This window comes from Haemaphysalis longicornis, unplaced genomic scaffold (assembly GCF_048455015.1).
Source record: "Haemaphysalis longicornis isolate Haplotype H1 unplaced genomic scaffold, Haemaphysalis longicornis Haplotype H1 scaffold_12, whole genome shotgun sequence".
Taxonomy (NCBI): Eukaryota; Metazoa; Arthropoda; class Arachnida; order Ixodida; family Ixodidae; genus Haemaphysalis; species Haemaphysalis longicornis.
The window spans coordinates 1,371,857-1,443,572 of NW_027526225.1; the positions used below are offsets into that span (position 1 = coordinate 1,371,857).

Here is a 71,716-nt window from a genome sequence, read left to right on the forward strand (position 1 = left end):
AACAAAGTGACTTGCGTCGGCGAGCGTCGCAGAATCGAATGCTCCGGCGTCTGCAGGCTTTTTATCTTTCGGCGCGCGTGGTTCTCGAACCGTCGATTCGCATCGAGAACATTGTAGATCCAAGAAGATTATTCCAGGCTGTTCACGTTAGATCGGAATGCTCTCCCTATCAGAACAGATAACTTATGCGGCAAAGAAAGAAAGAATGGAACACGCGCTTCCCTTGGCACAGAGATAACACAGACCGGCCCAGCCGGGCGGTAAAAGCAAAACACAATTAAAACAAACCCAATGCATGGTTCGCGGCATTACCCCCCCTCTAAGAGTGCACCGACCCCATGCTAACATAGGCGACAGTCCGAACAAAAAAAAAAATTAAAGTTCGTCATCGTCCGTAGAAAGGTTTTAAACGAACCACGTGGACGACTTCGGGCTGCGTGTGTCGTCGTGATGTGCCGGAGTCACCATCGGGGATCACTTCGTAGGTGAGTTGGCCAATACGTCGTAGAATCTTGTAGGGTCCGAAATACCGTCGCAGAAGTTTGCCACTCAGTCCGCGTCGTCGGAAGGGAGTCCAAACCCACACACGATCCCCTGGTTGGTACTCGGCGGCTCGGCGTCGGAGGTTGTAGCGGCCGGCATCCAGCAGCTGCTGGTCCCTTACACAAACTCGAGCGAGCTGGCGGGCCTCCTCCGCACGCTGAAGGCATCCTTGGACGTCGGCGTTCAGGTCGCCGTCTTCTACGTGCGGCAGCATGCCGTCAAGCATTGTAGTCGGCCGTCTTCCGTAGACGAGCTCGAACGGTGTCATCTGCGTGGTTTCTTGGATAGCCGTGTCGTACGCAAACGTGACATACGGGAGCACTTCGTCCCAAGTATTATGTTCAACGTCGACGTACATGGACCGCATATCCGCAATCGTCTTGTTCAAACGTTCCGTTAGTCCGTTCGTTTGTGGGTGGTACGCCGTCGTTCTTCGGTGATCCGTGTTGCTGCAGCGTAAGATTCCTTGCATCAGCTCCGCAGTAAAGGCCGTTCCGCGGTCCGTGATGAGGACTTCAGGGGCTCCATGTCGCAGCACAACTTGTCTTATGAAAAACTTGGCGACTTCTTGTGCAGTCCCCCTCGGAAGAGCGGCGGTCTCCGCGTAGCGCGTCATGTAGTCTGTTGCTACGACAATCCACTTGTTCTCCGATCGTGACGTAGGGAACGGGCCCAGAAGGTCCATTCCAATCTGTTGGAAGGGCCTTGATGGGACGGCGATCGGCTGCAGAAGTCCCGCAGGTCTCGTCGGTGGCGTTTTTCGTCGCTGACAGTCACGGCAGCTCCGGACGTAGTGGGTGACGTCGGATGTAAGGCGGGGCCAGTAGTACTTCGCCTTGATTTTTCCAATTGTGCGGGCTGTGCCGAGATTTCCGGAAGACGGGTCGTCGTGGCACGCTTCCAAAATTTCGTCACGAAGGTCTGCGGGGATGACAAGAAGGTAATTCGTTCTCGTTCCGGGGCTGAAATTCTTCTTCACGAGGACGGAGTTTCTCAGGCTGAATGCTGGTAAGCTGCGTTTGAAGGTCCTAGGTACGGCGACGTTGCGTCCCTCGAGGTAGTCGATTATGACGCGTAAGTCAGGGTCGGCACGCTGCTGGGCGGCTAGGTCGGTCTCCGTCACGATTCCGAAGAACGCGCTGTCTTCATCAGAGTCTTGTGCTGGTGGATCGACGGGGGCTCGGGACAGGCAGTCGGCGTCGGAGTGTTTCCTGCCGGATTTATAAACGACTGTAACGTCGAACTCCTGCAGGCGCAAGCTCCACCGCCCAAGATGGCCAGAGGGGTCCTTCAAATTGGCGAGCCAACACAGCGCGTGGTGGTCTGTCACTACCTTGAATGGTCTTCCATACACGTATGGGCGAAATTTTTAAATCGCCCATATAATTGCCAGGCACTCTTTCTCAGAGGCAGAGTAGTTTTTCTCCTCCTCCGACAGACCACGGCTGGCATAAGCGATTACCTTTTCGCACCCGCTTTGTTTTTGGACGAGAACGGCACCCAAGCCTATATCACTGGCGTCCGTGTGTATTTCCGTTTCGGCGTTTTCGTCGAAATGAGCGAGGACGGACGGGCTTTGCAGGCGTTTTTGCAGCTCGCAGAATGCTTTTTCGTGGTCGCTGTCCCAGCTGAAAGGAGTTCTATCTTTCGTCAAGCGCGTGAGCGGCTCTGCAATGCGTGCGAAGTTTGCGACGAAGCGCCGGTAGTATGCGCACAGTCCGAGAAATCTCCGCACGGCCTTCTTGTCTTTCGGCCTTGGGAAGTTCGCAACGGCTGAAGTTTTTGCTGGGTCAGGTAGGACTCCCGCGGCGTTGACGACGTGGCCCAAGAACTTGAGTTCCTCGTACGCGAAACGGCACTTTTCAGGCTTTAGCGTTAACCCCGACGTACGAATGGCCTCGAGTACAGACTCCAACCTTGCGAGGTGTTCGTCGAAAGTCCGGGCGAATACGACAACGTCGTCGAGCTATACGAGGCAGGTGTGCCACTTCAGGCCAGCTAGCACCGTGTCCATGACTCGTTGAAACGTTGCTGGCGCCGTGCACAGCCCGAAAGGCATCACCTTGAACTCCTATAGGCCATCCGGGGTTATAAATGCAGTCTTCTCTCGGTCTCTCTCGTCCACTTCAATTTGCCAGTAGCCGGTCTTCAAATCCATCGATGACTTGCGTCGGCGAGCGTCGCAGAATCGAATGCCCCGGCGTCTGCTCTGCAGGCTTTTAAATGCAGAACATTTCTTAACCTCGCCTCTTCCTGCGTCGGACGGCGTCCACAGCTCCGCGTCCGCAGCAGGTGCGCGCATGCGTCGTAGTCAGCCCGTTCGCTCGACACCCCCGGAACGCTCCGTCGCGGTCTTGGCCACGGCCGGGCTGGAGGAGCGGCGGGCGCGCACTTTCATATGAAAGTGCGTGCTCGCCGCTCCTCCAGTCCGGCCGTGTCTCGGCGTAACAGGTGCGTGATAGCAGCGCGGTGGGGCGTAGAAGAGCGCCCGCTGCTTGCGCATGCGCGCTCACCCCCCTGTACCGCTCTCCCTCTACTGCGCGCGCTGCAAATATAAAGCCGCTAGCGGCACTAGCGGTCGCTCGTGCGTCAGCCACTGCGTTGCTCCTTCCTTCCTTGGTTGACGCTCGCTCCCACGTTTACTCGTGTCTGCTACTCCAGCATCACGGAAGAAGCGATGGAAGCAACACTGCCTTCAACCAGTGCTGAGGCCCCAATGCTCTGCATTTACTCGTGTTCCCCTCGCGGGAAGGCCCGGGAATTTTTTTATCTTTCGGCGCGCGTGGTTCTCGAACCGTGAATTCGCATCGAGAACATTGTAGATCCAAGAAGATTATTCCAGGCTGTTCACGTTAGATCGGAATGCTCTCCCTATCAGAACAGATAACACATGCGGCAAAGAAAGAAAGAATGGAACACGCGCTTCCCTTGGCACAGAGATAACACAGACCGGCGTAGCCGGGCGGTAAAAGCAAAACACAAATAAACAAACCCAATGCATGGTTCGCGGCAATATCTTGTACGCACTTGCGTTTTTTTAAAAGATCTGTTAATCAGTTCCTTTTAACCTAAGTACAATATTTAGCATACGACCGTGTTGCTCTGCATTTTACGTCGTGTTGTTATTATTAGTATTACTGCGGTTTGCATCGTGCCGATTCTTATCCCTTTGGTCCCGAGAAGATTATCCCCCTACACGGAAGCACCTCTGACGATAGCGGTGGATAAGTGGTCATCCGGCGCATTTAAAGTGAGAGTAATGACATCCTGATGTTCTCGCATCTAGTGCTAAGCCGCTCGTCGAAACGCGACCCTCCGCGGTGGCTCAGTGGCTAAGGCGTTGCGCTGCTGAGCACGAGGTCGCGGGTTCGATTCCCGGCCGCGGCGGCCGCTTTTCTGATGGAGGCGAAAAGCACAAACGCCCGTGTGTACGAGATTTCGGCGCACGATAAAGATCCACAGGTGGTCAAAATTAATCTGGAGCCCTCCACTACGGCGCGCCTCATCGCCTGCGTTGCGTCGGCGCGATAAACCCCACAATCAATCAATCAATCAAGTGCTAAGGATGTTCTTTAAAAAGGCAGTGATACTTACACATCTTGAGCCAAAATATTCATGCTAAATAATAGCGCCGCCACTGGTATCACAAGCATGCCGGTTTTCTTGGCATCAACTGCGATGGAGAAAAACATCCCGGCCGTCAAACCGGAGATGAAAATAGGCAACTTATACCTCGGTCTACTTTGCATGAAACCAGTCTGAAAATCCTAGCGGGTGGTTGCGCTTCCGAAGTTACCTCATTTTTAAACAAAAATTTGTACTTTTGTATATTGTCATCTTTTTTTGCTCTTTCTCCTTCTATCTTGTCGAATATAGCAGATAGCTCTTACGCACGCTCACTCAGCCTTTTTCTCCCCGCTAACCATGTATCTTGATTATTCCAATGCCTGTAATAAACAGAAAGCGTAAGTAAACAAAAGCGCGAAGGCGAATAATCGAAAGAAATTTTCTAGCGTTGCCTTTGTGTCCCGTTTGTAATAGAGAAAGCCATCTGCAGCTACATAAAGAGAAACATTCTACGCGACTCCTTTGTTCCGTTTTCAAAATAGACAAGAAACGAAGGACGTCTGTGTTCCTCATAAATAACTGTATGCATGAACGTACATAAATTCAATTTAAATATGTGGTTGTGTAAAGCTCGTTTGCGACCGCCCGGCTGCCGCAAGGCAATATCCTTCTGTCGGAGTGTGAAGCCTCTCTATCAAGGTTATAGTGGAAATAGATTCCGTGGAAGCAAAAAGAAAGCTTTACAAGGCAGCACGAAAGAAAAATTCAGGAAAGCTTGTACTCACGCGCAAGTCTTGAATGGTGGCTCCGTCTGGTGTAGGTGAGCATCTCCGGATACACAGTTAAGCTTCAGTATCATTGTTTATTTGCATAGTTGCGGTGCTAGTAGTCGTCGTCATATGCATCGAAGAGGTCGTCGTCTTCTTCGCGGCGAGTGGTGGATGCAAAGTCATGCTCAGCATTGTAGACTTAGAGCAGCTCTTCGTCGTCGACTCGAGGCCGCAGTGGCGGGATCTGCAAGTCGTCTCGGGAATGATTGCCACACTCGTAGCCATGTCTCCCAATTATCCATAACAGTTTCTAGAGAATGCGGCTGCCGCGGAGACCTCTCCCAAGCCGCGTGCCTTAGCATTCGCGCAGAGAGAGAGAGAGAGAGAGAGAGAGAGAGAGAGAGAGAGAGAGAGAGAGAGAGAGAGAGAGAGAGAGAGAGAGAGAGAGAGAAGGAGCTTTATTTGAGCCCAAACTGGTAGAAGGAAGGGGGAGTTCTTTTGTACAAGCGCGGTGGCGCTTGACGACGACGCTGCAGTCTTTTTTTTTTTTTTTTCCGCCGAGGCCACTGCGCAAGCCGGGGACTCGGCGGTCGCTGCGAGGCACGCGCTCACGAGTTCTCGGAATATTCTCGCTACTCAGGGTTTTTGGCAGTTTTTTCTTTGCCAAAGCCACTGCACGTGGCGGGAACGCTCGGCGGTTTTCACGAGGCACCTGCGGACCAGCTGTCGGAACTTTATAGGCATTTGCGGTCCTGAAACGGCGAAATTACGGCCAGTAACAACAGATCCGCTGTTAAAAACTCGGTTGCCGGTGTGTCGAACTCCAGGAGAAACACTCGAAGAGCGTTTTCCGCTAACGCGCATAACCTCAGCCACCGCAAGATACATCAACAAGCTCCCGACAAGGACTCAACCTAGTCCACACGCCGCCGCCTAGGAATTGACGACAGGCAACCTACAGGTTCTCTGAAGAGAGGGGACCTATACCGGCAAAACATATATAGAATAAAGATTTCATTCATTCATTCATTCATTCATTCATTCATTCATTCATTCATTCATTCATTCATTCATTCAGCTCCACTCCCCCTCACTCTAGCGCTACAGAAATATTTATCAAGCACTAAAGTACACAGACGAACAGTAAGACAGTAAATCGAGATGGGCGGTCAGAATGCTTGTGTGGCTGTTGCTGCCTTCCCATCTTATAAATATATGTTGCGTAAGTGCAAGTCGAAATGGCTGACTTCGGCCGACCGGCCGATTAACCGACTGACTGGCCGACTTACGGAACAAAAATGGCGACACATTCGATCAGGGGCTGTCTGCCGTTATAGGCTTCGTGCGATAGTATGGTGGCACCTCTGCTCTGCTGGGTTCAGCGTGGCGTCGTGGAAGCGAAAATGCCTGTTTCCCGGGAGCAGGCGACGCCTTAAATTATTGCCATTTGGAGAGTAACAAATGCCAACACGCGAATAAGTAAGTCGGTGGCAATTGCGTTGACCGAGCACTAGCAGGAAAAGCAAAACGGTGCGTTATTATAGGCGAAAAATTTTGTAAGGGAGGCGGGTGAACAATTGGTACTCCAAAAAGCACTTGTAAGCACGCGCTACGGCCACTGTTTGACTACAGTGTGGGCATTTGAGAGCTAAGCTTTTAATGCCTCACTGATGGCATTCGATGAAGCACCAAGACGCACTGCAGGAAAATCTACTTTACGCAAGGGTTTTCACAAATCGATGATGACAGGCGTCGGCACATCAAGGGCCTCAAAAACGAAAAATAAACGCTTGCTGTAGTTGGATTTAATCCGGGTACCTCGAGTTCTGAAGCCGGTGTCTCCCCAGCTGTTCTATTCATTTTCCCCCTTTATTGCCGTGTTCAGTGATGAACAAAAACAAAAAGGCATGAAAAACAAGGGTAAAACCGCTAACGCTGTGATTGCTCGCGTACGTTGATTAAAAACGTGGCATGTTCAATACTTTTTCCGCCTCAAAAGCCAGTCCGGTACACACGGCTGGGCCTTCACACTTCTACGATCCTTCTGACGTTCCCGCAGAAGTACTGCCTGGCGGGCCTGGCATCGATATCGCTGTTGCGGAAAGCCATGCGAGACCTCCATATCCCGTGAAAGACCAAAAGCATTAACAAAGCATAAGGTGCACCATTACCGTCTTCTACGCACAGGAATCATATACCGTGACAATCAAGACAGGGAAATCCTTTTTCAGAGTACTCTGGAGCACATCCCGCAGAAAGACCGCGTCCCAACTATTCAGGAACACACGCTCGATTGTTTCGGGCTTCTTACACAGGGTACAGTCCACACTTCACGGAACGAAGAGACCCTTCTCCTGCATCCACTTTTCACAGTTAGAACACCGGCGTGCAATTAAAAAAAATTGACAGCAGGTGGAACCGCCATTACTTTGACCCGTTTACGTACATCCCACCCAGTTCTGGCAAACAAACTTCAAGGAGATCTCTGTGCAACTTTTTACTTGGGACATTGCCCGAGTATTCCATGGAAAATCGTGTGGACGAAAATTGAGCCGCTTGGACGACTTCACGCAAATTAACCATGAATACCTCCGGGTAATGGTTGGGTTGAACTAACAACATACTGTGGTAAGACCCTGCTCAAGCGTACCTGAATAACGGTGCGTAAAAACGGATCTTCCACCTCTCGCAGAAAGACAAGGCGATTTACAACTTGACGCAGAAAAATATGTGTCAGTGACAGACCCCCGGAGCGGACGCGTCGAAACACTTAGGTTCGTGTGACTCGTCCGCTCCCAAGTAGACCCCAAATAAACACGGCAAACGCGCGGTGCAGCCTTTGCACATTTCCTCGCGCACAGTGGAGCCCTTGCATCACGTACCACACTTTAGCCGCGAAAATCAGCTTACACGCTGTCACGCGAGCGAACATTGACGGCATTTTCCCGTTCCCTTCCCGCATTTCCGTCCTATCGCGCAGCTGGCACTTGCCTTCGCAAGTAAGGATCGCTATCGCGGTAGTTTTCTAGTGGCACACCGAGATACTTCGGAGACGTCACTTCCCAGCTTATACCTTCGTATATGCTTGGTGTCGCATCCCAGTTACCATGCCACAGGCCCAAGCTATTTTCCTGTTGACAGAGCTTCCGCAACGTGAACAGAATCTTTTGAGTGTCTTAACAGCTTCCGCTATGCTGCTTCTGACTTCGAAAAAAAATAGCGATGTCATCGGCGTACGCAATCACGCGCACTTGCATGAATGCAACCGAAAGCCGTGTAAACTGACACTTTTCTGAATACTCAAGCAAAAATACAATAAATAAACATAAAAATAAGGGCGAAAGCGGACACCCTTGACACACCGAACGTGACACTTTGACTGGAGTGCTGAGTGCCTTGCCTATAACAACACTTATGGCGCACATCTTATACGACATACGCACTCCATCAGTAATAACCTTTCCAACAATGACGTGCTCTAGAATAGCAAGCAGCAGTTTATTTGAGACCTGGTCAAAAGCTTTTTCCAGGTTGATCTCAAGCAGGGCCACAGCGGACTGCATGCAATCGCAGTATTCTGAAATACTTCGGGTTATATGGACGTTGGTTGTAATTGAGCGACCTTTTATTCCACAGGTTTGGTGTTGCCCTACCAAGTATTTTATCACAGTCTGTAGTCTTTTAGCGAGTACCTACATTAATATCTTCTGGCCCACATTTGTTAAAGTTATGGGTCTATACGCGTTTACGCTCATCAACTTCTTTGCATCCTCCGTTTTTGGGATGAGCACAGTACGAGGTTTCGAAAAGGTTGGGGCGAAGTTTTAGGTTGACAGGCCTCGGCGGACAATGCACAAAGGATGGAGCTGAGTTCATGTACCTTGTAAAAGGCACAACACAAACGCTCAGGGCCTGGGGTTTTACCCGGACTTAGCTCAGCAATGGCTTGCTTAACCTCATCGAGTGTAATAGAGGCCTCAAGGTATGTCCTGATTTCGTCCTCTACAACAGGTAATAGCGTCATGAACTCCTCTTCGAAAACCTCCGGGTCTATAGGATGACGTGCAAGCAAGTTATTATAGAACTCGCAAAACGCGTGCTTGATTACTTGCTAATACTTAGACACCACACCCATATGGTCAATATGGGTTATCATGTTTCCATTTGCACATCGTTTCTCCGAACTGATGGCCCTCCTGGTGGGGGCTTCGCCGAAAAGCAATTTCTCCGCCCTCGCTCTCACTAATGCGCAATGATACCTTTCTTCATCCATGGCCTCCAACTGGGCTTTCAGGGATTCAATATCCTCTTTAAAAAGCCCTGCTGATTCGCACTCCAATTCTGTAAGCTTATTTAAATTTTCACGAATCACCATTTCGTTTTTCATTTTATTATTTTTGAGAAACTTAGACCTTTTTAGGGCCTTTATCTTCACGTTCTGCTTCAACAATTCCCGCTTCAAAGCCAAGTTTGTTTCACTCCCATCTATTTTTCCCATCATCCATTTTACAACTGCTACAAATCCTTCATCCTGTACTAGCATACTATTCATCTTCCATAAATCCTAGTTAAACCTTGACGCTTTCTTCTCTGGTTTATCGAGTGAAAACGAAACGAGGCAATGGTCGCTAAATGATATAGGAAGGACAGCGTACTGGCAGCACTCAGGCACAACTTCAAGCCAGGGATACTCCCCATCCAGCAGAGCACGGCTGACACCCTGGAAGTGTGGAAACTGCACCTGATGTGCACCCCTAATTCAATTCCCCACAACCTCCACGCCAAAATCAGCCGCACTTTCATCCAGCACTACAGTACTTCCGTCACGAAAGGGGGTGGTACTGGATTTATCGCGAGCGGCACGCACACAAAATTGAAATCTCCCTGCACAATAGAGCACGTTCTGTACGAGCCAAGGACGATGCTCATCAAGAAAAACTTTTCGTTCATTGACCCTTATCGGCGCATACACGCAAATGACCCGCCACTCTTCCGACGCAACAACAAGATCACACACCACCATCTGCCCACTCGTATCAGATGTGACGGCTTGAACTGCCGCCCCAATAGTCTGGCGAATTAACAGGAGGCACCCAGCTGAGAAGCCCACTGCACAGCTTACACAAACTTGATAACGCGAACAAAAACTACGCACCATGCCCTCAGTATTTTCCTCTCTTCCAACACGGTGCAGCTGACTTTGTCGCTTGCGATCGGCAAATTACGTGAAGCGATGGAAGTGTTTGGGCTTGTTCATAAAAAGAGCACTCAGGGCGGTACACAAAGGAGGAAGCTTCACACCCATAGTGTTAGGTGTGTGTAGCTTCCTTTTTCAGGGGGCGAAGCACCTTAGGACCTCGCTTTGTCCGGGGCTTGGCGTCCGTGTATACAGTGTAGCGCATGCGCGAGGAGCATTGGGTTGGATTGAAATGGATTTGATTGGATTGCATTAGGTTGTATGGGATTGGATTGCATTGGAATTGTACATACTGTACACACGCATTGTCTCTCATTTACATGCGCCAATGGGCAATGCCACGAATGATTTACGGTAAGAACGATCCCCAGTGCTTCGCCCACTCGTCATAATTCACTTCAAAGAGATGAGTGAATTTTTTGTGTGCTGTCTTGAGCGCTCTTTTTGTATGAAACCGGTGGTACGTTTACCTTTGCACCCTGCGCAATCTCGCCCTGTCCGCCACTCCCCTCCTGCCCACTTTTGTCCCCCTCATTCCTATTTTCATTCTCTCTCCCTTGCTCTTTGCTCTCCTTATTCCTTCCTTGCGTTCGTTGTTCCTCAAATATTCTCCTGCTGTCCTGCCCTCCTGCTCGGTACTCTTCTCATATTCCCTCTTTCCTGTTATCCACATCACATACGCCCCTTTTTTCCTTCCGTCCCCTACGCATCTTGTTTTTTTCTTATTCATACCCAATAAAAAAATCTTGTTGATCTTTCTTTCACAGGAGTCGGTAAACACGAAAGTTAAATTTGCTTTCACAGGAGCATTTGAATGTTTATTGGGCATCGATATGAACTCGCACATCGCTATTTATATTTCCCTGGTATGGCACCGTTTAACGCATCAACATTAGACACTGGGTTACACGCGTAAATACGATTGAAACCCCAGGCGCTCGCAAACCGTGCGAACGAAACCGAACGGGTTGTCAGCGAATGGTTTAGTGAAGTCACAGTACACTACGGCGAAATGAGCATTATTTGCGGGTCGGCAGAAGTCTTGTGGGTGTGCTTGGCGAGCGACGTCCTGCTGGCGGGTGGCTGCAGGCCACATGGGTCCCGTTCCGTGGCGTGTACGCCAGACGCTTGCGTTGCGACGAGCTCAGCTTGTGGAACGCGGCGGTTGTTTCACGAGCTGAGCGGCGTTCCACATAGGCGGCGGACCGGTGAACACAGCAGCTTCCGCTTCTACACGCTGCCCTATCGAGGCGCCAACTATCGGCTCTCATTAGCGTCATGACGCTTTTTTCACCTTTCCTAGAATCAACACCATCTGAATGTACAAGTGCGAGGGAAGTACATAAGGCGCGTTCGTACAGCTACCCGGGAGGGACTTCATGGCTGGGTCGGTGGAATGTTTCACACCTCCCGTTGCGGCCAGAGCGATCGTGGGCTCGAAACCTAGCGCCGCCGCGCCTATTGAACTTTTTCTCGTGATGTCATTTCCGTGACACTGACGTCGGTGAGGTTGCGTACCCCAACATAAAATACTTTCGTGCTAAAATTCCACCGCAACGCGGCGAACGACACCGCACTCAACTGGCGTCGGCTCCCGCGTTATCCCCTTACATTTCGGACCATTTTCTTTTGGTAATTGTACGGATGCTGCCATCCGTTCATTTAGGTTTTTCCGTGGACACCGGACTGACCCGCCAGGCTCACAAAAGACATGTGCCGTCAAATTGATAGCCTACCACTGCACCGGCTTCGCTATGCCTCGGCGTCTCCGGTGCTAGCTGCACCGCCGTGCCAACCGGGATATAGTCACCCGTCGACATCCATTTAGTGAGTGATTGATTGATGGATTGTAGAGTTTAACGCGCCGACGCAACGCAGGCGATGAGGCGCGCCGTAGTAGAGGGCTCCGGATTAATTTTGACCACCTGGGGATCTTTAACGTGCGCCGAAATCTCGTACACACGGGCATTTTTGCTTTTCGCCTCCATCAGAAAAGCGACCGCCGCGGCCGGGGATCGAACCCGCAACCTCGTGCTCAGCAGCGCAACGCCTTAGCCACTGAGCCACCGTGGCGGGTCCATTTAGTGAGTACCCAGCACCGCAAGATGCCATACGACAACCTAAGGAAGCGATATCAATATTCCGTCTACTTCTTGGGAGTGGGTGCTCACCACCCACATTTAACCACCCGGCACCAAGAAGCTGAATCGCCACCAAACGAAAGGCACAAAAATACGCGTCACCCCACCACCTCGGCTCTCAGACAACCACCACATAGTCACCTACCGATGCATGCACGTCTTAGAATAGCCCACTGGGCCCCGCGAACACACCGGAACAAGTCTCATTGAAGCGAGGGGCAATTCGAGGCAGGAGTTTTTTTACGAAGTTATTTTGCACGCGCAATCAAATCGCGACCCCCTGGTGGCAAGGCCGGCCAACACTGAGGTAGCGGTCTTTTTCTGAGAAACATCGACAACTCACCTTGGAAGTGCAAACTAAGAGTTTGCCCCCTATGTTGGTGCCACCTCCACACACTTTCCCTTGTGTTTATTCACGGTATGAAAAAAAATAGCAGTGGCCCAGCTTGGCTATGTCAGGATACAACAAAACCCAAACACAACAAAATACTTAACGCCACGCCGCGGACGAAACCTGAGAGGTATAAACGATTACTCATATGAAGTGCCGCAACAACGTGTCAATGTATATGCGAATTCGTTTTTTCCAAAAACAATTCGTCAGTGGAATGCTTTGCCATTACCACTGGTGCATTGTGATTCACTGGATAAATTTGAGGAAAAGCTCAAAGATTTTTTTCTGTAAGCATGGTCTACTATTATGATTTATTGTAATTTGTTTGTGTGCTTACTACGACTGCACTGTTTTTTCTTTAATCTCCATGTCGGTGTTTCCAATGTATGCCATGGAACATCTCAAGATTGATGTGTTGATTATGATTTCAATGTGTTGATGTTTGACATTCTTATGTCCCACCCCTGTAACAGCCGAAAGGCTAACAGTATTCGGAAATAAATAAATAAATAAATATACGAAGGGTGAGCTAAGGTTCAGCTGGTTATTCGTATGTTTCCTGGTTGTCTAGGATTAGCTGATTATCATGCTTACTCCTGCTAAAACAATTTCTGATCCAATCCAATCCAGTCACTGTTCCTCGTGCATGCGCAGCACGGCTCTCCAGGAGACACGCAAAACGGCTTTCAAGCGTATCCGGCACAGCGTCAGACTTGGCTACTGCGCCGCGGAGGCGTACAGCTAGGCACGCACAGGTGCCAGTGCGTCTACCGCAGCTATGACGTTACTCCTCTGGAATGCGCAGACCGGCGAATGTGCAGACCCAATTCTATGTATACACCCGTACTGCAATTGGATTGTATTTCCAATCCAACCCAATCCAATTCCATCCACTCCAATCAAATTTAATCCAGTCCAATGCTCCTCACGTTTGCGCAGCACAGCCCTTCAAGGTCCACGCTAAACTGCTCAACCTCGGCCAGTGTAGCTTACGTTACAGAAGGACATAACTCAGGGAAGCTTGAATGCACTTACGGAAGCCCACCGGGCGCTCCTCCTCGACATTAGGCTTCTGGGTCGCCCCACAACTGCTTACGGACACTCAACAGCCCCCGCGACCACTGCTGCGTCGCAGTGTGGTGTGTGCTTCATCACCGCATCCCCCAGGTGTGTCAACTGTGTGGAGAAGTAGGTGTCGTCGTCAAGTCACCTGCCACAATCGGACTCGCCGAGGTGTTCCCGCTGCCACGTCCCTAACCTCACGGCCCAGCATCACTGTCCCCCTAGCAATCACATCTTGCGTAGTAAAGTTGTCTGAGCCCCGCTTACTTGTTTTGAGTCTTCACTGTGTGCAGCCGGCCCCGCTGGTGCTCCGCCAGGCCCCTTGCTTTTGGATCTGCTTCGGCGTCTCGAACGTGGAATAGCAGACCACTCCCTTCTCCAGCCACGTAAAGGGGTCGGGTCCCGAGCTTTGTCCCGGCTAGCCGCGACGACTTGCCGGAACCTGCGGAGGATGCAGGGTTCGGCATAGCGCTTCGTGCAGCCAGGTGAGCCAGAGAGATGGGGACCCCCACAAAGGCCGCAGGTGGGGAAGCAGGGATGGTCTGGGGCCGGGTCTCGGAGGCGGCATTGGTGACACACTTGGACGTTGGGCTGGGGGCACGGCGTAGACCGATGTCCTACGTCGTGGCACGTGGCGCAGACCGGGACTGTCTTCTTGTGCAACGAGCAAGGGTATTCGGCCCCATAGAGGCATACAAAGTATGGCACCTTCGGTCCTGCAAAGGTCAGGATCACGGTCGTGGTTTGGCCAAGACGACGCACTGCATAGATTTCGTGCTCAGTTTGGTCGAGGTTGCTGAGAATTTCATTATTTGTGAAGCGGAGGGGAACCCCATGGATTACATCCTTCCTGGCATCATCGGGAGCGAGTCCGTACAGTGATACTGGATGAACGGCGGTGCCGAGAGTTATCTGCTTGACTTGAACGAGGGCTCGGGCTGCTTCCGCAGAGGGAGTGCTGATGGTAGCTGTATTCTGTATAGAGTCGATGCGAAGCCTGAGGTTTGCTTTTCGTCACGTAGCTTTAATCGCGTTCAGCAGGGCCAGTGCGACTTCGGCGTATTCCACCTCTGGGAGGCGTAAACCACCTTGCGGGCGTAAGACGAGCTTATAATCGCCTCGGGGGAGTGGCTGAGAACGAAACGTGGGCTTACGTGTCTGCAGTATGTTGGCTGCTTGCGCTTTGGCTGGGGATACGCTCCACAGTGCTTGCTGGCGGCGTGATGGTGCCGCGTTGGCGTCGGTGTTGAGATCGCGACACGACCTCGATGAAATAGTCATCTTGATTCGTAGTGGCTGGCTGTTGACCCTCCTTGTCCGTGATATCCGGTTCCATAGCTTGATGCAGGTTTGGATGAAGGGCTTGCACGTGCGAAGTGCCGTCACCATCACGCAAAGGGCTTTGCATGCCGTTCTCGGGAGTTAGGCCTACCTGCCGCGGTAGGCCTGGCGGGTGGTTCTGCGCCCTAAATGTACAAAAATCGCACCCACCGCGTCAAACGTGGTGTTGGGATGATCCTTTTGACTGGCTGAGTTCGATGACACCGCAGGTTTGGAGGGTCAGGAGAAATTATCGCATATTTGCTCGAAGAAGACGGAGCCCATGTGAAATGCGACCATACAGCTCGAGCTGATGATGATGATCGCCCGAACCCTGAGCCACGCGCGACTTTGCGCACGGCGGGTTGGGAGCCGCGTGAGAGCCGCCAAGTGTTACGGTGGGACGATTGCGCAAACGCTAGCAGGTGAAGTTCGCTTCGCAGGCTAGCCTTATGTAGGCGACCCCACACCATCGATCTTCAAAAGGTGTTTGACAATGTTAGCCAGGCGGTGATACTTGAGGAACTATCCCAAGCCTATCCTAGCAGCCGAGCCCAAATCTGGATTCGCAATTTCTTGCAAAACCGCCCCATGCGACTGCAGGGGTCTCACCCGGGATGGGATCCTCTTACGCACTACCTGGATAGAGGAGTCCCTCAAGGCCCAATCTTGGGACCTCTATTGTTCAACTTGGCAATGGCCCGGGTAGCACGCCAGCTTGACCCTGAAACCACGGCCCGCTTCACCATTAATGCGGACGATATTACTATACGGACAGAAGCACCTCACTTTCCTTCTCTGGAAGATAACAAAATCGAACTTCAAGCGGCTGCCCACAGTCTAGCGTCACCATTATCCGAGTTGGGGCTTACGTTCGCTCCAGAGAAGACAGAGCTCTTGGCAGTGTACGGCTGCAAACCGCCTCCGTCGATCCCCACCATTTCAGTGACAATTTCGAACCAGACGACAATCACCTCAAAAGACCCCATAATGTTGCGACGACTGCCCATCGGAACGAAAAACAGCGCTAACACGTGGCTACAGAGCCTGAAAAAAATTGGAAAGGCATCCTTCAAAACATTCGGCGTCACTGTAACAAATATGGAGGAGCAACTCAAGCCGCCACACAGGCGTTAGGCAGGGCCATCACAGTGAGCACTCTGACTTACTGGGCACTGTCTAACCACCTCAGTAAAACTCACACGAAGACCATAAGGTACTACATAGGTCCACCTTTTGCGTGATCAACGGACTGCCTCGGCACACCCCCATCCACAGTTTAGAGCAATCGGTCTCCCTCCCACCTGTCTCAGCAATCATCGAAGAGGCCAACGCACAGGCCTCCTTCAAGAGGCCGGTGACCCGCCAAGGGCTGTCACTGATTGCATGGGACGAACGCAAAATCCCCATAAAATGCACATTTGCAGTGCCTATCGCCCCTTCGACCCAACCGGACTGCGTCACAGCGCCGCAATCGCACCCCATCGGATGCAGAAACCCTCAGTTGCGTAGACAACGCATTCTGCAGATGCAATCGGCGCAGCAGGGCGGCGCAGTCGATATATACACTGATGCCAGCGTGACCCCTCAATGTGTTGGCCTTGCATCGACGTGCCCCGAACTTCCTGCTCACCCGCCGCGGTGGCTCAGTGGCTAAGGCGTTGCGCTGCTGAGCACGAGGTCGCGGGTTCGATTCCCGGCCGCGGCGGCCGCTTTTCTGATGGAGGCGAAAAGCAAAAACGCCCGTGTGTACGAGATTTCGGCGCACGATAAAGATCCCCAGGTGGTCAAAATTAATCCGGAGCCCTCCACTACGGCGCGCCTCATCGCCTGCGTTGCGTCGGCGCGTTAAAACCCCACAATCAATCAACTTCCTGCTCTGTCAGGATATTGCATCATGATGGACCCCACCTTAACAAGTTTTGAAGCTGAACTGCATCCTTTGAACGCCGCTGTATCGTCTCTCCTCTATGACGCTGCTACGGCTCTCCCACCTTCGCTTCGACTCTTCACGGACTCTTACTAGGCCATACAGGCACTTCGCTCCCATGCCACCACTAACCCCATTGTGCATGAAATTCTCTACCAAGTGCAAATTCTTCAACGCGATCACATCACTGCCCGCTTTGACTGGGAACCTGGCCACGAGCCGAACTCTACTGGTAACAAGGTGGCTCATGTGGCCGCACAGAGGTGTACATTAACTCAAACTCCGCTGGTCTCTGCCGGGGACCCGTCTCGTTCGTCTACACCATCGCCGCCGTTGCAGATTCATCGCTACAAAATGAATAGACACCAACGACTAAAAACCTTACTCCTGCAGGCTACCTAAGCAAATTTCCGCCCCTACCACGTAGTGGCGAGATCTTCATCTACAAGTTTATAAGAAGCACTACATTCACACCGGAAGCAGTTCGTAAATGGTACACGCCTCACCTTCCTCCCCGATGTCCTCATTGTCAGTCAAGCCTCCCAGCCGACCTCTACCACTTGGTCTGGACATGTCCGGCCTTCAGTCGCCACTGTACTTTCACCGACTCGAACCCTCAACCAGACCCAACTCTACTGGACACGTCCATAACCGCACACATACGACGTATTTTCTAAAGCGTGGCCTAGCACGACTGGTAAAAGAGTGCCATCGCTGACTGTCGTGCTGGGACTATTTAGCAATGGTCACAATTAAGACTCCGGCCTTTGACTGCCTCAACTATTGGAATTCATCGAGACATCAATGTGGACAAGTGCTGAAGTGATTGGCTTTCATTTCCATCCTTTTCTTCCTTGATTGATTGATTTTAGAGTTTAACGCACCGACGCAACGCAGGCGATGAGGCGCGCCGTAGTGGAGGGCTCCGGATTAATTTTGACCACCTGGGGATCTCTAACGTGCGTCGAAATCTCGTACACACGGGCGTTTTTACTTTTCGCCTCCATCAGAAAAGCTGCCGCCGCGGCTGGGAATCGAACCCGCGACATCGTGCTCAGCAGCGCAACGCCTTAGCCACTGAGCCACCGCGGCGGGTCTCCTTTCCTTCCTTACCACGCTCGGACCTCTGGTCTGCCTGTCTTAATAAATGTTCTTCAATCTGTAGTAACCAACGTATGACGCGCCGTACTGACGTCACAGGCTACGTCATGGGCTCTGTACCTATATTGGCATGCGAGCCGCTTGCTTATCGCATTAAACCTTCGCCACCAACTGAGCCCAGCTTCGCCTTGCTCGCCGGCTACAACAGATGGCGACGAGATATGCAACAGGCTCAACCGAACGGCGGGGGCGGATCCCGTGAGCAACGACAGCTGGAAGGCGAAAGGCAAGGTATGGCGAAGATGTGGGAATTTGACGCCTTCATAGAAGAAGGAGACGAAGATTTCGCTTCATACGTAGAACGGTTTGGGCACTATTGCAAAGTAGCCGGCGTACAAGATGAAGAACTTAAAAATTGATTGATTGATTGATTGTAGGGTTTAACGCGCCGACGCAACGCAGGCGATGAGGCGCGCCGTAGTGGAGGGCTCCGGATTAATTTTGACCACCTGGGGATCTTTATCGTGCGCCGAAATCTCGTACACATGGGCGTTTTTGCTTTTCGCCTCCATCAAAGAACTTAAAAAAAAGTCAGCCTTCATCTCTGCCATAGGAAAGAAAGCGTACAAGACGCTCAAGGACCTTCTTCTACCGGCAAAGCCTGAAGAGAAGACGTTCGAGGACTTGGAGAAAGTGCTGAGTGACCACTGCGAGCCTTCAAGTCAAGTCATTGCGGAGCGCTTCAAATTCAACAGGAGGTACCAAGGAGAAGGAGAGTCCGTCGCGGCATTTGCATTACGCTGAAACACATGGCAGCCAAGTGCAACTACGGAACGTTTCTCGACGACGGTTTACGGGACGGGTTCGTCGCTGGGTTACGGAACTCCACCATTCAGACGGGTTTACTGAAGAGGAAGGAGTTGACGTTCGAATCGGCCTGCGTTTTTGCTAAGAGCGTTGAACTGGCGGAGCGGGAGTCGAGGGGATTCCAACCAACTGCGAGTACGTATGCCGACGTCCACGCTCTAAAGAAGACGGGAAAGAAACCGGAGTTTGCCAGCGAGCCGAGAAACAGTTCAAAGCAAAGCTGCTATCGGTGCGGTGAAGAGCACGACGCCCGTTGCTGCCGTTATCGGAAATTCAAATGGCATCTTTGCAAGCGCATGGGACATTTGGCGCGCATGTGCAGATGCAAGCAGCCGACGACTGGCACCGCCCATTACGTGAACGACGGAGCGAGCGGAGGCACAGAACTGCTGCTGCACGGTGTGTATCTGGTGGGCACGGAAAAACAACCGTATGAAGTTAGCAGGCAAGCTTGTGAAGATGCAAGTAGATACGGGGGCAGCCGTATCACTCGTTCCGAAATGCGTTTACCGGCAGCTTAAGCAGCCGCCGCAGCTTGCGAAGTGCGCAGCTTGCTCGAGACTTACGGCGGAGCAACGCTAAAAGTCAAAGGCCAAGCGGAAGTTTTGGTCGACTACAAGGGACAGAGGAAAGTTCTGCCAATCATCGTGGTACCAGGAGACAAGCCAGCACTCCTAGGCCACGACTGGATTGCGAACCTCGGAATGGACCTAGACAGCATTCACGAGGTGCACGCGCAACCGTCTGTCGACAGCATCCTGGGAAGGTATGCCAGCGTTTTTGCACCTGGTCTAGGGTTGATAAATGGTTACCAAGCAAAGCTGGTTCTTAAGGAAGGAAGCATGCCAGTCTTTTGCAAGGCGCGGTCTGTGCCGTATGCCATTCGTGAACCTGTCGAGCATGAGCTAGGAAACTTGCAAAGGGATGGCGTACTGGTGCCCGTAACACGCAGCGACTGGGCCACGCCGCTGGTAGCTGTTCACAAGCCAGACGGAACAGTGCGATTGTGTGGATACTATAAATTGACGGTGAATCCATGCGTGAAGACAGACCATTACCCACTGCCCGCGGTGGAAGATTTGTTCACGACACTGGCTGGTGGCAAGGTTTTCACCGTTCTGGACCTTTCGATGGCATATCAGCAAATCGAGGTACACCTTGACTCGAGACCTTTGCTGACTATAAACTCTCACATGGGGTTGTTCCAGTATGTTCGGATGCCGTACGGAATTTCAAGTGGACCTGCAGTTTTCCAGGCAATCATGGACGAGCTGCTGAAGGGACTACCGGGAGTGGTATGCTACCTCGACGACGTCCTCATCACGGGAGCATCGCATACCGAATGCCTGGCCCGGGTGGAAGCAGTCCTGCGGGTTTTCATGGAACACGGCGTCAAAGTGAGAAAGGAAAAATGCAAGTTTTTCTTGAATTCTGCCAAATATCTTGGTCATATCATTGACGAAAATGGTGTGCACCCGTGCGTCGAGAAGCTTGAAGCCACAAGGAAAGCACCCACACCTAAGAACATCAGTGAGCTTAAAGCTTACCTGGGAATGATAAATTTTTATTCCAAGTTCATGCCAAACATGTCTTCGAGGCTAAAGCCTTTGTATGAGCTGCTTCAGAAGGAAAAGAAGTGGGTCTAGTCCGCAAAAGAAAAAGCTTTCGCGGAGAGCAATAGCCTCCTTACGCAAGACAGCGTATTAACATTCTATGACCCAAAGAAGCCTCTTGGATTAGTCTGCGACGCCTCTCCTTACTGGCTTGGCGCAGTGTTGTTTCATGTCGTGAACGGGCAGGAAATGCCGATAGCTTACGCGTCACGCACTCTGAGCAAGGCCGAATGTGGCTACGCACACATAGAAAAGGACGCTTTGGCTGTGGTTTTCGGAATCAAACGGTTTCACGAGTATCTTTATGGACGAGAGTTCACCATTTATTCCGATAACCTTCCCCTGGAGGGACTTCTTGGGCAAACAAAGCCAATTCAGCAAATGGCAGCAGCACGCATGCAGCGCTGGATGCTAGTACTAGCTGCATATCGCTACAAATGGGTGTACAGAAAGGGAGCCCAAGTAGCAATCGCGGACGCGTTATCGCGATTACCGCTTCCGAACGACGCCGACGAAAGCGACTACGTTCACTTCTTTTCAGCAGTAGAAGCCGTACCACCATCTGCGGAAAAGATAAGTGACGAAACCCAAAAAGACGCAGTTTTATCGAAAGTGCTAATGTATGTTTTGAATGGATGGCCATCGTACGTGTCAGAAGACAACATAGCCCCATTCTTTTCGCGGAAAGACGAACTGTCGGTAGACTGTGGTTGCATAACATGGGGAACTCGGGTTGTTATACCTCAAGCTTTACAATCCGAAGTCTTGTCGCTTTTGCATGAAAAGCATCCAGGTATCACTCGGATGAAAATGCTATCAAGAAGCCATGTGTGGTGGCCGAAGTTGTGTGACCGCATTGAAGAAACGGTAAAAGGTTGATCGACTTGCCAACTAACTCAAAACTCTGCGCCACACGTGCTGATGTTATCGTGGGGATGGCCAACCCGCAAGTGGCAGAGAGTTCACCTGGATTTTGCCTACTACAAGAACGACTGGTTTTTAGTGCTTGTCGATGCGCACTCCAAGTGGGTGGATGTTCTGCACATGAAGTCCACTACAGCACAGGCGACAGTTGAAAAACTACGCACTGTTTTTGCTGCTTTTAGGCTTCCAGAGAGAATTGTGACTGACAATGGTCCCCAATTTGTGTCTGCTGAATTCACAAATTTTCTCAAATCGAATGCAGTGCAGCACACCAGGACTCCCCCTTACCACCCAGCTTCAAATGGCACTGCGGAGAGGCTTGTCCAGACCGACAAGCGGAGCTTCATCAGACAGCTACGGGACGAGCAGAACACGGGAGTGACTCGGACGATGCAACATCGCGTAGACCAGTTCCTGTTAACCTACCGGAACACACCGTGTTCGACGACCGGTAAGACGCCAGCCGAGCTGTTTCTCTCATGCAGGCCACGCACGAGGCTATGCATCTTGCATCTGGAGCTAGCGAAACGTGCCGAAGCAAATATAGCTCGAAGACAGTGCCAGGAAACCCATACTTCATGGAGGGAGTTCCAGGTTTGCGACAACGTTCGCGTGCGAGGAAACCGACCGAACGGTCCAAGTTGGTTGGAAGGAACAGTTGTGCGACGAGTTAGCAAATGAACATACATAGTCCGAATCGAAGACCACGATCGCTTTCTGCATGCGGACAATATTGTTCCTAACACATGCCTTGCTCCTCTTCCCAGAAGCCTGTGGATTACTGAGCAACCCCACATGGCGCACCCGGTTGCCATTCCGTCACAACGCGACAGCGATACCACATCGCCGCCGGACGGGCCTGCACCAGAGCAACGGCTTCCGCCAGCTGACCGAGCCAGCATGACGGAACTACCATCACAGCAGGCGCCTGACGCCAGCTCCCAAGAAACCGTGGAGCCACCTGAATTACGACGAAGCACAAGAATTCGGAAGCCTGTAGTAGCCAAGGTATGACGCGCCGTACTGACGTCACAGGCTACGTCATGGGCTCTGTACTTATATTGGCATGCGAGCCGCTTGCTTATCGCATTAAACCTTCGCCACCAACTGAGTCCAGCGTCGCCTTGCTCGCCGGCTACAGCACAACCAATCAATCTTCTACGTAACGCTACCAGCGCAGCTACAAGTGGTAAGAACCGGCAGTGGAGCCGATTACCTCATCCCTTATAAAAATTTTTACGTCCAGTCAAAAGACAGTCTATATCCCGGAGGCAATAGACCATGTATGTCCTCTGTGTGTCCCCTGTATTGGAATTTGGCCACTTACTTTTTGTGTCCTCCAAGTGTCCTTTGTGTTTCCGTCCTCCATGTGTACAGTACATTTCCCAAAGGCAATAGAATATAGCATGCGTCCTCCATTTGTCCAGTATGTTTCCAGAAGGCAATAGACTGTGTGCGTCCTTTGAGTGCCCTAAAATTGGCCACAGACTTTCTGTGTCCTCTATGCGTCCTTTGCATTTCACGTTTCCTCTGTGCGGCCTGGAAGTATCCGTCCACCTTTCTCCTTTCAGTTTTCCTGCGGTTGATGAATGGCTGCAAATAATCAAGTTCTCTATTCCTCATGCACTGAACATCCTTCGAATGGCAAGCGTGTTTATATAATACTTTGTGGCGCTTAGAATTGCTGCCAACCACGCAGTAAAACAGCGACGCATTTTTCTGCCTTTACAATGTTTATTTGATCACATTGAGTGTGATGGCCATAATGATGGCCAATAATGATGGCCATAATTTTCAGTATACTGAAAATTATGACCATCATTATTTGGCCACCTGGCCGCGAGAAAGCATTGAAGAAAGCGATCCGGCAATTTCTTTCTCGCTGACACCAAACTCCGAGCACGTAAAAGCTGCAAAAAAATGAAAAGCAAGAACACAGCAGAATTATTATTTGCAGGAAATCTTAAGAAAACGGTCAACAGAAACGAACAAGTAACCTACATGACAAACATGCCGGTACATATCATTTAAGAGGCATTCACAGTTGTAGTTCGCCTATGTGTCACAGGGGTGATGATACAGGGGCAGATTATTTAAAGAGCTTGACTAACTCTAGATATCGCACCCCAGGGTGGGGCATCACTAAAGTTGTATTCAGTTAATTGATTGATTGACTGATTATGATGTTTAACACGCCGACGCTACACAGGCGATGAGGCGCGCCGTAGTGGAGGACTCCGGGTTAATTTGGACCACCTGGGGATCTTTAACGTGCGCCGAAATCTCGAACACACGGGCGTTTTTGCTTTTCGCCTCCATCAGAAAAGCGGCCGCCGCGGCCGGGAATCGAACTCGCGTCCTTGGGCTCAGCAGTATTCGGTTAATTGGTTGCAACCAATTAACCAGAGCGCTCTAAAGCAAATTTAGAGCGCTCTGGAAAGTGGCTGCGCGTTTGGGTGTTCGGTTGGTTCTTTCGGAGCGTCAACCCCAGACTCTAAGATCTGGCGGCAAGCGATCACGTGACACCACCTGCGGCGTCAGTTATCTGCAGAGTCGGCAGAGTTAATTCTGCAACTTCGCAGCCACCGCACCAAGGCCTAGCCAGCATTTTGTTGTTGGAGTGTTTAGATAGATGTGGTGTTCTTGCTTCCTGCACTGCAACATAACATCATATCATACCGTATCATGCCAAAACGGAGACTGCTATTGGTGGTATAGGAACCATGTGCGCTGCTTTTGCAGCTCGGAATCGATGCCGAGGCCAAGACGACAACACCCCCGATCACGCGCGGCAAAGTTCACCGAGCTGTTTGGAATACGAGGGGCCACTGTACAGCCTCTACTTCACTGCACTTTGGCTGCATACCAGCATGTCCAAACTAGAGGCCACCGTTTGTTGAAGTGACCTGGTTGTTCACAGTAGCCGTGCCAGACGTGGCGCGGCACCAGGGTTGCCTGCTGCTCCAAGATCGAGTAAAGTGTTCAGATGGAGAGCAACGTCTCCCGCATGGATCTGGGGTGGCCTCCGCCTCGATACTCCAAGCCAAAGGATCAGAGCAACCAACCGACAACATAAGGAAGATGCAAACATCGTCACCTGCACTTAGCAACGATAAATCGTACACAGGTTATGGAGTCACTGACGAGACTGATCAGGGCCTACATTTGCATTGGAAAATTGCACGAGTACTGCCCAACGTTCTGCTGAGATGGAGCTTCTTTCAGAGAACAAAAACAAAGTTTTGATAAAAAAAAATGCATATCGACTCCTGTCGGATACCAGCTTCATCAATTAAACAGCAGCTGCAGAACAGACACCAAACACTGTTTGCGGCCTGTTCAGAAGGTGTGGTCTACTCAATGCCGTTACCTTGTGATGAACACAGACAGGAATGTCTCAACACCAATTTTTGCGAAAACTGCCACAATGTGGAAAATGGGAAGAATGGTCACCTGGGCATACACTGTGGCTGTTACCCCGATTTTCAAAACATCTCCATTTATAAAAAAAAAAAAAAGTTCACTAGGAAGATCCATAAAGCTGACACATCTTTGCCAGATCTAATTTTAAATGCTTATCTTCACTGCTACTAATGCACAAAGGAATTTCGCACTTATCTGGTAATTGTACAGGACACAAGGCAATGTTTTAAATCTGCAGCTTGTATGCAAGCTTATTTTTATCCACCTGCTACAAGTTTTAATTCCTCTGTTGCTGCAGAATTTTACTTATATAGTGCCCTTTCGAGTAGCACCAGTTCTAAATAGCAGTGTCCCACGTCCTCTTCCATATGTCTAACCTGCCAAAGCTGATAGCTTAAATACGCAGAAGAGCCTCCTAGCATCAGCTTCAGAATTCAAAAGCACGAAGTAAGTTGAACTTGAAAAGCGAATCAACAAAAGGGGGGGGGGGGGGAGAGGGGGGCCTGCATTATGCTCTTACACAGCACGGCGTCCAGCCTCTCTGGATCCAGGGCCTTCTTCGTGGCAACGTCTTTCCTGGCGTTGCAAGCCTTCCCATGCAGAGAAGACCCGGCCAGCTCCTTTGCCGTGAACACTGCCCGCAGAAGGTCCCGGGCATATCTTGTGGGCTGCTTGCCTGCACTGGCTTTAATCCTGGCCAGCAGGCTCTGTGGCACCAGGACCCCATTGCCTATGTCCACCTATAAAGAAAGGAGTAAACATAGACAGTAATGGTTCTTATGAGGATGCATCCAGCAGAGGGGGAACTATGAACAGTATACGAAGCAGCAAATTTCTCGGCATTGACGACCATCAGCTTCAACAACTTGCATATGCCTCTGCGTCAACATGTTAAGGAGAAACAGGTCGATTACTGGAAAACAATTACACGTCTGCGGGATTGAAGGCTCATAACTAGTTATCAATGATGCACCAACCCAAAAGGGCATACACCTAACGCTAGAGCGAAGCGATAATCTTAATTCAGTGATGCTACTGATAAACAACAATTTAGAGCAATTTTTGGAGCACAAAAAAAAAAACTTATTTCGGAGCACTAAAAAGTCAAATTTGGGCACACTTGATGGGAGAGCGCTGTTACAGTACAGGGGACAAATGCAGAGTGGAAATAATGTACAGAACGAGTGAAGCGCAAACTAACTGAAGTTTATTCACAACAGAAAAAAAAGTTGGTATGCAGATACCAACTAGCTCATCAAGCCTTACTGAAGTTAATTTTGGGGCAGTTAAGGGCAACTAATATCAGTTTTTGAGGTCTGAATACAACAAAAATGTACAGCAAAACGTCGACGAGTAATAAATTGTCGGAAACCTTTTTTGGAACTCGTTTCGGATATTTTCATCATGTGGCCTGGGAGTAAAGCCTTGTAAAAAGACCCGACAGATGGTTACTTAGCTTTAGAGCTGCTCTGAGAGGCCTCTAACATTGTGAGCGCACGTTTATTTGTAGAGTATTGCAGGCCTACAGTATTGCAGCAATTAGGGGGGGGGGGGCCTTAGAAGGAGTGGGAGCTAGTGAACACAAACATGACATTACATTGGAAATTATATATATATATATATATATATATATATATATATATTTGAAAACTAAAGGAACACATTGTTTAAAGGGTAGGAGGGACAGGGCAAAGCTTTATACAGATATAGCAGACCAAAAAAGTAAGGAAACAGAACAGATTAAATGGAATTTTGTACAATATGGTCAGACCACGTCGCACAAAATACGAATTTTAAGCAAGCGGCTGTTCAATAAAAAAAGGTCTTGTTCTAACTCCAGCTTCCCGAAGAGAATGAATTTGAATCTATTATTTGAAATTACAACGCTCCAACCATGAAAGATGAACTGCAGACTTAATGAACAAACAATAGAAAAAAAAAAAGACGGCCCCGTCTAGTTGAAGCATTTTGTTTATTAACCCATTCGCTTGCAGGGCTTCGACGTCCGTTCTCGCAAGCTGTACCGCGCAACTTTCGCCCCCGCGAACTGCCCTGCGTGGTGTCGTAAATAAACCTCAATAACTTCGTCTATGTAACTCGCACGTGGACACTTTGTTTCATTTTGTTTGGGAACATCTTCCGGAAGTATTGCACTCAAAAGTAACTTGAGAGTGTGGAAGGTCTTGAAGCAGAGGGACATGTGAAGTGCCACTCCACATACCTCACACTCCCAGCGACACTAACAGCGATGTCCATAATGTAAAAAAATCTCCTTGTATCCCTTTGCGAGAGAGAAGTGTCTCGAGACGCACACACATTGCCTTCACAATCACTTCTGTTCTCACCGACACTCTAAAGGAGTAACCACATGGAGCGGCAGCAACAATTGTCGCTCAGCGTAACTGAATGGATGCGGTGGGCTAGTAGAGCGACGAGCTGTCGCCGGCACTACGGAATACACTGTCGCCGGGCGCCTCTGTCGCTTGCATATTACGCTCCCAGAAGTGAGCGACAGCGACCGAGGCGCCCGGCGACAGTGTATTCCGTAGTGCCGGCGACAGCTCGTCGCTCTACTAGCCCACCGCATCCATTCAGTTACGCTGAGCGACAATTGTCGCTGCCGCTCCATGTGGTTACCCCTTCATCGGTGCTACTTAAGTAGCTGCTCGATTGTAACCACAGTAACTTTTGCCATCACTTTCGAATAGCACCTCGAGGAGTTCCTCGCATGTGCGAGTTTTCTTCTTCTGCGACGCCGTGTATCCGACGCTACATACCGACGCAGCGAATGGCTCCACAGAAAAAACATCCGCCAACTTTGTTTTTTTTTTAAACAACCATGCTCAAGATACTGGACAACTATGTCCATCTGGTGTGAAAAAGACGAAACAACCCGATAACTGTGTAAAGAGAAGCGCCTTTTACCGGGGCTTTTTCAAAACATCGCTGTTTCCGGAGCCTGTCAAATCGCCGGCTTATTGCAGTTTGGCCTTGGCGGAAGAGGATGGCGGATCGCCGGCTTCTGAAGCAAATGGGTTAAGAAGTATCAGATGCCCAATACTACCGCATGCTTGGCTTTACGTTCAGAAAAATAGAAATCCAATGTTGTAAGCCAAGCTAATGTGACCATTATATCAGCACGCACTCAGGATGCCGACCGCCGCCTCCCCTCTCTCAATCCTATGCATGACAATCGTCGGGGGGCCTAGCGCGTCCAGCATGTGCAATGGCGCTCCTGCTGGCTATCGGAGCAGAGCAGAGCCCAGCTTATGAAAGGCAAGAATCGTGACAAAAAAAAAAAAAAAAAAAGGGGGGGGGGGGGCCTTGCACACAGCACGTACCCCACACGGCAGTTTTTACAAGGAAAAGGCAGCCTAACCTTCATTTCTACAGCCAAATACTTCGACCTTTTCGAATTTCGGGATTCTGACCGAAGAGAATTTCGGACGTCGTTTTTTATCAAATATACAGAGAAAAAAATAACGAATATTCACAAATGCCCGATGTAAACTGCCGACTCTGCAGGCAGCACACAATTTGTGCAGATGCTATTTTTAGCCGAGTACAAACGGCGTTTGTATCAAGATGCCGAAGGAAATTCAGCGCAACAGTGGGAACCTAGACAAATTGAAACACGAAAACTAACCTGGGGTGCAACCACCGTTGCAGCGGGAGGCGCAGACGTGGCCTTCACGAGCTTTCTCACAAGCTTCGGCACATCTGAAGAATACATTGAAACAACACTGCATTATGAACTACCAAAAGGGCAAGTTTTCCGTATATAACCTTACCATCTCTAGACACTAGATCAAGGATTCATTATACGCATGACAAGAGTGCGACAAAGCAGATTCCGATCTTTTACAAACAAGGTAGATTAGAATAACTGCAACATACAAGATGCCTGTTGTACCTCTAAGATCAGATATCAAAACTAAGATATATGGTTCATCAACATACAACATAGCTAGTTGAAGGGTTACTGAAGGCTGAATAACATTTTAACCAATAGATTGCACTTTTCATAGCTCATGTCTTTTGCTTGGTGATGAACAATGTCTTGCTTGCTTATAAATAAACCATTTAAGCTGTCATTCCTCTCTCCTGTTTCCCTTCCACTAGCTTTATTTTTTTTTTCGAAATTAGAGTCGAGTGCAAGCGAGCCGCAGCCCTTTGTTTTCAACTTAGCCTGGGCGCTTTTTCAATATTGTGCGTTCACACGCCGAAGCTACACCTTGGCTACACTGATGAATTTATTTACACCACCTGGGAATTGCTAACGTGCACTGAAATCTCGATGTATAGCCATTTTTGTACTGCATCAATCTTGTTTGAAAGAACGACTGACTACTGCATCTAGCAGCCAAATAGTACATGTTGCTACACATATCAATGAAATGTTATACCTGTCATTTGGGATGAACTAAATTACAAGCAGTTAAAGGTATACATGCTTCATTGTGTTTAAATGCTATTATAAAAGCTTGCAATCCAGGCAACAGGCCCTGTAGAAGCCCCCCCCCCTTCCTTCTTTCTGTACCTTTACAAACAAGCCCTTCAATTTGCAGTAGTCCACAGGAAGTCCGAGGATTCTCCATGCTGCAGGAATATATGGGAAAAACTAAAGCTGAATAGCTTCTCGGGGAGCCTGGAACTGCTAATCTAAGAGCTCCAGAATGAAAGATGTTTGCATACCAAGCAACTGGCGGGCTTCCTTCAGCTCTTCCTTCAGCAGCTTTACTTTTTTCTTTGCGGCTTCAAGTCGGCCCTCCAGCTTTTCGACCTGCTGCACCGCTTCTTCCAGATGTTGCGCTGCACTGCAGCTGCACTTGCGCTGTGAAAAAGTGAGCAAGGCAAAGCCCGTGACTTGTGATATTAAATGGCATTGAATAAGTACGCATTGTTGTACATTACCTGCAATGTTCAATGCTAGTTTAAAGAGACAATGAAGACATGTGAACTATGGTCTACTGAGACGGCCTGGTTAGCATAAAATTTTAGACAGTTTTAGTTGAGCGTACGCACAGAGTTGCGCGCGCACGTAGGGGCAGCACAGCGCGCGCAGCGAAGTTCTCGCGAAGAACCAGTTTTAGTTGACCGCACGCAGAAGTTGGTGCGTGGATAAACCAGTAGCGCCGAAATGCGCGCTTTGTGTGTCATGCAGCGCCACTGAACGCCAGATTGGAGAACGAAACATGTGGTTGTCAGCCAGCGCCAGACGTAAACCTAGCCAGAAGAAGCCGTAAACCAGTTTGGGGAAGACGCCGTTCCTTGGTTCCTTTCGTTCACGGGCGAGAGAGACCGGAAAGAGGAAGGGAGGGGCCTCGCGCATGGGCCGCAACGCAAGAATCCAAAACTTGCGGGCACACGCAGAGCGCGCGGCCGCCGCTTACGTACTGCGCATGCGCCCTCGCGCCTCCGCAAGTTCTTTGCGCGCGCAGAGCTGCTGCGTGCGCTCAACTAAAACTGTCTTTTAACACAAACTTCAATTAAAGAAGCTATAACATAAGAAAAACAAAAGGGTGGTGGTGTACAAACTTATTTTCGAAACTGCTTCTACACTGGACGACTAATTTGCTGAATTGGCCGATGCCAACAAAAAAACTATCATGAATTGATATAGTATTCATGAACGTGTGGCTGGCGAAGTCTCCATTTTCAAAATGATGTTCTATAAATGATAGCGACAGTGCAAAAATGGGAAATTGAGACAAATTTAACGTAAACGCTACATGCGGCTGTGAGAGGCGAGGACACAGATATTTCTGACTGGCTAGAGTAACAGCACGGGAGCTTCCGAAATCGAAAGTATTTCAGACAAACTGCTCTTCCATGTTTTCGGAAGGCTACCAAAGATTTCAGGTGAGAATTGGTTTAATCGTCAAAAGCCAGAATGAAGCCCACGGCCACACTGATACGTACAAGGCATAGGGTTATAACAGTGAACTGGCAAATGGCACTTTACTCCCTCAAGCCAACGCTGAGATGTTTTTGTTAGGAGTGCCTGCCACACGCCGCTGTGACAAGGCTCGTGTCAAATTAGGGCTTCACATACAGGTTCTACGGCTATGCTACAAGGCGAGGCTTAGTGGAAGGCTACAAATCAATCTAGACTGCATTCCAGCTTACTTAAATGCATGCTGACAAAAACATGCGACAATATTTGTGGCTCTGTGCAGAGTGCCCCTTGTCACTCAGCGAGCACAAGTGTCCACGACTTCTTTCTCATGCAATGGGAATATTAAACGCTTCAGAACTGGACGCAAGGGAAACAAGGGATTCAAGTAGTACTGAAACATGAGTGCATAAAAGCACCCGACCTGCAATGCCTTCAACAAGCATTGAACAAGTTGTGAACATATACAGCACCGTGGCAGAGATGAAAATATGATTGCACTTTTTTTCCCTAATATCTGGACAATGACTAACCTTGTCAGTTGTAGAGTCTTCTGTGGGGTCTGCAGTGCACTCGGTCAGGGGGACTTCTGCGGGTGCTGCTTGAGCAAGCTTCGTGCGCTTGCGCTCCATGGCAGCAGCCGTGCCTGGAGAGTTAAGCCAGAAATCGGGGTCAATCCTAGTACAAATTTACAAAAGCTACAATACTAGCACTTTCAGAAACCTGCGGTTAAGAAATATCCCACACACAGGCTGCAAAATGCTAGGGTGTTTAACTACCCTCGTTCAGTCTTACCCTTAGCTATTTTAAATAACAGTTCCCCTGCTGCGTGCACCAAGAGTGGATGAAGCATTGCCTGACACTGCGAAACTGAAATTGGCAAAAAAAGATAGATTTGCAGAGGTACAGCCATGAGCTCAAGTTTACGGACCATGGGAGCGGTGGCCAAAACTAACCGCTGCGCCGCCTGGTTGTGCGCTACCTGCTGTCGAGACCCCGCACAGCGCAGACACGGCCTATCAGTGTTACACCCATGCCAATATCGGTTGCTTTTTCGCGATTGCCTCGTGCTCCGATAAAGCGGCACCAGGGGATAGTCGCTGGCTTTTTACAGGCTGCTGGTGAACACACCTTTGGTGGAAACAGCATGCTCGCGTAATCGGCATTAACACTGCTCCGCTGGCAGAGTTGGTGCCCTGGTACTTATCTCGTGCTTACATGCAAGTCCGCATATCAGGCGAGTCCCACCATTTTCAGACAAAGGACGGTGCAAGGCAGTGTTGCCCTAACCAGCTTATGTTTCCCTGGCGCTGGTTTATCGAAGTGTGGGGTAGTCACTAAGAAGCAAGTGATAGTAGCATGCATGCAATACTGATTGGCCGCGCCTGCGCTGTGTGCGTGTCTCGACAGCAGGCGCCATGCAACCAGACGGCGAATCGGTTAGTTTTGGCCCCCACTCCCATGGTCCGCAAATTTAGCTGTACATGCAAATTGCAAATTCACTTCAAAGCCCACTTCGAACCTGTACAGTTACAAGAAAACCACATGTGGCAAGGCTCGGGTAGTAGTAAAAAAAAAGTGCAGTGGACTGGGTACACTCCAGGGGTTACGTGAAATGCACAAACTTTTGTATAGATCACAAAAGTATTTTTTCTTTATTACATTCACCTAAATTAGGCCCTTTTTATTTTATGATTGGATTAAGCCTGTTACACTTAGTGAAGCAAGCAGAGGCACTTTTTCTTTTGTAGACTCTTATTTTACGCCTGCATATGTCCCAAGCAGCATCCTGAAATTTCGCCACGTATACGGCACATTTTCAGCTTGAACATTTCCCAATTACTTTATTGATGGACAGGTTTCAAGGTTGAGGTGGACTACACACGTTCACAACATAAAAGTTAAGGCTGCACGTGCTTTGGGCTTTCTAAGACAAAATTTCAGTGAACTTCTATCTAACTTAAAGAAACTGTATTCACTCATGTGCGCTCATTGTTAGAGTACGCATGTGTTTGGTGGGCTCCGTATACCAAAGAGCTGGCTGATATGCTTGAAAAAATACAGAATAGGGCAGTGCGATTTGTTTTAGGTAATTGGGATCGTCAACTTAGCATGACAAAAAGCAAAAGTGAACTTAAATGGGAAGACTTGAAAGATCGTAGATGAAACCGCAGGTTGAAATTTTTTCATAATATCTACAATTCGAAAACAGGAATCGAAAAGGAGAAGTATATCCAAGCGCCATCCTACATATGCCAAAGAAGGGACCACAGTCATAAAGTAAACGAACTTTCCTTTAAAGGCGACGCCTTGCGCTATTCATTTTTTGTTAGCTCAATTCGAGTGGAATGATCTTCCGCCTATGATTGTATCCATTTTTTCTAATGATGGTTTTTACAGCGCTTTGTGTGATTAATTACATTGTTATTTGGTCTCAAATTTCATACTTTTATGTATCCCCCTGCTGTAATGCCTGCAAAGGCGAAGCAGGTATCAAATAAAAAAAAATTAAAAAGGTACAAAATTTTATTAGAAGCGAAGTCAGGCATTGCTCAAGTACCTATGTAGGCTAGAACAAGTAAACTTCGAAGCACGACTACCGAAACGCAGTGCCGAAATTTGGATACATGCATGCTGATAATATTTAAACACTGCAACATATTTTCATTAAAATGAAGAAAAACTGACAAGATTTTACATTTAAGGACTTTTCAGGACAATCATGTTGTCCAACGTAGCAACAGAAGTAGAAGCGGACTAAAAAAGTGAAACGTCATTTTAATAAAATACATCTATCAATGCACTCTACAAAAATGACAGCCTTCCGAGAGGGCTAATGATAGCATACAGCGGCGCTATTTCGTGCTGGCGAGACGAAAAAGGAGGCACCAGCAGGTGGCAAGAAAACCTCCGAAATAGGAATGCAAGTGACCATGCATAAAAAAATCAAGTAGCCGACTAAAGAGGTGAATTAACGCCCCTCATAAATGTAGAGGTTCACTGAGGTGCTATTGAAACCTTCACGTAAAGGTTTGCACAAACGCTGAACAACGTTTTTCGCGCGTGGCACAACCGAACAATGCCTAGCACACGGCCCGGTGACGGAAAGCCAGGCCCCTAGGCCTAACAGCGCATTACACGCACAGTACAAAGGAATGTCACCAACGGCCAAAACGAACGCTGGAGCATATTTGCCGTCCTTCCATTCCGCATCAACGGGCTCCGTCATCTCGTTTGCGTATTTGTGGTCATCGTTCAGTAGGCAATGCAGGCCCGCCGACTCAAATTTAGAGGTTCACTGAGGTGCATTTCGACTGCCTGTCCAGAACCACGTTTCACTGTCCAGAACCAAGTGACCACAACAAATGAACTATTCCACCACCACGTCAAAAACAAACATAAATATACACATATTCCTCGCAAGTTATGCTAGCATTTCTTGTTTAGCTCCACCTTCTTCACGTGAAGGGTTGAACAAACGCTGAACAACGTTTTCGCGTGTGGCACAACCGAACAATGCCCAGCAATCCACCCGGTGACGGAAAGCCAGGCCCTGAGGCCTAACAGCGCATTACAAGCAGAGTACAAAGAAATGTCACTTACCAACGGCCAAAACAAACGCCGAAGCACATTTTCCGTCCGTCCATTCGACATCGACGGGTTCCGTCATGACGTTCGCGTATCTATAATCATCGGTCAGACGGCATTGAAGGTCTACCGACTTCAAACTTCTGAGAGGATAAACATCCCACTTGGGCTCGTTGGCCCACCTCACTAGTATGTAAGCACTCATATCGCTCGGGCACTTTCAGAAGGATGACGGTGACACCGGTGACACAAAGACAAAGCGCGCGCAAAATTTTCCTTTTAGCAGCGGTTGCACACGGAACGCTTTAATCATAGCTATGGCGATTCCGCTGCAGGCGGCAGCGTCGATCCCCCTTGGCGACAGGTACAAACATAACTATTACGGAAAGAACGACCCAGTCGCGGGGAAATGGAACAAAAAATTGTTTGATTTGTGCGCATATATACTCGCTCAAAATTTTAAGGCAATTATGTAGCCTAAGCATTATTGTGAAATTGTACACGTTAATATATCGGCGTCGTCTGCATACAGCGTTGGTCTTGCATGAAAGCTTAATTTATTTCTTGTTCAGTCTTAAACAAAACTATCACTGCAGCGCTACTCTCGGATAACAGGCTCGACCTTATGCGCTAATAGCAATGCACTGCAAGTCTGCATTATTATTGGCATAGAGTATTATTGGTCTCCCTGGCTATAGAGTCCTTGCACTGAAGGGTTGGCCGTGTGGCGGCGCTACCTACCTTCGGCGGCCGATCTGCGTTGGTGTAACAAGACTTGGATGCTTATTAACGAGCACGGAGGCAACGGGAAAACAGTGACACGGGTCGTCGGCAAGGCGGCCAACGCCATCAGACTAATGAGAAGAGTGTCGAACAGACGGAGGGGACTTCGCGAGGAGAACCTCACGAGGCTCGTGCACTCTTTCGTCCTCAGCCACATCACATACGTGGCCGCCTTCCACAAATGGAAGAGGGACGAAACGAACAAGCTCAACGTAGTCATCCGAAGGGCATACAAGACGGCCATCGGAGTTCCCGAATGCACCAGCACGGAGAGGTTGTACACTCTGGGCATCTACAACACCCTCGACGAAATTGCCCAGGCTCAGAGGATTGCCCAGCTGGAGAGGCTTTCCATGACCAAGCCCGGTAAGAGAATCCTGGAGAAGCTTGGAATACGATATCACGAACAACAAGGAGCCAAGATGCCCGTCCCGGACGAGATCAGGAGCAAAATTCGCGTGGACACTATCCCGCGCAACGTGCACCCCGAATACAATGAAGGCAGACGAATGGCGAGGGCCAAGGCACTGGCGGACCTGCACGCCGGCGACACAAGCGCCCGTTACGTGGATGCTGCCGAATATGCGAGCAGAAGAGGATTCGCCGTGGTTGTCGTCGATGCTGGGGGCAGCATCAGAGCGGCGGCCAGCACAGCGAGCGGTACATCCGAAGAGGCTGAAGAGGTGGCCATCGCACTGGCCATCAAAGACCCGGGCTGCCGCACTGTCCTCAGCGATTCGCGGCAGGCAATCAGGAACTTCGCCCGAGGCAGGGTCTCTGCTGCTGCGACGAAAATTTTAAATGAGATACCGAGACACCGGGAAAGGGCAAGAATAAAGTGGTTTCCGGCACACGCAGGGGAAGTGTCGCACACCAACGCCAACCATAACGAAACCGCACACGCCCGCGCGCGCGAACTAACAGACCGCGCCGGGTCAAGTGGTGATCACTTGTGGTTCAGTACAAGAGACTGAATGACCAGCTTCAACGAAATAACCAAGGCCTATCGGCTCGCCAGACGCACGCTCCCGCCGCCCTGTAAAGGGCTGAGCAGGGAGCAGGCAGTCATATATAGGCAGCTTCAAACACGAACGGTCATGAGCCCGGCTTTCATGCACAAGATTTTCCCGGAGGCACACCCCGACGGTACGTGCAGGGTGTGTCGCAACGCCCCCGCGACTCTTGAGCACATCGTCTGGGACTGTCTGAACTTCCCAGAAGATTCTACATCAGGAAGGCTTCCACCCGCCTTTGAAGAGGCTAAGCGATCTGGCAACCAAGACCTCCAACTCGAGGCCGTCCAGCGGGTCATCGTGGCGTTGGCCAGGCAGGAGACTTCACAGCCCGGTAACGGGCGGGGGGCCTCTAACCCTGGTGGCGACAGCGAGGACGACACTGGCCAAGTCTGAAGTCCTAACTTGGACTTCAACCGCAGGCACAATAAATGTTTTTCCAATCCAATTGGTTGCTGGCTAGTTGGTACATAACTGTAGAAACAAATAATTGCGCAAAGAGACGATGACGGAGACGAGAGTGACAGGACGAGCGCAACTTCCAACTTTATTTTTCAAGGAAAGCCAACGCACATTTATACGCACATTTATGCGTTGGTGGATCATAGCAGACGACACACTTGACGCCGATCCCTTTGTCGCGCGGTATGCGAGAGTCTCGTCTTCTGCGTGCGTCTGAGGCCTCATACAGCAGATGTGCTTGTTAATATACTTTCCCATCGAAAACTGACAAGCCTGGACCAGGTTTCACCTGTTCGTGTCCGTGTGGAGGCATGCCGCGGCATTCATAGGTGCACTGAGTTGAAATGGTTTGTTTTGTTTATATCGCTTCCAGCTGAAAGAAAGGCGTTCAATGATTATGCTAAGGGGTTGCCGGGCGATGAACGTGACAGGTACGTCGCCGAAATGCAGAGGTGCGATGGTTATGCCTCACTGGCTTCATCCGACAATCGAATACTTGTCAGGTATCACACGTCCGGTGTTTCCAACTGTTGACATTGGGTACATCAGAGTTTACTTATTCCGCCGTACAAATTCATTCACGAGAAAAAAAAAGCTAAAATCAATGATGTCGCTAGAGTACCATAATGATTTTATGACCGGCCTCGTGTACCACCCAAGGCTGAAAGTTCTCCGCGGAGTACACGCACCCCCCCCCCCGCTAATTTGATCTGGTGCATTATGAATCCACGAAGGAAGTCAGAATGTTTTTAATGCAATCGTTGCACAGGGTATTGTAGTGCCATGGCACTTGCAAGTACCAAGTTCCTGGAAGTTGAAAATCAAAACCTGAAAAAGTGGGTCAGATTGTTGTGTGAGTATTGTATTTAGTTTCGTAAGCACTGGGTTTCACTGTTGAAAGAAAGATTAACTGGCCTGCATCTAGGGCCACTAAAACCATAGATAGCGTCAGGGCAAATCCAAAACCAAATATTGTAGTTAAAAAGTACGGTTTGAGCAGGTGTGCATAGGTAACTCACACAGGCAGGACGGCGCACGCCACTACCCTTATTCAAAGAAGAAGCTTTTAGTTATCATCATCATCAGGTCTCCTTAAGTTCTCTCTAGTAGTGGTAGTGCGATCCTCCCGATGGCCGATGGTGCCGATGGCAGGGGCCGGAGATAGATGCTGTTGTAGCTGTGGTGACTGGCGTGGTGACTGATCATTTCTTATTCCATGTGACTGATGGATGCTGATGTGTGTCGTAGCAGAACAACCGTGCGAGACGTGAACTTAGTGGGCACTACGAAGCAACGCAGCGGTTTTACAGTGTTGACTGTTGTGCACAAAAAGAGTCTGACATGCCTCCACGGAAGCGGTACAAAAAGTACCTGCGGGACGCCGATACGAGTGTGCCACTACGTACCAAGCACCGACAAAGGCAGAGAGCACAGCTACTTGCCAACGCAGCTACTTGCCAAGAGTCATCAGAATCGGAATCCGATAATTCTGTGGATCTTCGGATTCAGATAGATGGACTTCGTGACGAGCAACAAAAGCCGCCCGCTGCGATCGCCGTTTTGACAGCAGAAAGCAGTGATGCCTCGGACACCGAAAGCGACTCATGTAGCAGCAGTGGAGTGCGCCGTATTACCTCCTACGGATCGTCAACCTCCTTTGACACAAGTGACGGTACCAGCGGCGACGAGGATGGAGGCAGTGAACAAATCGGCACTACACGAACAACCCAAACGGTATGTCCTTCGTGCCTATTACTGATGCAAAAGAGACAAAGAACATGGCGAATATTGCAAGGCCCCCATGAAAACTATAAAAATGTTGCGTGCCGGAAATAAGAGGTCATTCGCGCGTTATCTTCGTACGTAATCCACACTTTTTGTTTCAGTAGAGTTTGATTACGTACTTATTTACTTAACAACAAAAGCACGGGGTTCCGTTAAAAAGCGCCTGCGTTGCTTGCTTCATTTGCAACATTCCGTTGAAGAGCCATCGCATCCTACGATTCACATTTTTTTTTTCTTGCGGGAACGATGGTTCAGAAGTGGGTACTGTTTCTGGCAAGTTATTAGGATTGTGTAGGGACCATTCCTCGCGTGTTCTTGAGCAGCTATTAGGAAGATGGCCACCCGTCATTTTACAACAGGTTCCAAATACCACTGGAATAATAGTACGTCCTTTTCCTTTGTTAATTATGCTGACGTATAACACTGTTTTGCAGAGCGAGTTCCTCTACCCTGGGTCGAAGATTACCTGCGATGAAAGCCGTCTACTCCTGATGGGACATATCCTGCGCCACCACAGCAGCCAAGAGGCCACGGAAAGTCTACTCAAGGTTGTGGAGGCACACCTCCCGGCAGGAACGCCTTTTCCAACAACAAAGTACTTGTTTTTTAAGTATTTTGCTGACAAGGGGGAGCAGCCACAAAAGTTCTTTTACTGCAGGGAAAAGAAATGCTTTCTTGGGAAGGCAGATGCCTCAGAGGCAGCCATTCGATGCCCTGGCTGCGATGAAGACCACAGCATTGAAATGTTGACAAAGGAGTCCTCTTTTTTTTTCCCTCGACATTGAGTCACAGATACGCAATGTGTTACAGGATCCAAATTTTCATCTTAACCTGGGTTCTAAAAGCCGAAACATTGATGTCTCAGACATCACTGAGAGCAAGGCATACAATGAGCTTGGGCTCGGAGACAAGGATATTTCGGTATCGTGGAACACTGATGGGGTTCAGCTCTTCGAGTCTTCCAAGTATGCTGTTTGGCCGCTCCAGCTTCAGATTAATGAATTGCCCTTCAAAGAGCGCGTGAAAAAAATACTTCTTGCAGGTTTATGGTTCGGAAGCGAAAAACCAATTGTAGATTGTTTCCTACAACCGTTCGTTGAAGAAATGAATCGCCTGTCAAGCGTAGGCATGTCATGGGTAGGTGACGGCACAACCAAGCATACTCGAGTGTTTCCCGGGCCATGTGTCGTGGACACAGTTGCACGGGGCATGGTGATGAATATGCACCAATTCAATGGAGAGCATGGATGTGCTTGGTGTGAGCAAAAGGGGGAAGTTGTCCCCAAAGGAAAGGGCCATGTACGCGTGTACCCTGTCGAGCCCCTAAAAGGGAAGATGAGAACGGATGCTTCATTTCGACGCCATGCACGGCAGGCAGATCGGGGCGGAGAGCTGGTGGCTGGAATCAGAGGCAGTACTGTTCTTTTTCTGCTAACTTTTTTCAAATTTCCGTTTGGTTTCGTGGTAGACTATATGCACGCTGTGTGCTCAGGCTTCGTTAGACACACAGCGTACATGTGGCTTAAACACAAAAAGGCTTTCCCCTACAGCATTGGTGCCTTGGTCCCCGAAATTGATGAGCGGCTGAATAGACTGCGACCAGTGTGCGAGATGTCTCGTCTTCCAAGGTCTCTTGTGCTGAGGAAGTATTGGAAATCGTCCGAGTGGCGCAACTGGCTCCTCTACTTCTCGCCAGTTGTGCTTCAGGGAATACTTCCTCAGGTGTACTACAACAACTGGCTTGAATTTGTGCATCTGATGCACTTCCTCCTTGGTGACGTTGTGCCATCTGATCGGCTAAGATCAGCCCAAAAGGAAATGATAAAATTTTTGGCAGACTATGAGAACCTTTACGGAAAGAAACACCTGACATTTAATGCGCACTCGCTTCTTCATCTTGTGGATTGTGTTCAGGAGTGGGGCCCGTTATGGAACTATTCAGCTTATCCTTACGAAGATATGAATGGTCAACTTGGCCGTTTTGTAAATGGAACCAGGCACGCACACTTGCAGATTATACAAAAGTTTTCAATTCTATCAGTTATGCCTGTGCTATCTTCTTGTAGTACAGTTTCGTCTCTTGTGAAAGAGCTTTTGACCACCATGTTGAGAGGACACAAGCTGAGGGTGCACGCCACAACTTTGTCGTCTTACACCTTTCTTGGAAAAGGAAATAAGTCTGAACAAGGTGTAGAGTATTCAAAAGTAATTGCTAATGGTTACACACTCTGTGTTCAGACGTTGGACAAGTCACGGAGAGCTAACTCGTATGTCCAGGTAACCTCTAGCCCTCGTGCGTTTGGTCAGATCATTTCAATTGTACATGTGGCATGCGAACGGCACACTGTACCTTGTAACTGCATACCAGAAGTCTTTTTGGTCTTGAAGAAACTGAATATCAAGCAGCGGGTACTTGCGAATTCAGATTCTGGTGTGAATGACATATTTTTTGTTGAACCGTCTACTCACATTCTGAAAGCTAATGCAAATGAAATTCGGAAATGTGTTGCCTTGAAAGTGGAGAATAAGCTTTTTGTGGGCCCACTGCAGCGAACCTATGCTGTAGAAGTAGTGTGAGACAACTGGGAATGAATTGTTTCGTGTGTGTGTGTGTGTGTGTGTGTGTGTGTGTGTGTGTGTGTGTGTGTGTGTGTGTGTGTGTGTGTGTGTGTGTGCGCGTGCGTGCACGCGCGCGGATGAACTCGCCGCAAGCTGTTAATGCTGTTAGAGTTAATGCGCATAGTGTTTTTCATGAAGCAGATGTTTTTTTTTATGCGCTGTGTTGTTTACTCATGAAGGTGTTGTGAATGGGCTGTACACACGTTGCCAATGAAGTGACTTATATGTTCTTTTTGGGACACTTGTCGCTTGTGATGCTTTTTTTCTTTTAGGTGTGTGCGTGTATATGTTCATGTGCACTTTATTGTATGCTTTTTTGCTATGGTGGGCCCTTCCCGCAAAAGTCCTGCATGGGAGTGGCAGCATGTACAAATATATATTGTGATGCTTCTGTATACTTCATTTATAGAAGTAACTTTCTTGTGGAACTTTTCTGTTTGTATTACTTCAAAAGTTGTTTGTGCATTTTTCGAAGGGCCTATACCTGTATACAATTCATTCCTGTGCTGTTGTCGCTAAAAAGTGTAATGTACATAAAATAACGGATATTTTGCCATTTAGCATGCTTATAGTTTCGTGAAACACAAATGGTTGTATCTTGTATTATTGTTATTGTGAAATAAAATAAAAATAAAATTGTGCTGGTTAGCTATAAATTCATGGTGTATTTCTAATCAAATTCTGAGGAAAATGTAAACTGAACGTCAGATCATCACAAACGTTAAACAATTATTAATGTTGACTTACCTATATGCAAATTTGAAAGGAAGTCAATTTAATTATATAATTTGACTCATGAACTTATAATATAGATACAATCAACATTTTCCCCCGTGCCCTTCGTTGTATTATTTCCGTGGTTTTAAGGAAATATGGGTGCAGAAAAATGTTTAAGGTCGTAAGGTTAAAAAAAAAAAGAAACTTGGGCATTTATTGTTTTTCTGTCTCTATAGTTTACATCTAATTTAAGCGTATTTTGACTTCGTTTTGAACCAAGTATACACACACAGGCAACGTGTCAGATGTGATTTCGTTTTGACTGGAGTAAACACACAGGCTATATGATCAGTCATATTGCCGTGTGTGTACGCGGGTCAAAACAAAGTCAAAAGCTTTTAAGACGTAAAATATGGCACTCAAAATATTTTGGGCTATAGCCCAAAAATATTTTGGGAGTGGTAAAAATATAAAAAATATGGTAAAAATATGACAATTAAAAATATAAATTGGGAGTGGTAAAAAGCACATAGCGTATTTTGACTTCGTTTTGACCCAAGTACACACACAGGCAATGTGTCAAAATGTGATTTCGTTTTGACTGGAGTAAACACAGAGGCTATATGATCAGTCATATTGCCGATGTGTGTACGCGGGTCAAAACAAAGTCAAAAGCTTTTAAGATGTAAAATATGGCACTCAAAATATTTTGGGCTATAGCCCAAAAATACTTTGGGAGTGGAAAAATATAAAAATATGATAACAATTTATGGCAAAAATATAAATTGGAAGTGGTATAGCGCATAGCGTATTTTGACTTCGTTTTGACCCAAATACACACACAGGCAATGTGTCAGAAAATGTGATTTCGTTTTAACTGGAGTAAACACAGAGGCTATATGATCAGTCATATTGCCGATGTTTGTACGCGGGTCAAAACAAAGTCAAAAGCTTTTAAGTGTAAAATATGGCCCTCAAAATATTTTTGGGGTAAATTAGGAGTGGTAAAAAAGCGCAGAATTTTTTGTTTGCTTGACTGTATATATTTTGTACATGATTTTGACTCTATTTTTACCCTAGTACACACAGAGGTAAAACATGATGTTTGTTTGTCCGGCAGTATATTAAAAGTACACAGCATGTCAATGTCCTAGAGGTAACACAAAGGAAAAGTCAAAAGAAAGGTAACATAGTAAACACGGAGGCAATACAAAGTAAACAGAAAGGAAAAAATTATTTTTATACGGGATGCGCTCTGCATCGTCATATTGCGAGCCACAAGTTCATCATCGCCAGTGTGTTGGCACCACAGCGGAGCCCGCACGGCGGAACTCGTTCGGACTCAGCTAAGCCTCTCTGCGTTTCCACGCCTGCTGCCGTCCTGCCAATGAACCTCATCATAATTTATACACAGTATTTCGTCTGTAGTACGAAACTGGATACTTCGGAATGTCGGTTACGTCGAAACTTGTTCTCGCCGTGTATATACCTCTCATAGGCGCTATGTATATGCCCCCTTTATCACGATACGTTTTGTCGGTGTACCACGGATATGTCAAAATGTTCACAGAGGATGCTAGCGAAATTTGGCAACATGCAACTGATCGGGTCTTCTTCAGAACGCTTAGTTCCCACTACGCACCGAACGTGGTCGCGAGCGACAAATGTACGCGGGGTACCCACTTTCCGAGGCTGATGGCCCCGTTGCGGGAATGCTCTTCGACGCCTGCGTCGTTGAGATTGTTGTGGACGGCGCAGCTGGTCATGCGTACGACGAGGACCATCCAGAAGTTCGTACTATGGCAAAAACAACAAAGACGCAGCGTAAAAACAAGTTATAGTGTAGCGGTGGAGACCAGCAATTGATCCGATTCCTTCAGCAGCGTCCGAACACTTTTATGGTACTAGATGCGAACGCAACACAGGCGAGAATCACGCAGTCTTTTCTTCCGCAATACGAAAAATGTGTGTTTCCTGCGAATTATAGTGGCTTTATTAGGATAGATTGATTGAACACACGTTTATTTAAAAAAAAACAGAGAGAGACGTCCCCTTGGCATGACCGGAGGCCTCGGCCAAGAGGTTGAAGTGGGATAGGAAGTAAGGAGTGGGGAGAACACGGCAAGAAGGGCAACCAGAAGCAGTCCTCACTGCCAGATTCTCTGATGAAAATCAGCAGTGTGTTCAGCAGGTGCTTCCTGTGAGGGGGGGCTCCAAGTGGATTAACCCAAAGTTCGTAGACTGCCAGCAGTCGTAGAGGGCCAAGTGTCTTTAGGCGGCATTCCCTAGGAACACTGAGAGCCACAGGAGGTATCGCGCACTGCACTGGGCCCCAGTGCCACATTTCTGGCAGTTAGGAGCGCTGTACGGGTTTCCACGCCCGAAGAAGTGATCAGCCGTACTAGGCGTAAGGGCCACGCCCGTTCTTATACGCCTTAGCCGCACTGTTGCCCGACGGCTGAATCCGGGAGCCAGCGGGTTGGCGTCTTCAGGAACTTTGTTTTGAAGAACGCCCTTCCGCCCGGCCTTCGCCCGGCCTTCGTCCGGCCTCTGCATCAGCGGATTCTAAACAGTCTCGCTCAGGGTGAATACGAAGTTGCTCCCAGAGGATTCTATGGGCCTCTTCATTGCCTTCAATCCCATCATGTCCAGGGACCCATCGAAATTGGTATTGCAGGTTACTCAGCAATGATTTTCTAGATTCTGCGGACGGTGCGGCTAGTAGTTTTGCGTGAAGCAAGGGCTCGAATTGAGTCCGTCAAGTCTGTGTAAATCATTATGCGTTAGGGAGGGCCGAGGGTGCTTAGATGCTTGCCTGCCATTTCAGTGAAGGCAAGCAGGATGGCCCTTAGCTCGGCTTCTCAGCTGGAAAGTTCGATCGAAAAAACACAAATTTGCATTTGCGCTTCGGTCTTCGAGGCTCTGCCAGCAGAGTGACAGGCGGTCATGTTCAGCTGCGGCGTCTGTGTATGCATGCAGGGTACGACTTGCTAGGGTATCCCTGTCTCCACTGGCTAGTTCTGGAAGGCGACCTTTAACCTTCCTTTTCCTTCGTCTTGGGTTGTCGTGACCAACATTTTTTTGTAGCGGCTTGTTTGTGGTCACAATAATGCCCTCGCTTGTAAAGTGGAGCTTTTGTTACAAGCACTAGCTCTTATTTGAGTTGCCTGGCCACAAAGTTCTGGCATTTAGCTCTACTGGAAACTCCTCTTGTCTAAACATTTTCAGCTGATTTTACCACTGCTTGATAACAAGGGATTACTGTATCTACATTTTTTTTCTGTACACACATTTATATAGCATTTAATAACGCTGGTATAATTTAATAGAATAGCTCGTACCATTTGACGATGTTACGGTCTTGGTACGGTACGTCATGAAATGTAGTTAATAGAGAATGGGGTCCCAGAGTAATATACTGCAGTGGGACCCCCCAGTATTGGTAACACACACAGAAACAGATCAGTTACGATAATGGCTACACGAGCAAGCAGTTTCCAGCTCATCTTATTCGGTCACCTTAGTGTTTGTATAAAATTGGTACTGGATGTGGACGAGTAGAGCAAGACATGAATCAATTACAGAGACTGCTATTGTTCCGCTGTAATCAATATTCTGATTTTATCTTGCCGCTCACCGCCGTGTTGGCAACCAAGTATGGCACAAAGACACGTCGTAGCAAATATGCTTGTTCGCGTTAGAATTGGTTTTAACAGCAAAGCTGTTTAACAAATCGCAATTTTTCGCGTCCGCAGTGAAAAATACCGAGGAATTGCCGAAAGCGCACTCGTGAGTGCGGGCTTCGCGACCAGCGCCCAGCGTCTCCTGAGCAGCTTTGTGAAGACCAGCGCACCCACTCAGAGAGAGTGGCCAAGATTGCAGCAACCACCCGGCAGCTAAAAAACCAAGAAAATGCCGAGCACCCGTGTGTGCGTGCCTCTCGAGGACATCCCAGCGTCCCCGGCGCACATCTGTCAAGCCAAGCATACACGTGGGGAGATTCGCCAAGATTGGCCAAAAAAAAAAAAAAAACTCGAGCGTTACCGGTAATCGTTGCAACACTTGCTCGGAACAAGAAAGACACGTCATAGCGTGCGCCCCTCCAAGGTTTTCTCCAATGATTATCACTTCTAAAAAAATGAATGAAGCTCACACTTAAAGCAACAATGATGGAGTTAAGTTTGTTGCGGCAGCGAAGAAGCAGATCGGCTGCATCGTGGACTTAAACAGTCGTAGACTTAAACAGTGGACTTAAAGGTTGCGCACAGCTTCCCTACCTTCAAGTATTTCGCGTTAGTGTGAGCTCCCCTCATTGTTTACACAGCAAAATACACGGTTGGGCTAGTAGGTGCATATCGCTTGAATAAAAAGAGCGCTAAAAACACGACACAAAAACGAAGAATGACGAGAGAGATGCGCTTCTGTCCCATCTGTCACGTCGTTCTTTGTTTTTGTGTCGTCATCTGAGCGCTCTTTTAATTCATTGATTGATTGTAGGGTTTAACGCGCCGACGCAACGCAGGCGATGAGGCGCGCCGTAGTGGAGGGCTTCGGATTAATTTTGACCACCTGGGGTGATCTTTAATGTGCGCCGAAATCTCGAACGCACGGGCGTTTTTGCTTTCCGCCTCCATCAGAAAAGCGGCCGCAGCGGCAGGGAATCGAACCCGCGACCTCGCGCTCAGTAGCGCAGCGCCTTAGCCACTGAGCCATAGCGGCGGGTGCTCTTTTATTTCAAGGGTTTTTCTACTTATTTGCTTTGAAACGATCTGGCTGGAAACGTTTCTTAAAAACTTTATTTAGGCATCAAACTCTGGAGTTCTTACGCAACGCCGGTTGTCAGAAATGATTTCGACGTCTTGATTTCTCCAACAAAGAATGCCTTTCTTTCCAACCCCACTCGGGCTTTACCTTTGCCTAAGGTGTCTTTTTCGGCCGGGGAAAGGAAGATTTGCGTTACAAGACAGCTCAAGACATCGGTCTCCGCAACACTTTCTGCGTTCGTTTATAGCGGAGATAATAAAATGCAAATATAGTGATTGCGAATCACGTTTCCAGTTCTATTGAAAAGTGGCTAATTTTATTACTGGTGACTTCTGAATTCTTTAAGTACGTGCGTTGTCTTGCTCAATATACAAGAAAGTTGACAACACTTGCGTTTGCCGTTTATAGTGCAGATAATAAAAGGTAAACGTACTTAATCGGTATCAAGTTTCGAGTTGTATTCAAAAATGACTAAGTTCCATTATTGATGACTTCATAATTTGGTAACCACGTGCGCGTTTTTCCTCTACATATGAGACAGCTTCTAAAGGACAGTTTTTCTACTCTTTTTCTCATTGTCTGCATGGTGAACTCACTGAACACTACAAAGCTGTTTGACATATTTACGTAGATAATAGGTGCTAGGAACATTCCCTCTTTCGAAACAAATACGCGGTGAAAGAAATTGGTACCAATATACAATACTTTACATGACAAGAATGCAATCAACTGTTCAGGAAAGAAAATTATTCCAGGTACTGCAACCTTTTATTACTTTTGATGATGAACGCTGCTGCGAGGTGGCGCCGCGAGCACTTTTGATTTCAGGAGATAGCGAAGGGGGTAAGCGACCTGCGGGCGGCGGCCCCAAATGTGCCCATTGCAGTCTGCACCGTGCCGCAGGTGACAAAGCAGGGCGTGCACACCGATCGGGCAGTACTCGCTGTTAACAGCGAGATTGAGGCGCGGCAGGGCGCGGCAGGGAATTTGCGCTTGAAGTGATAGACGTGAACAGGGTAGGTGGCAGCATTGGATATAGGCAAGCTTTTCAGTGGGACGGGATTCACTTCAGCCCCAGGCTAGGGAACAAGGTGGGGTGGCGCTGAGGTGGGAGAGCGGTAGCTTTTTTTGGGGCCTCGTGCAGCTCAGGAAGGCAAACGAGGCGACAAAGGGGAAGCGAGGGACGTATGCGCGCTCACCACTAGGAGGCAGCCAGGCCTATACAGCTAACCGATGAACCTATAGACTAAGCTGAGAACGTAGGCAGAGCCGATTTAAACGGAAACAATAGTGCGAACAATTTTGTTAGAAACAAAAATAGACTCCGTACCGGAGAGCAAAATGGAAAAACAAATGCAATAAATACTTAATCAGCTACATAAATATGCAGGAAGGGAGAGAGCCTGATAAGTGAATAGAAATTCAAAGCCAACCTAAACTTGAAGATATAAACATGTACGCTTTAGCCCAGACTTCCCTCCGAGACTTTGAAGCCTTACCTGTCAGAGAGAATTATGTCTGGGAAGGATGCAACCGGACCGCAGGAATGAAAGGAGAGAGGGGGAGGTGTTGGCGTGCTTAATAAACAAGGGGCCGTCTGGCGAGAGTGCATGAAAGCTGTAAAAAGCATCTGTAGGTTAGAGGCACCATCACGAGGAAAAAAACCTGGTCAGGAGTTGTGTATCTGTGCCATGGACCCGGGAGCTCAGCAAAGGAGGAAAATAAAGAAATGGCAAACTGTTTGAGAGGAGATATAAATGAGTTCAAAGATTCCGGTGAAATAATCTTAGTTGGAGATATGCATGACCGCATCGAAGATTCGGATGGATGCTCACATCACAACGGTCTAGTGAAAGATGTATGTCGGGAAAACCGGTTTGTTATAGTAAACACAGAAAACAAGTGTGACGGTCCAATAACGTGGGAAAGCGGTAACATACAGTCCAGCATAGACTATAGTCTAGTCTCCGAGACAGTTGCGGGAAATGATGATAGATGAAAACGGAAGAGACCGCTTAGGAAGTGACCACACGCGGCTTAAATTGCACTTTGGAGGCGCACCCGGACAAAATTAGAAATCGATACAACCGGAGGAACTCATTTCAACAGTGAGCAGTTAAACATCATCGCTTATATAATGGAAAACGAAATCAATTAGTACCAAGACAAAAAATGGGATAACGACAAATAGATCGCATCCATAAAGCATAAGATAAATGAAGCCAAGCAACGAAACCCATGGAAAGGTGATGGAAAGCGAAGAATCTGGCGTAATAAGGAAATAAAAGAGGCTCTTGAACAGCGAAAAAACGCGTCAAGAGAATATAGAGAGGCAGAAAAGAGAGAGACAGCTCTTTATTAGATGAAAGCAGAGAGGTTTGCTGGCGTGTTCCCGCCTACATGCTACTCTGCGGAGATGAGGAGAAGGCAGTAAAGGCCCTGAAAGAAGTAGGGCAGAAGAAAAGGGGAAAAGAAGAGAACAAAAGAAAAAGTGAGCACGAAGCTTTGAGTGGTGACGCAAAAGTCCACACGATCTCACAGCACAGGTAAAGTTCCAAATTGTCTTTGCGACGCCGATATCGTGTAAATAGCCAATAAGGCAACCAACAATTTTCTCTGGTATGACGGAGAGGACCAGGGTCCAAGGAGACCTTTCAAAGATATAGATGCGTTGTTGAGGCACTCAAACTTTTCTGAGAGGTGATTTCTTTCTTGGATGTATGCCGGACACTCTAGAAGGACGTGCTCTACTGTTTCGGGCAATCCGCAATTATCGCAATAGGGATTTGCAGTTAGACAGAGGCGATGGGGGTAAGAGCTCGTCAGTGCTGCGTTGAGACGCAACCGGTGTTAAAGAGTTTCAAGCTTACGTGGAAACTGCTCTTGTGGCCTCATTCTGAGTCGCGGGTGCAGGAAAGGGTGCCCAGTTTCAGGAAAAAACCAGAGGTGGTTTCGCTCCTCCCAGGCAAGCTCCTTCGCTAGCGCTGCGCCCTCGTGTTTTGTGAAAAAAGATCGTTCGCACATTTCGCAGCTGTAGGCCTCTGCGAGCTGCCTCATGCGCTTCCTCGTTGCCGAGAATGCCGCAGTTCGCAGGCATCCATTGTAGGGTCAGTCGGTGACCGGCGACGTAGGCGACATGGTGCAGGTAAGTGACGTCACGGGATACATGGTCGTGAAGGCTGAAGCAGCTGGCACGCCGTAAGATTTGCAATGCCGCCTTCGAGTCCGTGAATATAGCCGATTCTGCTGGTGGCTGACGAAGAATGTAGCGCAGGGCTTGTTTAGGTGCATGGAGCTCGGCAGACGTGGATGAGGTTTTTTGCTCCAGGCGGTAGGACAAGGCTTTGCCGGTCGATGAAATGAAAAAGCTGGATGACCTACCGTGAGACGTAGTTGGGCCGTCAGTAAAAATGTGGGCAAGCGCGAGTTGTAGGAGGCAAAATTGTGGCATAGTTTTCTTGGAGTTGAAACTATGTATGCTAATGTTTATGCACAGGGGTGAGAGAGCCCAGGGAGGGAAATCATATGGCATGATTTGTCGTGCTTGAGGGGGTACAGAAATGTTTACAGAGTTTATCGCTTCTGCGAAGCTGGAATTTTCGTTGCGCTGTACAATACGGGTCAAGAAATCCGTTTGTGAGTGCAACCGATGCCTAAGGTATACTCGAACAGTTTCCTGCAGCCGAAGAACATCTAAGGGCAAGCAGCCAGCCTGCACAATTGTACCAGTGCACGAAGTGCCCTTAGGCAGACCAAGGCAGGCGCGCAGACAATTATTTCTTGCCCCGTCAAGCTGCTTATTGCTTGAAGTCGACAGCCCCTGTAAAACAGGTAAACTGTAACGTAGCAAGCCATAGACATAAGCCTTGCAGAGCAGCACTATCGCTCGACAGTCACTGCCCCAGCGACAGCCGGCAAGGTGCCCAATATCTTGCGACACTGCAGAAACTCGAGTACGTAGATTGGGGACCTCAGGGGTCCAGGAGAGGTTCCTTTCCAGAGTTATCCCGAGGTATCTTTGGGTGCGTACATAATGCAGGCGATGACCCCCAATGATTAAAGGGAATTGAGCCATCCGCTTGCTGGGGAATGCCATGGCTACGCTGTTTTCAGGCGAGAGACGGAGACCCTTTGGCGCAAGGAAGTCAGATATGTTTTTAGAGCTTTCTGAAGCCTCTTTTGTGTATGGCGACGAGACCTTGCTGCACTCCAAATGGAAATGCCATCGCTGTAGATTGTTGCTTTCACGACAAAAGGAAAGGCACGCTTTAAGTTGATTAGCGCAATTTTGAACAGCACAGGGCTCAAAACTGCTCCTTGGGGTACTCATTTCTCGATAATGTGACACGAATTAGGGCCTTCCGGTGAACTCATAAAAAGTTCTCGTCGTTCCAGGTAGCTTGATATCGATGTATACAACCTCCCACCAAACCCAAGATCAGCAAGAGACTCAAGAATGGCTGCATGAAAAACCAAATCAAATGCCGCCTTCATGTCTAAAAAGACCACAGTTGGTATGTGCCCGCAGTGTCATTCTTCTTCTAGTGACGCCACAAGAGCAAGGATGCTATCGATGGCCGGCCGGTTTTCACGAAATCATTCATTTCAGGCGGAAAATGGTTCCTGCTTTCGATGTACTAGGACATTCTTTTAAAGGTCATTTTTTGCATGATTTTTCCGATACAGCGTAGTAGGGCTGTGGGACGAAAAGATTCGTACCGAGTTGGTTGTTTTCCCGGTTTTAGGATGGCTGTAATTTTGGCTGTTTTCCATTCTGCAGGTACAGAACCCCGCAGCCATGTTGAGTTGTGATACTCCAGAAGGCGTAAGCGGGATGGATGAGAGAGGTGGGAAATTGCTTCATATGTTTTGCCGTCGTAACCTGGAGAAGACTGTTTCTTCACGTTTGAGATGGCCACCTTCAGCTCTCTATCGAAAATGGAAGGTCCAGGGCGGGCAGAGAGGTTGGTGGCGCTGCGTCAGGAACCCGCTGAGGGGACACTTGAGGCGTAGAATACGTAGATAGGAGCTACAATACCCTTCAGCCGCTTCTTTATAGGAAATGCCCTTGTGTAATGATGGCGCTATGAATGGATGTAGCTGCCGGCTGTCGTTCCGCATGCCCTTTATCACCCACCATATCCGTGAGAGAGGCTTGCGCACATCTAATATAGTGCAGAAATCGCACCCCCGTTGTCGGCTTAACCTTTCCAAGTAGCTTCTCACAAGTCTTTGAGCTTTGCGAGCCTGCCTCAGATCCCCTGATTCTGTTGTACAACGAGCCTTCTGCTCAGCGCGCCTACGGATAGCACGTATCCGTTCATATTCTTCGCCTTTTTTAACATCTAAGCATCTCCTCACGACGCTCGAATACTCTTTCAGACAAGTAGCCATAGTTGGTATTGGGTCTTTGTCGGAGTTGCGGCGGTGATCTCCTCGTCAACACGGTTTTTGAAAGCTTCCCAGTCTGTACGCGCGAATTTTATTTCACGTCTAGACACAGCTACGTCTTGGTAAGGTATTAACATTTGGTAGTGATCGCTGCCTGTTGTGTGCAGGTCAGTACACCAAGTAAACTTTGGGATGAAGCTGTTGGAGGCAAACGAAAAATCGATGCAGCTGCTGAGTGTGGGATTTTCTAGATAAGTGATGCTACTGTCATTTAGTGGTTCAATACCCCTTTTTATAAGTAGTTACGCACTCCTTGCTCCGAGAGAATTCGTCCATGCACTTCCACATATTTCATTGTGGGCGTTGTAGTCTCCGCAGAATATATGGGGTAGGGATGTGGTCGCGATAACGTTTTCAAGCCTGTAAACATCAAAGGCTGCACCTGGTTCCACGTAGGCGGCAATTAACGTAAACCGTTGGGTCGCAATTACGGTATTGGCACACGCATGTTCCTCACTGTCACGAGGTGGCACGGGAACCACTCCAGCTTGTATATCTTTGCGAAAACCTATCAGCAGGTGGCTAACGCCAGTCAAGCGGTGAGACAGCAGAAAAGAGTAATTTTTGAGGAGAAATTGATGACCAACGCGTGATTCTTAGGTTACAATAAATGGGAATTGATATGTCGGTACGAGTTGACAGAAATCGGTAAGTTCTGAGCGCAAGCCGCGGGCATTCTATTGAAATATTGTGCAGTTCTTCCGCTTGGCATTTAAAGACACTCTTGGAGAGGTGATCGTCAATTTAGACTTTATTGCTGCATCTCAAAACCACGCTGCGGCGTTTCGAAGGAAAATGACACCAGTGGTTCCTGAGCCAAGACCGCCTCGACCTCAGGAAAACTTTTGAAGGAGGGGTTAGCTCGAAGCAGGACCCTGATAGCCGGAAAGAGCATAGGAATGTCTAAACTGACAACATCTTCTTGGGTAGACTGGTGTGCCGTCTTGTCATATTCTTTACGGGGACGTCGCTGCGGTGACGGGGTGATCTTTTAGAAGCGTCTGGCGTGTTTTGAGAAGTTTTGGGTGGAAATGTTCTCTCTTGGGATCGTTTTGCATATGACCTGTTCGGAGGTACTGAACTTTGAAACGGTGGGTCATTCGATGAAGACGTCACCGACGTAAACACAACCTCAGGCTTTGGCGGAGGTTCACGTCGGTTGAGAGCTTTTCCCTGGATTTGCTCGACACTGCGAGCAAGAGTGGCAGCCTTTTTCTTGGGGCAAGCTCGATACGATGCGGAGTGAGGGCCTCCGCAGTTCGCGCAGTGAGGTTTGGTCCTGGAGGTACAGTCCTTGTGCGGATGAGCCCCAGCGCATATTTTACGTCGCACTGCTCCTCTCCAGTTCTTGGCGATGTGACCATGCCCGCTGGAATATGAAACATTGTGTTGCTGATCCCATGTATTCCGTCACCAGAAAACTGCCGACGACGAGAAACACTTGTTCCGACAATTCCAGATTTTAACTCTAGGCTGACAGATTGTTGGCGTGGTTCACTTACAATGCTGTCGTCATTATGCCGGTAAGAAACGTGCCTGCGGGCAGATATTACACCCTGACTGCTTAAATAGTTTCCAAGATCCTCGTCCGTGTACTCGAGGGGCACACCTTGGACTCTCCCGTAAGTCGCCATGTAGGAGTGAGGCACACGAGTTTCGATGGATATACCAGCGTGGCTGGAAATCTGTATTAGACGGTTGACAGCATCAAGAGAAAACACGGTGACCAGAAGGCTGCCGTCGTTGTTCAAACGATGAGTCAAGACTTTTTCCTGGGCGGCTGCCACGACCTCCGCTGCCAAAATGTCAGGGTTCACTCTCCAGAATGAGCATCCTACTGCTGTCGGTTTAAAAGCACCCGGAATTCCGGCGTTTTGTTTTTTCTTGTACGTTACAGGAGTCAGCGCTACCTGCTCCATTTCTACCACGTCGTCAGGAGAATTGGCAGAGTCCTCTGGAGCTGGGTCAACTGCACGCTTTTTCGAGGCTGGCGGGCATTGAGGGTCCGCAGGGAGAGAGAGAGAGAGAGAGAGAGAGAAAGAGAGAGAGACAGAGAGAGAGAATAACTGTATTGCTGGCGAGTCTCAGTCCTAGCGAGTGTCCCTCAGGTGAGGGAGGCGCGCCAGGTAATCCTGAGCTCTAGTGGCGGTTAGGAGCTGTAGCTCGGGCGAGGAGCTCCCGGTCACCTCCAGCCAATTTCCAATTTATTTCCGTGTTCCCCTTTCCAAAATAACAGAAAAAAAGTGGGGAACAACACCCGCACCAGCAAAGCTATGGCAGATTTGCAGCCAATCAGATGTAAAGGAACAGGGGCTAGCGCCCAAAATGCAAATTTAAAAATAAAACAATTAGTCGAATAAGAAAAACACCACAATACATGACAATCACAACACGACGAGAGCACGGGAGCACCACACTGCAGTTTGAAGAGTTCGTAAACTCTAACAGATACAACTGCTAGAGGCGGTATCCGCATTTCCGAATTCAGGCAGTCTGTCTCCACCAGAGTCCGGCTGCAGCGAAGCTCACCCCGAAGAACAGCACCACCGCGAAGATCTGAGGATGAGCACAAGCTGTCCACTTCAGCACAGGTAGCAACCACTCACAACACCTTAAATTCCATTAGAAGATACCACAAACTAGGACTGACAATCACAGAGGCTCGCACTACACCCCCAAAAGACGCACATCGCTTCGGAGCCCATTTCATGATCGCGAAACGTCCGGCATGTTCTTGCTCACAAAATCAACAAGCTCGATGAGGATTTGCATGGCCCGAGAAATGTCCGGGGCTTTTCGCAGATGTGGAGGTTCCAGGGGCAAGCGGACGACATGTTTAAGTCTGGTTATTATCGAGGCTGTCCTTGTGCAGTCCCGGAGGTAGTGGCTCACTGAAGAGGCAAGCTGTCCACAAAAACATCTGTTTTCAGGGAGCAAGTCGATCCTGTGGAAGTAGTGGGGGAAACGGCCATGTCCGGTAACTATGTGGGCGAGTCGTCTGGGCGGAGGAAAGCAGTGCGGTATAGCGAGAATGCTTGGAACCCAGCGAAACAACTCAGTGTCAGCGTTGTCGGTATTCCATCGCTCCTGCCACTCTAACCGACCAGCCCTCAAAACTGTCTCCCTGACGATGTGCTTTGAAGCACGCGCTCCCACCTCTTCACTAATGGTCGCCGCAGCTTTGGCAACGAAGTCGGCAAGCTCGTTTCGCCACACCCCCGAGTGTCCATGAACGTGAAACAGGAAGACGGCAACAGAGGAAACCAATAATCGATAGCTGTTCTGAATTTGGTGATATATAGTGTCGGATGTGTTGGGGGTTTTTTCAAGAGCAAGGATTAGGGATAAAGAGTCGGTATAGATGAAAACAGTGCTCGAGGGCGTGTTATTTTGAAGGTAAAGGAATAGACGATGTAGAGCAATCGCTTCCGCATCGTAGGAGCTTGTGGGAGGGCTAATCCGGAAGCGTTGGGTCGTTACTATAACGTCCGGAGCACTGAACACGACGAATGCGACACCAGGAGATGTCATGGTGAAGGAACCGTCCGTATATGCGTGTAACCCTGGACTTGTATAGAGTCGTGAAGCCGTTTGAGAGTCAATTCTGTTGTGCGGGATTCACAAACGAAGAGCAGGATGACAGCACGTCCAGTCTAGAGGGTGGTCCACCTCCGTTGGAGAAACACGTGTATTGGGTAAATCAACAGGCCGTTTAAGGTGAAACAAATTGAAAAGACGTGTTTCAATGTCCAAAAGGATGGACAAAGGAATTGAATTGGCCAACACCTATAGCGCTGCGGTACCGGTGGTCATGTAAGCGCCAGTCACTGCAAAAAGCGGAGAGTGCATCAAGGAGTGAATCTTTGCCTTAAGCGAATAATGCTGCCAGTCACCCCACCATGCCGGTGCTGCATAAGTGATGGCTGGCAGAATAATGCGGTGGTAGCGGAGCCGGAAGTGGTTTCGGTCTAAAAACGAGTGCAACCTCGCAAATGCGATGAGTGCAGTACACATCTTTTTAACTCGGCCGCGCAGGTGATTCGCGTGGGCAACGCATGTCAAGTGCCTGTCAAAGACAACTCCCAGTAGCTTTAATTCTGTGACCTGCTGCAATGTTGTTCGGCCCAGCTTCATTGACGGCTTCCGCTGCACTCCTCGCTCTCCCCTAGAAATCAGGAGGCAAGTACATTTGGTGGGGTTGAGTTGCAGCTTAGCCGTGCGTGTCCATTTTGACACTTTCTCAAGGATCTCATTGGCAAGATGCTCAATGTCTTGGCGCGTCTTACCCTTGACTACAACGACCGTGTCGTCAGCGTAAGCTTGCAGGTGCACCTCCGGCGATACAGGTAGGCAGAGTAGGTCGTGGATCACAATATTCCACAGTAGGAGACTGAGCGGCGAGCTTTGCGGGCCGCCTCTCACGGTTTGCGCTCGCACGCACCCAGCATAACCATTGTAATGAACCATTCTGAGGTGTAAAAATGACTGGAGCAGGCTATAAATGTTCGAAGGGCAACCGTGTGTTCGCAAAAAGTTCAGCAAATACGGGTGCCAGATAGAATCAAATGCCCCCTTGAAATCCAAAGATATAAGGAGGACCAATGATCCTTCGTCACGCCAAGACTTAAGGCGCGAGCGTAGAGAGTGCAGCGCTGAGGTGGTACTTTGGCCTTGCTTAAAGCCGTACTGGTTCATGTGTGGCAGACCCGACTCGTGTAGAAAGAAGTAAAGGCGTCCATTGAGCATGCGCTCTAGAAGCTTGCCAAGCAAGGACGATATACAGATGGTCCTGTATGATGAAGGATCATCTGGAGGCCGGTTTAGCTTTAGCAGAAACGTCACCCTCGCCTCATTCCACACTGACGGAAAATGACAAAGACTGAGGCACGCATTGAATAAGGTAAGCAGAAATGAAGAAGTTCGTCCGACCAGGAGGGTCAACATATTACCGGTTATGCTGTCGGGTCCAGGAGCTGATTTGAGATTTATATTTCGAGCAGCTTATCGAAGTTCATCCCAGGTGAAAGCATAGTCTTGAGATGTCTGAACGTACTGAACTTGTACAATCAGTGTCCTCAAAGCTCGATGAGTGAGAGCGTCATGTCGGTGGTCGTCAGCCAGCAAAAGAGTTCTAAATAGCAGGGCTGCAGATTCCAAGGTGGAGGAGGTAGTTGAATCTTCGGGAGAGCGGAGAGGGGGCAACACGGAATGTGAAGTGAACTTTTGAAACGCAATTTTGAAAGGGACGCCAAATAAGTTCTTTTGGGATGTGTTGGTGAATTTTCTTCTAACAACTTCATTCTTGGCTTTCTCAATGTGACGCCTGTACTGACCTAGCGATCTGTAATAGCAGAATCTGAGGTCTGCACGAAGTAGCGGATGACGACACACTTGATACTTGCGGCGCAAAGATCTCACAAACGACCATTCCCTCGCCAGATCATCCGACCACCATGCATTGCCCTTGTGTGGTTTAGGAACACTTTCGAATCTCTTCCGCAGTCGGGCCATTTTTTTCATAAAATGTGTTGACGGTGTCTTAAAACTTCTGTGGAGATTCGGTGCTGTTGAAAGGCACTGTTTCAAACCAAGGACCCTGGACAAGATCCTCGACCAGACGCGATTCAGAAGCCTTCGGCAGCCGCTTCCTTCGTGCAACGGGGGCCTCTTCCATGCCAAAGACAACGTAACGGTGGTCGGAAAGCGTCGGAGTATCCCGAACTTCCCAGAAAACTCTGGAAGACCAAGCCGTTCCACTCGCCAAAGTGACGTCGATCCGTTTGCGAATATTCGGTGGCAAAAGGCGGAAGGGAGTCGGGGTCATTCAAGATTTTAAGTTGACAAGAATGATCAAACTGCGACAACTGCTGTCCTCTCGCATTCAATACATCACCCCCCAAAGGGGGTTTCTAGCATTAAAATCACAAGCAATGATCACATTGTCAGCGTTGTTGCTGTCCAAAAGGGAACCAACGGAAGAAAGAATCTGGTCTAGAGCCACAGATGGTGCAGTGTACACTCCTATAAAGAGTATTGACAGGTTAGGCGCGTTCAAAGTGAAGGCGATCACGAAAGGTGACACGTGAATGGGAAACAGGTCCACAGATACATTTCGGGAAACAACCATGCAACGCGGCGGTTGGGCATGGTGAAATTTAAACCAGCGAGGCTGAATGCCTGACACAGTTCCACCCCTAACACCCGGGTCGCAAACCACCGCAACGTCAATGTTTGTGGCTTCCATATAACAGACGAAATGTTCAGTTGCATCGCGAGTGTGGTCAAGGTTTGCTTGAAGACAACGTAGTGATGCCAGTTATGGGGGGAAACTAAGTTGAGCCGGTAATTTGGGAAGCGTGCAGAGTGTCCACGCAAATGGTTTTGGCGCGTAGTCTTGCAATGCGAGCTGTCAAGACCTGGCAGCACGGCGCATTAAAGGTGGGGTTGAAACGCTATTTCCCAGAGGCACGACACTCCCGGCACACCATCATCATCATCATCATCACCAGCCTATCTACGCCCACTGCAGGGCAAAGGCCTCTCCCGTTATTCTCCAATTACCTCGGTCCTGTGCCAACTGTGACCAATTTATCGCCGCAAACTTCTTGATCTCATCTGTCCATCTAACTTTCTGCCACCTCCTGCAACGCTTGCCTTCTCTAGGGATCCACTCTGTTACCCTTAATGACCAGCGGTTATCTTGCCTTCGCATTACATGCCCTGCCCACGTCCATTTCTTCTTTTTAATTTCTACTAATATGTCTTAAACACCAGTTTGCTCCCTGACCCACTCCGCTCTCTTCTTGTCCCTTAATGTTACACCTATCATTTTCCGCTCCATTGCCCGCTGAGTCGTTCTCAATTTAAAGGGGCACTGACACAAAAATTTTGCATCTTGTTTTTTTTGTTGCGATAAGTAGCTAGTGACCTACTTATAACCTGTAGAAGCCTCATTTGCTTCAGCGTGCGACGGTTGTTTAATTAGAGGCATTTTTAATGCGGCCAGTCGCAGTTTCGGTTTCAGCGAGTGCCGCGAAACGATGGATTTTGTGTGAACAAAGCTGACCACGTGACCGTCGGAGGGATATCACAGAGCAGAGCCGGCGTAGCACTGTCGAATCCGCATCTACGGCAGTTTCTGCGAATGCCCCCAAGTACTGATCTCGTGAGGCGCTTAATTAAAAAGCGACCGTGGATGTGACGCAGGCGCTGCGAGTGCAAATGCTACCGCGGCTAAAGAACGACGCGCGACGCTCGAGACGGTGGGTGGCAAGACGAGCGCTGGGAGCAGCCGGCCGGTCTGCCTACAGGTCCGCCTACAGATGTGTTCGGCTGAGCACTGCGGCGGATATTCGAGTGCCGCTCTCGTGAGCGGTGCAGATGACAATTTTTAATGCAACCCGCCTTCGCATCATTAACTCCTTTCTCATGTAAGCCACCATGGTCGGGACTTGGGGACAATTTCGTGCAGCGGTAACAAGCTATCACTCGAGCTACTTGCGCCGGCCTGGGCCACTTCGCGGCCGTGGCCGCCGCCTGCACAGCGACCGTGCGGCTAGCTCAGTGGGCTTTTCGTGCCTCCGGCGCGTTTTCGTATCCAATGGTAATAAAAAGTAATAGAAACAGAGTGCCTGGAATCGCTGTAGAACTTTGGTCGCGGCCAGCTGCCCGATGAGCTGACGAAATCACGGCGCCTCCGCCGTCAACGATCGGGTCGTTAGTTCTCGAGAGCAGAAGCTCCGCCCTCCGGCGCTCCGATTGGAGCAGCGAGCCGGGCGAGCCGGCGAAAAACGCCGGCAGTGCGGAAGCGGCAAACACAAACACGTGACGTGTTTGGATGTTGTTTATTTACAAAATATCTGCGGGATGTCGATTGCGCGTGGTCCTCTGCTGGCTGCTCGGTTGCGTTTCGCACACTTTAAAATTGATTTTAACTATGTTCTAGGCTGTATTCGCCGCTGATATTTTGCAGATGATGTATATGTGTTCCCACCAATCTATCTGCGAAGTTATCTCGCCTTCAAAATTTTGTGCCAGTGCCCCTTTAAGTTGAACCCTCTTAGTGAGCCTCCAAGTTTCTGCCCCGTAGCTGATTACCGGCATCTTACTGGTACTCACCTACGGCACACCACGTTGTTCTTATTTTCTAGGTTGCAAGCATCTGCCGTGTGCGCCTCTGCGCAATACGGACAGCTTACATGTTCACTTGGGCATCGGGTTGCAACATGGCCGTAAGAGCAGCATTTCTGGCAGGCCGCAACGCAGAAATTCTCCTTAAGGGTGCAGGGTGTCCAGCCTATCAAGAGTCGGTCCATGTCTTTGAGTACATCGTATACCGATGGAGAGACCTCAATGATGTGCCCATTCTTGCCAGCACGATCCCTGAAGTAGGTTCGATGACGGAAGCCCTCCTCAGGAATGTCCAGGTTGTTGCGCGCGTTTATGTTAGCCCGCAAGATTCCAGGAGAAATGCTGGGATCGACGCCAGAAATCTTGAATTGCGGAAGGCGACGTGGAGGCCGGGTAACCCTGAGTGCAGGTTTAATTTGTGCATTTGAAGAAATCGCCTTTTCTAGATTGTCGATCGACTCGCGGTCGGCAGAGACAACACTGAGACCCGAGCGAGATGGAATGAGCTTCACCTGTTTGACCCCTATCCCCGAGGGGTCGTTACCGAAAGTTGATTTCAGCAATGTTATGGTGTCAGGACCTGGATTTGCTGACGGATGAATCGGGGTCACGAAAAGGACATGGTTGGGGTTATTTGCATAGGACATGTACGGCTGTGAACCATAAGAACCAGAACGTTGAGGTGCGGTGGGAGCGGACTGCGGAGCTGTGAAGTGGGCAGAGGTAGTCTGTGTGGCGTGGTTAGGGCCCTGTAGGATTTGCGCAAACGTTGGCTGGCTGGCCTGAGGTGGCGCCACACCATCAGGAGCGGAATATGAATCCTTGTGGCGCCTATGTTCGGACACCTGCTTTCGTAGTTCTTCAATGCACCCTTCCGCCCGAGCAAGATCAGTCTACAAACCTACAACCGTGGCTTGCATAGCAAAAAACAAGCCCATCACCTTCTCTCGCACAACTACCGGCACCTTGTAATGATTGTCCGAGAGGAAACTCAAAAGCTTCTTCCCAATTTGCGCAGTGTCCCGAGCGTCTGCGGCCATCAAATCTTCATTTGTCCGCGGTTGGCGGTGTTGAGAGCTACCAGGGGGATTTTCCACGTCATCTTGATGCGGATCATGAGGGTGATTGTCCGTAGTTATGAAGGAATGATCCGAGTTATGACTGCTGATTCCTTCTGCTGGTGTCTCGTTACATTCCTCAACGTGAGCAGAAGTTTGGGATAACGCAGATCGAAGCGTTTCCTGGCGCAGAGTCCTTGTTCCTCGATTCAAGGGCTCCATCACTTGCTAACTGTATAGCGGTGCTGGGGTAGCCGAGGGTATTGCAGTCAACGGCTGGTAAGCCTAACCACCGATTTCAGTCAATAAAAACCTAACAGCCGACAATTCGCACTAGCAGCCACTCACCCGCTTGACTGCAGACGTTCATATTCTTGAGGCGACGGCCGGATAGAACAGAGCACAGGTATAATATCCCGGAAAGGTCGTACCGCCGCAGAGCCCAAAATTCGTGACTTCATCGTTTGGCTCGGGCAAAAGCCCGAGGCGGTCAGGAGCTGTAGCTCGGGCGAGGAGCTCCCGGTCACCTCCAGCCAGGTGGTGGGAGGGTTGGGTACACGGAGCGGGGCTACACAGGGGCATTCCCAATCGGCGTGTGGCGCGGTATCTCGAGGACCCCATGCCGGGCAGTTTGGGTGGGGATGTAATGTGGGATAGATGTGGTGCAGGACGCGTCTGGTGGGGAGGGAATGGGTCTGTAATTGTCGCCATAATCTGTCTAGGGGTGGAGTGAGACACGTGCGAGGGGGCCGTAGTTCTAGCTGCTGTAGGCGGTGATGTGTTGTAATGTCGCTAAAAGTAAGCAGGGGTTCGCGAGTGTTAGCATCCGCCTCCTTTCAACTGGTACATTTTACACGATCCCAGAGCTCCTCGAAGGCCACCGCCTTACGGTCCGCAGGCATGTTGCATGACATAGCCGATGAAGACTGGTGTGGCACGCTTCCGTCTTGGTCTTCCATTCTGCCGGAATGGAGCGGAGATGACGGCGGTACCCCGCTGTGCCACAGAGTCCGCTCACTGCTCCGGGCGAAAAACTTGACGCGGTGGGCCCGCCTCCTGGGAATCGATGTAACGTTGGCAGGAGACAGCGCAGTAGAAGACGGCACTAAAAGCGTAACCCATACAGAAAAACTAAAGAATTCGCAGCGTGGTTATGGTAAACAACCTGCCCAACCGATCTTCGTCGTCTTCTCCGAGGCAAAAAGAACTAGTATGGAACCGGAGGTAATAAAGGAAAAAAGTGGGTATCTACCTCCAAAAAAAAAACAATGGAAGCGCCAAAAATGGTGCAAGAAAAGATCAAGCAGAAAAGCGAACAAGGGATGACAGAGATACGAAAGAAGGATAAAAGCGCATAGAAGAAGTTTTGGATTCATGTAAAATTACTAAGCTCAAAAAACGATATCCTTCAAAAATTTTTGATTGATGAGGATGGGATACATTTTGAAGGAGAGCACACATCGGCGCATATTCGTAGAGTGATTAGTCAGATGTTTAGGGAAATATAGGTGTTAGGGAAGCCTGCACCGATAATATCAGGATCACACAGGCCTACGGAGAGAGAAATAAGTTTGAGCAACCTTGATTGGAAAAAGCAGAGCAAAAGGTTTCCCCCTAAACAGCAGTGGGCCCGGACGGAACACCGATGCAGCTGATAAACCCACTTGGACCTAAAAATAACGAATCGGTTATGAGGGCAATAGATACGGTGATACAAACCGAACGAATACGGGATGATTGGCTGAAAGTAGGATGAATATAATATATAAACGCAGAGGAAACACAGCCAGTATTTATTCATACAGACCACTCACAGTAACGTAGGTGGTATATAGATTCATACTGCACGCGATAAAATCAGAAATTCAAGCACGGGTGGAAGAAAATGAAATCCTTGGGGAACTCCAAAATGGATTTAAACAATCGAGGGGTATGGATTAAAATTTTTTCGTGATTACATATAGCATTGAAATTGCAAAAGCGCAGAATAGGCCAATATGGATTACGTTCCTGGACATTAAAGGGGCATATGACAACGTAAACAAAGAATTGCTGTGGAGAATGCTCAAACTCTAGGGATTACGAGTTATATATGATAATGAGCAGCAAATAAAGGAATAGAGATGGGTTATCGGTTTCTGTTGCAGAGAAACGGTAGAGTTCTTGCACGAAATTTCAATGGCGATAACGTGATTTGCATCCCTGATGAAACCGACCTAGAAAAAATGACGCAAAGCTTCCCGCAGTTTTTCACCCTGTTACAACTGTCTTTAAACAGTTCCAGCATTATGATGCTGGCTCTTTTTATTATGTCACCTCAAATATTTCTCATTATTTTCCTTCCATCTCTTTAACGCGCGCAGCCAAAAAAGCAAGGAAGACGAATTAAATATTTTACTCTCCTCGTTAAAACATGACTTCGATGTTCTAGCATTCAGAGAAATATATGGTTCTCAAACTGTGATGAGGTTGTTCAGCATGAAAGGTGCAAGTGTGAGTCATTATTCAGGAAAAACAAATAAGTTCCCGGCGCTTCTCTCCACATCAACAACACTTTCTTAATGATATAATTCCATAATATACTACTGTGAACCATAACTTTTAACCAGTGCTTGAGAAAACCAGCCAATTTATAGTTGGCGTTATCTACAGACCTCCCCCCGGATTTCTCGAAAAATTTTATCAGTTCTTCGAACTAATGTTGATTGATTTGATTGATTGTAGGGTTTAATGCGCCTACGCAACGTAGGTGATGAGACACGCCGTAGTGGAGGGCTCCGGATTAATTTTGACCAACTGGGCATCTTAACGTGCACCGAAATCTCGTACACACGGGCATTTTTTCTTTTCGTTTCCATCAGAAAAGCAGCCGCTGGGTCCGGGAATTAAACCCGCGACCTCGTGCCCAGCAGCGCAAAGCCTTAGCCACTGAGCCACGACGGCGGGTCGAACCTGTCTTGGAAGACATTTCAGCGTTAAAAATGAGTGTTGTGATATTAGGGGACTTCAATGTTAATCTTCTGCTTTTGTCCAATTCTCCTCAACATTTCACTGAAATGGCGATTTCTTGTGGCTTTTGAAACTTTATTAAGGCACCAAATCTAATTACAGAACATGCGAAACATTAATTGATCTATGCTTAACCAACCTAGATGAAAGTCAAACGAAGTCGGCAACAATAACAAGTGATTTAAGTCATCTATCCATACTGTTTCATTCCGAAAACCTGTTCCTTAGTTCTAAATCGATAAATGAATGTTTACAGATTCGTGTAATGGGGCACTACAACAATCAGTATTTCACCACTTAATTGCAAATGTCAACTGTTTGGAGCTATCATCCGAAAACAATCCACATCACTTATGCAATATATTGTTAAAGAAAGTAAAAGAACTTTACGAACGTGCATTTCCAAGAAAAGCAATTAAAACAAAAACAAGATCGAGAAAGCCCTGGATAACGGGAGAGCTGATAAAAAAATCAGGGAACGTACTTTACTGTTTAATAAGTTCATCATGTCTGGGGATGTTGAAATATTCCAAAATTTCGAAAAAAAAAACTTCGAGCTGACATGAAGAACTCGCGCATTAACTACTGCACCAAAAAATTTTCTGATGTACTTTATGATTCGCCAAAAAAACGTAGCGTACGCTTAAGCATTTATTCGTTAGGTCGGAAACCGTTTTTTCTGGATGCAATGGCAGTATCTGGGCGAACCGTTCGAGGCAAGGCTCTGGCAGATAAATTTAATACGCACTTTCTGCTCTTCGCAGCCCCACCAATACAGAGCACTGCAGGTTTTGAAAATTGTGTTTCTTGCAACCTTTCCAATTCACTGTTCCTTTTTCCGGCTACTCTCGGAGAACGAGTGATGATAATAAAGAGTATAAAAAGAAATTTGTGTGGGTTTGAAGACATTAGCGCAAAGCCAATTAAAGCTGTGTCTGACCTTCTTGCCGACGCACTGTGTCATATAACCAATTTGTCTCCACTCGTACGTTTCCTGATAAAATGAAGATTTCAAAAGTGTGTGTTTTGTATAAAGGAGGCACTGCTGACTGATTCAGCAAATACCGGTTGATATCCATTCTCCCGCTGTTTTGAAATAAGTATAAAAGCAATTGAGCTGTGATTAACAAATCATTTAAACAAACATGGAGTGACATCTCCACACCAATATTGATTTCATAAAGGTAAATTTACTGGAAGTGCAGTTCTTAATGTTAGGGATAAATTAGTTACAAACCTGGAAAACTGCCTTAACACTCTGGGAATCTTCTTACATTTCAGCAAAGCATTTGATTCCCTTAAGAACGACATACGTTTAGCAAACTTACCTCGCTATGGCATGCGAGGTATCTGCCTTCAGTTGCTGTAAAACTACTTATCAAACCGTTCTCAATATGTCTTTGTTAACAATGAAAAAGCTGAGTTAAATAACATATTATTTGGTGTGCCGCAAGGATCTATTTAGGCCCAATTTTATTTTTACTCTATGTTAACAATATAGCGGCTATTGTTGGTACCCAAGACATCCTTCTGTATGCTGATAATACAACGGCGTTCTATTCAGCGGATGATATGCCCTCTCTTGCAAGTACAGCTAACGTGTGGCTGATCCACTCACTCCCTCAAGACCAGCAACGCCTGGAACCAGACGCTGATCCTTCGTTTCCCACGGGCCCCGTCCACTTGGACAGGGTCCGCGGGCCAGGAAAGATAAAGGCTTTCTGGACTTGGGGACCTCCCACCGCGGGACGCCTACAGTTCGATAAAATTTTATTTCTACCTCCTCCTTGACGTCACTCTCGGCAGCAAACCTATTGTTCCACAAGTTAAAATTAAACCTTCAAGTGCCTTTGTAATGGATATTATATACGGGTATATTGAATAGTGCACGGCTTAGACCTCCGGCTCCGACCCCGTTATACGAAAAAAAATCTTAAAGTTCATGCTAAACTTTAGGTGACAAGAGTTCCACCATCGTACAGCCCAAGGACATGACGGTTAGGGGAAAAATAAGGGCTTAACACTTATAAGCAAGCACCAATAACAGTAAACCACACACAGGTAACAATAATAACATCACCTAAGAGCTTCTTACCTAGAGATAAGAGCATCTAGTCTAGAGAAATAATAAGAGCTTCTTACCTTGAGAAAATTTACATATGCAATAGTAGTAATTGCATTCTTGAGTCCAGATTGCTCTATTGGGAAAGTTCTCGTGGCAAAGTTTTTCACAAACAGGAGGTGTGCACACTGAAGAATCAAGAAATAATTAAAATTTAATACTGTGTACACTGAACGCTCTAAATCCTGCGCATGCGCCGCGGCACGTAAACCACACAAAATATAATAGCGCTAGAGCAGCCAACCTGGATTTGAAATTGATGAAATAATCAATAAAAACATTCTGGGTAAATTATTCCTTGAAACAAATCGGCTGGAACCAGAAGATAATACTAAAAAATTGTTTCATCTTGAAAATATGTGCCCTGGAGCAGTGAAAAAAAAAATAAAGAACCCTCATCAGTGTTCCAATAATGTGTGAAAAAATTAGCAGTGGCTTACCTCGGCTATGCCAGGATATACGTAGCGCGAGCGAAGGTTCAGCTGGTAATTCTTAGGTTTCCTGGTTGGCTAGGATTAGCTGGTTTTCATGTTTACTGCTGCTAAAATGATTCACAATACAATACAATACAATACAATACAATCCAGTCGCGGTGGAGGCGGCTTCGGCGCGCCAGGTGTGCGCCGTTGAGACGTCTCTGCCCCTCGCGCATGCGCAGCACGGCTCTCCAGGAGCCACGCGAAACTGCTTAATCTCGGCCAGTGTAGCTCACGCTGCAAAAATGTAATGACTTTCAGCGCCAGCGACTGCGGCGCACGGAGCAGATATGCGGTGTCGAAAAGTAACCGGGTGTCTCGAGTGCCGTCAGACTACATTGAATATTTTTAGAGAAGGATATGAGAGCGGAGAGCGACTGTCTTTGTGGTGTAGAGATTCCTACTGGCGACGTACACAGCACCTGGAGATCTCACTGACCGAACAGGAATCTCTGTCATCATCAAGCACGGGTCGATGCAGTTACGAAGAAACACGCAGGGAACCCTACGACACGCTACACGGACGCCGCACGCTACACCCGCAAACCTGCACGCAGTCCTGGTTTTATACCACCAGGGAACTGAGGTCACAGCCGCCACGATATCCAGCACCTCTACGAACGCCACTGAGAAAATCGCCATCGCCCTAGCAGTCTCAACAAAAAGCGAATGCGCTGCAGTCATTACGGACTCGCAAGTAGCATGCCGAAACTACCAGCTCGGCCGCGTATCACCCTTAGCCCTCAGGATCCTGAATGTCATCACACAGCTTCCTGACGTTGATATCGTTTGGGCCCCTCGACAGGAGTCTCGACGGAAATGTGGCGGCACACGCCGCTGCCCGAGTACACACCCTTCGGGCCATTTCCGAAGAGAGCCAAGACACAGAGAAGGCCCCCCGCACACTGAATGGCTACGCGGACATTCTCGCTCACTTCAGAAAAGAGCGTCGACGGCCCCCCGCCCAACCCCCACCTTTCCAGAGCCGAAGCGACCACACTCCACCGGCGGCTACAGACCAACTCCTACTCGCACTGTACCCTCCTCCACCATATCTACCCCACCCAGAATTATAGTACCTGCCACTTTTGACCCCAGCCAAGCACCCTGTACCATCTGGTCTGGGAGTGCCAACAATCCCCATCCCTCACACCCAATCCCCGTCCTTCGTACGAGCAGTGGGTGGACCGGCTGTCCAGCTCAGACCTCTCGAGCGATCGCATGCTGATAGAGAGGGCACGAGCAGCCAGCGAGGACCAGGGCATCCCGTACTAGCGGACGCCCCAAACCGGTGCTGCTCTCACCATCCTTCACCATTAAGTTCCAAATTAAAGATGTTTATTCTCTCTCTCTCTCTGTCCTTTCTAACCTCGGAGCACAATCCAGTCGAAAGAGCCTTATTTAAAGGGGCCATGAATACAAAATGCAAGTTTGGTTTATTCAAAAGATCGCCTCGTTAGAATCGTGCTGACACCACTTTAACGTAAATTTAGGCCAACTAAGCTATATAATTACGAAAAAAGGGAACGGCCATGCGACCCACTCGCTCATTTCCCGCAACAGAACCTATGATGTCATGCCAGTCAGCTCTGTGATTGGCGGAGGCCGGCAAAAGCAAATGCCGAACGAGCTATTTGCGCTTAAATATAGGCACATTCTTTTCATATCAGTAACAATGGTAGGACAAACGGTGGAAGTTACGAAAGCACGCATAAACATAGAGGAACCGACGCGTACTACTGTTTGTACTGCGCACGCTATGCTTGGCTTAGATGCACAGCACTGCGGGGCGGGTGGTCTCAGACTACATGGTTATTGTGAGGCAAGTTAAAAGAACATAAAACAATAAGACTACAGTGGCCGATTGACGCAAGCAAAGGTGTCTTACGTAAAGGTATTTGTCGAGCGTCCACTATGTTTTACGAAGCGATTATTTTCTCCGCCAACAAAAACAAGCCAGTTTTAAATACGGTCACCAAACAACCAAAGGCAGAAAACGGCTCGCCGCGGTGTGGTGGCGCCATCTAGGTTGACTAACAGCAAACAAGTCTCCCCTCTTAACCAAGTTTAGCTGAAAGACCTGTTCTTATGATGTCAAACGTGGTTCAACCCACAGATTCCACCCCCATCACCACCCACCTCCCTCACCTCACCCAACCCTTCACCCAAAGAGCGATGGGAGATCTTGCGGTCCAGCCCTACCGTGCCGACCCACATAGCCCTCGTGGCTCGGGGCGTGGAGGTGCTGGAAGCATACGGGCCCCGAGAATAGGGGACCGCCCCATCGGCCGCCTTGATGGTGACCCCTTTATGGGAAAAATTCATAGCGCATAAAAACAAGGACAGAGAAGAGGAGAGACAACACGGAGCGCACTTTCAACTCTGAAAGTGCGCTCCGTGTTGTCTCTCCTCTTCTCTGTCCTTGTTTTTATGCGCTATGAATTTTTCGTCAAAGCATCACCAACTAGCCCAGAAATCCGTACTCGTGCCCTTTATGGGCTCAAATAAAGTTCAACCAACCAACCAAACACATGTTTTGGCGCGAAAACCAAACTTTCAGCTTAAATTTATTATTTTCGCAGTGAATAAAGCATCGTTTGCTTCCCGACAAGTGCTGGGGGCACTATACAACACGAAATCTTTCGAATAGAACCAAGTTGTATTTTGTCTGAAGGCCCATTAAAGCACAACGCTGTCCCCACGCACTACCGCTTTCTCCATCAGAAATACCTTCAAGCAATTGACAACCGATTTTTGTGGATGCATGTTGTCTAGCGCATATGAAAACCAGTGTTTTGTACACTGGGGCAACCGCAAGAAATTTCCAAACAAAACGGCGGATAAATTTTAATTTCGCATTAAAGTTTTAGTCTGGAAGGTGGCGCCATGCGGCGTCTGAACGTGACACTACTGTACGTGAAAGAGCTCCGTTGATTTTAACGCGTAAATAAAAACCCAATGAAAGAATAGGAAGGTGCACATGATTTTCGTTTCAGCTGGGGACAAGTTTTTAATACCTCTTTTTATTTCACGTTAAGTTAAAAGTATGTCGCCCCGCAGCTCTTTGACATGGTTGCCAGCATTTCTCCTTGTGGGACGCGTATGACTCGTAGATCTAAACATTCCGATTTCAGAAATTCTAGGGCTGTAATATCAAAGCCGTTCGGGTTGCGTATAGCCGTTCCCTAGTCAGCACAGCCATGTGACGCATGGCGCCATTCAGGAGCATATTTGAAGCTATTTGCATGTGCTTGTGGCCCTCAACTTAACCGCTCAGATCAGCTTATTATTGTAGTGTGGTTGTAATAAAGAAAAAAAAAAGCTATTGTAGTGTCGCAGTTCCGCTCCTGCTAAAGCAAACATACTAACCCGGTTTGGAATCCCGCTACTGCAATTTTTTTTTTTATTATTTTTAAGGGTTTCTCACATTTGAATATTAACATTTGTTATCACGCATATCCTCTATTTATGACATCTTTATGAATTAAAAATGGGATGTGGGGTATTTTCTTTGCCTTTTGTTCACTTTCAGCTACTGCTTCTTCTACGTTTTTGTGGGTTTTCCCCTTTAGGTCGGTTTCGGCAATTTCGGTTGAATATTTTTCAACACCGTAGTTTTTAACCATTGTTAGTCCGTTTCGGCTGTTATTTATTTCTGTTCGTGGGGTTTTGCATGCTTTAGGTACGTTCATGCTGTGATATAACCCCCAAAAGAAGTTCAGATTACCACTGGCTGTACTTAATATGAAACGCATACACGCTTCCGAGGCTGAGGTGTTTTAAGTAATGCCCTTTTATTTGCGATAAAGAAAATATACCCGACGAAAATCGGTTGTCTGTCCCTTTAAACCCACCACTCACTTTCTAGAACGGAACAACGCTTGTTGCGGCTCCTTCAAATTAACTCCCTTCCGTGACACAAACACCTTCATCGCGTACGCCCTGTTCAGTGCCCATGCTGCTTCCGTCGAGATGACGATACCACTGCCACCCCAAGTTGGCGCGTCCCCAAAACCGCCTACCTCACAACCACTTTATTCATCAATAGGGGGGGTGGAGGGCTCTTGCGCGTCTGACCTCTGGGTACAAAAATCCCTCGGGGAACGAGCTGCCCTAGTCAGTACACGGCTGCACCCAATGGGCACCAGCCGCCGCAAATCGCATACTGCAAATGAAGTTTGTTTTTCATCTTCCTCGTGACACAAGCAGTGGTACGAGTGCAGCTCTGGGTTCCTTTGATTTTTTTCGTTTTCATCTCTGAATTAAGTTCTGTTTTTTACGGGTACCTTAGTTTTCGGTATTTTAGACAAGTTCATTCGGTTCTTTAAATTGTGCTACATGAGATAACGTTATGCTACGTCAGGGGCGACGAAGAAGTGTCAGAGGCGGCATTTTCTTCTAAACGCAGGTGGACGTCGTTTCACTAGAGTGCCTATATACCATCGGTCGGCACTGTAGACACAGCTAATCAGACGAGGTCTGGCAGGGACATCGCGGTGGTATATGTACTCAACTACGTACCAGAACATTCCGTGCGGTGCATTTAGTAATATGGGGCTCAAAGCACTGCAAGAGGACAGGAAAAGAAAACACAGCTTTGTTCTATTTGAAAGGACTAGACTTTCGTAGCTCCCACAGCTCCATTCGAGCCCCGAAAGGCGTTTTTTTTTACCGGAAAAAGCGCGAGAAATATTGAGCAACTTACAAATTTGGCGCTACAGTCACATAACACGGACAGGAGTGATACATTATGCACTGGTACAAAGAGCGTTGTTATGAGAGCCACACAGTCAAACGGAACTGGAGGACCACTACAGTCTCCTGGTAATGTTTTTTGACGATGGCTTATGTCGGCAGCCGCCAATAGCACAAGCAAGATTCTGTTTTAGTTTTAGGGGCGAAGCTCCTAAAGCCATGGGTCTGTCCATCCCTTGTGTCTCGTGGTACGTGACCGCCGCATGCTTTCGGAGATGTCGCCAAGTGGGCCGCGT

The 71,716-nt window shown here is 48.5% G+C and overlaps 2 protein-coding genes across 2 annotated transcripts; one reads left to right on the plus strand and one right to left on the minus strand.

Annotated features, from left to right (window-relative positions):
* The first annotated feature begins 18,202 nt into the window (after positions 1 to 18,202).
* On the plus strand, positions 18,203 to 22,426 carry LOC144161830 (uncharacterized). Its single transcript, XM_077692423.1, has 3 exons — positions 18,203 to 18,316; positions 21,692 to 21,880; positions 22,197 to 22,426. The coding sequence occupies exons 1-3, from the start codon at positions 18,247 to 18,249 to the stop codon at positions 22,331 to 22,333; spliced, it is 396 nt and encodes a 131-aa protein (XP_077548549.1). The 5' UTR covers positions 18,203 to 18,246; the 3' UTR covers positions 22,334 to 22,426.
* Positions 22,427 to 25,322: 2,896 nt separating this feature from the next.
* LOC144162209 (uncharacterized) lies at positions 25,323 to 34,565 on the minus strand. Its single transcript, XM_077692678.1, has 5 exons — positions 34,352 to 34,565; positions 31,282 to 31,394; positions 29,548 to 29,686; positions 28,499 to 28,572; positions 25,323 to 25,592 (listed from the first exon to the last, which is right to left on the minus strand). Exons 1-5 carry the CDS (start codon positions 34,539 to 34,541, stop codon positions 25,323 to 25,325), a joined length of 786 nt encoding a protein of 261 aa, XP_077548804.1. The 5' UTR covers positions 34,542 to 34,565.
* Positions 34,566 to 71,716: the final 37,151 nt, after the last annotated feature.

What these genes read in the sequence shown, in the direction of transcription:
- LOC144161830 (XM_077692423.1), top strand. Translation starts at nt 18,247, where the DNA reads ATGCAACAGGCTCAACCGAACGGCGGGGGCGGATCCCGTGAGCAACGA. An exon ending in GCTGGAAGGCGAAAGGCAAG is followed by an intron (nt 18,317 to 21,691) that starts GTATGGCGAAGA and finishes AATCGAATGCAG; the next exon opens with TGCAGCACACCAGGACTCCC. An exon ending in CACACCGTGTTCGACGACCG is followed by an intron (nt 21,881 to 22,196) that starts GTAAGACGCCAG and finishes TCCTCTTCCCAG; the next exon opens with AAGCCTGTGGATTACTGAGC.
- LOC144162209 (XM_077692678.1), bottom strand. Translation starts at nt 34,541, where the DNA reads ATGAGTGCTTACATACTAGTGAGGTGGGCCAACGAGCCCAAGTGGGAT. An exon ending in GGAAGCCCGCCAGTTGCTTG is followed by an intron (nt 28,573 to 29,547) that starts GTATGCAAACAT and finishes TGTATTCTTCAG; the next exon opens with ATGTGCCGAAGCTTGTGAGA. An exon ending in CAACGGTGGTTGCACCCCAG is followed by an intron (nt 25,593 to 28,498) that starts GTTAGTTTTCGT and finishes CTTTCTTTATAG; the next exon opens with GTGGACATAGGCAATGGGGT.